The sequence below is a fragment of the Dendropsophus ebraccatus genome, chromosome 3, assembly GCF_027789765.1.
Source record: "Dendropsophus ebraccatus isolate aDenEbr1 chromosome 3, aDenEbr1.pat, whole genome shotgun sequence".
Lineage (NCBI taxonomy): Eukaryota > Metazoa > Chordata > Amphibia > Anura > Hylidae > Dendropsophus > Dendropsophus ebraccatus.
In genome coordinates this window covers 168,918,698-168,970,518 of record NC_091456.1, presented here as the reverse complement: position 1 = coordinate 168,970,518, position 51,821 = coordinate 168,918,698, and the positions used below count along the sequence as shown (strand labels likewise).

At 41.6% G+C, this 51,821-nt stretch overlaps 1 protein-coding gene across 1 annotated transcript; it reads left to right on the top strand.

Annotated features, from left to right (window-relative positions):
* Positions 1 to 15,125: 15,125 nt before the first annotated feature.
* LOC138786569 (complement component C9-like) lies at positions 15,126 to 50,644 on the top strand. Its single transcript, XM_069963554.1, has 11 exons — positions 15,126 to 15,385; positions 26,238 to 26,343; positions 27,907 to 28,051; positions 28,946 to 29,096; positions 30,079 to 30,217; positions 32,943 to 33,158; positions 44,725 to 44,965; positions 45,839 to 45,967; positions 47,583 to 47,761; positions 48,356 to 48,584; positions 50,396 to 50,644. The coding sequence occupies exons 1-11, from the start codon at positions 15,126 to 15,128 to the stop codon at positions 50,566 to 50,568; spliced, it is 1,968 nt and encodes a 655-aa protein (XP_069819655.1). The 3' UTR covers positions 50,569 to 50,644.
* Positions 50,645 to 51,821: the final 1,177 nt, after the last annotated feature.

Here is a 51,821-nt window from a genome sequence, read left to right as displayed (position 1 = left end):
AAATCACCATACATATCACCACATAAATCACTATAAATAACACCACATATATGACCATTCATATCACCACACATATCACAACATATATCACCATACATATCACAACATATATCACCATACATATCAGCATATATATCACCACATATATCAGCATTTATATCACTACATTTATCACTATACATATCACCACATATTTCACCATACATATCATCAAATATCACTGCAAATATCACCATACATATCACCACAAATATCACCATATATATATAACTGCAAATATATCACCATACATATAACTATATTACACCACATATATCACCATACATATCACCACTTATATCACCACATATAAAACCACATATATCACCACTTATATATTTCCATATTTCACCACATATATCACCATACATATCACCTTACATATGACCATACATATCACCACATATATCACCATGCATATCACTATATATCACCATACAAATCCCCGCATATATAACCTCATATAACCACATATAACACCATACATATCACATACATATCAAATATCATATATATATCACTACATATATCACCACACACATCACACATCATATATATATCACTACATTTATCACCACACACATCACTATATATATACCACCACATGTATCACCATACATATCACGACATATATGACCACATATATCCCCACATATATCACCTTAGATATCACCACATATATCACCATACAAATCACCATACATATCACCACATATATCACAATAAAAATCACCACATATATCACCATACATATCACCATATATATCAGCATATATATCACTACATATATCACTATACATATCACCACATATATCACCATACATATCACCAAATATCACCGCATATATCACCATACATATCACCACAAATATTACTATATATATCACCAAGGAGACCAAAAACACATGCACAACAGCTATAAATATACAAAAAATCTTTATTGAAATTCAATCAATTCATAAAAGCAGATAAGATGACATATGGGATAGAACACAGAGGTCAAAACTAGATACCTAGTATGTCCCCTTTGGTAGCAACGTTTAAGTGTTTAATATGTTATTCTGGTAATTGTATATAGGGAGTTTTTGGAGTTTTTGAGCTTTTTTGTGTGTCTTGGTGTCATAACATACTGTTATTTTACCACAATTGTGTATAATTAGAGGACTTTGAGTATTATCCCTTCGGTTGTTTTTAACAGGGTTTTTACCCTTCTTAATATGTTGTTTGTATGTATTTTTATTAATTCAGCTATTTATGTATATGTGATATAAATGCACACCAGTGAAGTTAATATGCCATGAGTTGGGCTGACTTTCTTTTTCTTTCTCCTTTCCCTTCCTTCCCCCCTTTTTTTCTCCCTCTTTGTTTTTCCTTTCCTTTCCCCCCCCCTTCCCCCCCCCCTCCCTCTCTCTCTCTTTTTTCTCCCCCTTTTCCCCACTCTTTCACTTCTTTTTCTCTGTTCTTTTTCTTCTTTTTTTCCCCTTTTTTTTCCTTTTTTCTTTTTTGTCCGTTGTGTACCTTACTATTATTATTACGCTATGTTTTTGTTTTTTCACAGGCGAAGGACATACAAACAGCATAGAAGAAATAATCCGGAAGAAAGTGCAATGGATGACTACGAATAATGCATAGTGTTCTCTGTTATATACTGACGTTATGCTGAACGACATACAATGCCGATCATGGCTTGGATGTTACACTCCATTATGAATTTTAGATTAATTTGTATTTCTCACTTTGGTTTGTTTTTTCGGTCACGGTTACACTTGCGCACTTGGCACTTTTTTCACTTTTTTCTTTATCACTTTGTGTGTATATACAATGAGATGATTTTTGGTTAGTTGTGATTATGTATTTATGATATTGTAAATCATGTATAATAGGTTTGGTGGAAATTCGGTAACTAAATTAATTATTTTATTATATTTAATATTTCTAAGCACTTTATATAAATTATTTAAAATTAATTTTTTACACATAGAGGGTATGATTATAAATCAAAATATTATAAAAATATATTTATTGAATTAAAAGAAATTATAAGATTAAATATTTATATAAATAACAATGATTTATTATACTGCACTTTGTCACTTTATATATTTATTCTGCCATGATTAAATAAGTATTAATGTAAAGGTATTGTATGTGATCAGAATGTAATCAAGTGGATGGGATAACAGGGCATTGTGTATTTAAATTTGCTCCTGTGGTTACCTGTCGATTTTAATAAGATCCCCTCTGTTGATATGGTATTGTACCGCTATTATAGCGGAGTATTCTGGTGCGCTGTAGTAATCATGTATTCTAGTGCGCATGCGCTAGGTGACGCGCACGGTGTCATGGCCGTGCGTGTCATTTAGCCTGCTAATGGAACGCATATGAGACGCACGCTCCCGCACGCCATGTCGTACGTAATGGGCGGAAGGGGGGCTGGACTATGGACGCCATGTACGCTGGTGGTGTCTGCATGTCAGGGGAAGGGCTTTGAGATACACACAGGTTGAGTGGGCGGGTATATAGGTCCCTGATTGGTGCCATGTGACCTTCGGCCCTCCTCTTATAATTCATTGGCCCTTGGCCTTGTGACCTTCTCCTTCCGGTTCTCTCCGCTATTTTGCTGTATTCAGGCCCGTTATCCACACGCTGTTTGTGTAAGTGATATCAATCTATTATAGGTGTGTTTTTGTATGTATGTATGTATATATAGCTGCAGTATCTGAAGTGAGTCCATTAGCTCCTGATGAAGTGAGCGAAACGTACGTCGGGCTGCTGTGCTGGACGGGGGGTAAGACCTCAGTGGTGGTTATGTGGTATTGATATTATGAATGGCATAAGTGTATAATCTCTGTATACTATGGTGGTTGACTATTATATCTACCTACCTGTATTTGGGAAATTACCTTTGGGATTACATACCAGTTTCCCTCAGTATCTGTATTTTTTCCTGAAATATTTTTTCTGAGTATTCTCAGTCACACCTGGCTTTCTATGTCTTAAAAGCCTGGTTTTTTGTGCCATAACCATTAATGACCACTAGATGGTAGTGCTTCAATGCGATTGCATTGCAGCAACCACTACTCTTTCCATTCATCCATGTAATACCACACTGATGTCTTTCTCCCCCTCTAGTTTTGACCTCTGTGTTCTATCCCATATGTCATCTTATCTGCTTTTATGAATTGATTGAATTTCAATAAAGATTTTTTGTATATTTATAGCTGTTGTGCATGTGTTTTTGGTCTCCTTGGGTTTGTTGTTGCGCAGCACATTTGTATAGGCAGGACTTTGTAGGTTGTCTGTCATATATATCACCAAACATATCACCATACATATAACACCACATATATCGCCACATATATCACCACATATATCACTATACATATCAACACTTATCTTATATCACCACATACAGTATATAACCACATATATAACCATATATATATTTCCATATATCACCACATATATGACCATACATATCACCTTATATATGACCATACATATCACCATATATATCACCATGCATATCACTATATATCACCATACATATACCCATATATATAACCACATATCCCCACATATAACACCATACATATCACATACACATCACCACATATATCACCATATATATACCACCACATATATCACCATACATATCACCACATATATCTCCACATATATCACCATACATATCACCACATATATCACCATATATACACCACCACATATATCACCACATATATCCCCACATATATCACCATAGATATCACCACATATATCACCATACATATCACCATATATCACCATATATATTACCACATATATGACCATACATATCACCATACATATTACAACATATATATCACCACATATATCAGCCTATATATCACTACATAAATCACTATACATATCACCACATATATCACCATACATATCACCTTAAATATGACCATACATATCACCATATATATCACCATGCATATCACTATATATCACCATACATATACCCATATATAACCACAAATCCCCACATATAAAACCATACATATCACATACACATCACCACATATATCACCATATATATATACCACCACATATATCCCCATACATATCACCACTTATATCTCCACATATATCACCATACATATCACCACATATATCACCATATATATACATCACCACATATATCTCCACATATATCACCATACATATACACCACCACAGAAAAAAGAGCAAAGGACAGCATCTCCTCATAAGGTGCTTATAGTTTTATTGTGCCAGTTTGCAAAAAAAAAAAAAAAAGTGCAACGTTTCAGCTCTATGAGCCTTTATCAAGCATAATACACCACCACATATATTTCCACATATATCTCCACATATATCCCCACATATATCACCATAGATATCACAACATATATCACCATACATATCACCATATATCACCATATATATTACCACATATATGACCATACATATCACCATACATACCACAACATATATATCACCACATATATCAGCCTATATATCACTACATAAATGACTATACATATCACCACATATATCACCATACATATCACCAAATATCACCGCATATATCACCATAAATATCACCACAAATATCACCATATATATCACCAAACATATTACCATACAAATAACTATATAACACTACATATATCGCCATACATATCACCACATATATAACCATATATCACCACATTTATCGCCATACATATCACCACATATATAACCATATATCACTATACATATCACCACTTATATCAGTGCTTCTCAAACTTTTTCTCCTGGAGCCTCACCCAACAGACCAATGCAATGCTTGCGCCTCACGATACTGACCAAGAGGGTGCCTGGGCCTCACTTTCTGTGGTGAAAGTCCATTTAAAAGCTGGAAATAATGCTAGGGCTACCTTTCACTCATCTCCCAAGCTCTCTATACTAATAAAGCAAGTACAATATGAGTTAATAATGTTGCTAAAATGGAGATTTTTGCAAACAGCAAAAGGACTGTGCAGATTATAGTCACTTTTGAGAAAACTGGCTCCCCAGCTGGGCCTCACCAACAACTAGGGGGCGCCTCACTGGTTAGGCCCGCTTCACAGTTTTAGAAGCACTGACTTATATCACCACATATATAACCACATAAATCACCTTTCATATCACCACGTATATATTTCTATATATTAACACATATATCACCATACATATCACCTTATATATGACCATACATATCACCACATAGAGCACCATGCATATCACTATATATCACATACATATCACCACATTTATACCCAACATATATCCCCACACACATCACCACATATATCACCATACATATCACCACATATATCTCCACAAATATCTACACATACATCACCATACATATCACTATATATCATTATACATATCACCACATATATAACCACATATCACCACATATATCACCTTACATATCACCACATATATTAGCATACATACCACCACATATATCACCATATATTTGCCACCACATATATCATCATACATATCACCACATATATCTCCACATATATCCCGACATATATCACCATAGATATCACCACATATATCACCATAAATATCCCCACATATATGACCATCCATATAACCATACATATCACAACATAAACACCATACATATCAAAACATATATCACCGCTTATATCACCACATACATTACCATATACTGTATATCACCATAGATATCACCACTTATGTTGCCACATATATCACCATACATTTCACCATCCATATCACCACACATATCACCATATATATCACCATACATATCATAACATATATCACCATACATATCACAACATATATCACCATACATGTCACCATATATATCACCACTTATTTCACCATAAATATCACTACTTATATCACCACATACATCACCATATATATCACCATAGATATCACCACTTATGTCGCCACATTTATCACCATGCATTTCACCATCCATATCACCACATATATCACCATCCATATCACCACATATATCAACATATATATCACCATACTTATCACCACATATATATCACCACATATATCACATCATTTATCACTATACATATAACCACATATCTTACCATACATATCTCCACATATATCACCAAACATATCACCATATATATCACCATGTATATCACCATTTATATAACTATATATATCACCACTTATATCAACATACATATCACCTTATATATCACCACATATCAGCATATATAACCCAACATATATCACCACACACATCACCACATATATCACCATATATATACCACCACATATATCTTCACATATATCACCATACATATCACTATATATAACCTCATATCACCACATATATCACGTTACATATCACCACATATATCACCATACATACCACCACATATATAACCACATATCACCCCATATATCACCTTACATATCACCACATGTATCACCATACATACCACCACATATATCACCATATATTTACCACCACATATATCATCATACATATCACCACATATATCTCCACATATATCCCGACATATATCACCATAGATATCACCACATATATCACCATACATATCACCACATATATCACCATAAATATCACCACATATATGACCATACATATGACCATACATATCACAACATAAACACCATACATATCACAACATATATCATCATACATATCACCAAATATATCTCCACTTATATCACCACATACATCACCATATATATCACCATAGATATCACCACTTATGTTGCCACATATATCACCATACATTTCACCTTCCATATCACCACATACAGTATATCACCATCCATATTAACACACATATCAACATATATATCACCATACATATCATAACATATATCACCATACATATCACAACATATATCACCATACATGTCACCATATATATCACCACTTATATCACCATAAATATCACCACTTATATCACCACATACATCACCATATATATCACCATACATATCACCACTTATGTCGCCACATATATCACCATGCATTTCACCATCCATATTATTACATATATCACCATCCATATCACCACATATATCAACATATATATCACCAATATTTTACTTTATATATCACCATAAATATCACCACATATATCACCACATATATCAACATACATATCACCACATACATCACATCATATATCACCACATATATCACATCATAAATCACCATACATATAACCACATATCTCACCATACATATCACCACATATATCACCATACATATCACCTTATACATCACCACATATATCACCATTTATATCACTATACATATCACTACATATATCACCAAACATACCACCACATATATCACCATACATATCAACTTATATATCACCATACATATCTCCACATATATCACCAAACATATCAACATATATATCACCACATATATCACCATGTATATCACCACTTATATCACTATACATATCACCATTTATATGAACATAAATATCACCATATATATCACCACATATCAGCATATATATCACTACATACATCACTATACATATCACCACATATATCATCATACATATCACCGCATATATCACCACATACATCACCATATATATCACCAAACATATCACCATACATATCACCACAAATATCACCATATATATCACCAAACATATCACCATACATATCACCTTATATATGACCATACATATCACCACATATATCACCATGCATATCACTATATATCACATACATAACACCACATATATACCCAACATATATCCCCACACACATCACCACATACACTCACCGGCCACTTTATTAGGTACACCTGTCCAACTGCACGTTTCCACTTAATTTCTAATCAGCCAATCACATGGCGGCAACTCAGTGCATTTAGGCATGTAGCTATAAATGTCAAAGAAAAAGAGAAAGTACTGAACCAGCACACCCAATGCAGTATATCAAAGAATCAAATTTATTAAAGTACAGAACAAACAGTAAAAACATTTAAAAACAGAAACATTTAGTGCATGCCATGATAAGTAACACTAAAATTCTATGTCCACTAAACCGCAGCCAGTAGGCTGCCCAGCTCCCACAGTAAAGGAGAAGAAAAGGATAATCAGTTGCTGTATGTAGAGGCAAAGTGCAGACAGTGCAGAATAAGGTTCAAAAATGCATAATGAACTGCCACCTTCCCCTATAGACAGACAGGCTGAAGTACAGACAAATGCCAGCCCCACTCCAGAGGGGACTAAAAAATATATACAACCTGTACCGCAGCCAATGCCGAGTGGACAAGAGAGAGGAATGCCCAACGCGTTGCGTCGCACAATGCGACTTCGTCAGGGACAACAAACTAGTGCTCTGTACTGCCTTAAATACCTAAAGATCTGCTTGCTATGAACAACACCTGACGCCGCCATGCCTTCTCGCCGCGCGGACCGGAAGTGCCCTCTGACCCAAGATGACGTTACGCACATGCGCACTAGACCCTGTAGGAATCATGTTGCGCGCATGCGTTCTAATGGTCTGCACATACTATGGCAAAAGTAAAAGTTCCGTAGCAGCGCACGCGCACTAAACAAGAGACACCGCTCAGACCAATGAAGTCTCCAAGTCACACGCGCATGCGCCTCCCGTACCAAACTATAAACTTATAAAAGAGGGAGCTAAGTGTCAGCGCATGCGCCGGTGAATCAGAGAGTGGCTATAACCAATTAGTGGATCTGTGTGCATGGCAGTATATATGTAAGGGAAAAATAATGTAGCACCTACCTCTCGTGTATCTATTACTTCTAATAAAGAGCTAAGTGTCATCGCGTGCGCAAATAATTCCGAGCATGGTCATATCTATATAATGGATCTGTGTGCATGGCCATATACCTATGAGGGGCATGTAATGTAGCACCTACATCTCGTATACATATTAAATCCAACAGCCATGGTTACATAATAATTGTATATACATAGTGATTACAGGGTACAAGGTTTTTAAGAATATGGGACTGATAGTAGGTCACCTTTCATACATAATATAAGAATATATTAGTAAATAAATAAATAAATGACTAAAGATTGGGAGGAGTAAATACAGTAACAAACATAGTAACATTAAAGATCACCCCCAAAAAGTGCATAGATATAATATAGTGGGGGGGAGAAAAGTGTACTTATACATGATTTCCATAATAATAGTTCAGTAATACATAATCCCCCCCAGATATCCTACAAATACATAACGATGTACTCAATATATATTCCCCATGAATCTCTAACATCTAGCCCAAGAGAGACCACTTGTGGGTACGTTAGTGCCCGCAAATGGTAAACATGTAATCGATCACATACAGGCTGTAAACAAATACTATATAGAGCAATAGATAGATTAAAACATATGTAAACGACAATGTAAGTACTCCAAACCCCCGAAGCAAAGAGAAAAATAAAAGTCCGCTGGGCATACAAGGGAGGCTCTGGGGCCAGGGATACTCCACCGTTCAGACAAAGCAGACAAGCGTTAGTTGATAATTATTATCCGTTCTTGACAGTATGAGTAGGTTTAGCAAATCTAATGGTTTTCCCGATTTCTTTATAGAGTTTGGTCAATGTAAACATCCTAGAGTAGACAAACAGGAGAGTTTTAAGGAGGTATCAGCAATGGGACAGAAGACACACATGGATCCCTCATCATAAGGAAGTGTAAGTATGGGGCAAACCTATTGTATGTGTGTATATTGGGCATGTGGAGGATACACTATATGAAGGATAAATGTAAAGATAAATATTGGGTAAATATTTTATGGACTGTTTGTCCAGATGTGAATGCATGTGTACTAATGAAAGATGTGTGTAAGTGTGCTTGTGAATATGTAGGAGAGTGTGCTAGGTACGTGGAAAAAATGTGAGAAACTCAAAAAAAAAACAAGGTGACTAAGTGAACCAACATGATAGTGAGATGTGTGGTGCAAGTACTTGGATGAAGGTGTGTAAAAGTGGGATGGTGTAAGTGATGAGGTAGGGGAAAATAAATGAATGATGAAGAATAAAAGGTGTATAAAATCCATAAAAATCAACATACTCCTCCGGGTCGACCTATAGTGGCTGGAATAGGGGGTCTGACAGAAAAAGCGTGTTCATATATAGACTTCTACTTGCAACCTATGGTTTTGGAATTGTCCTCATATCTAAGGGACTCAATGCATTTAATTGAATTACTTTCAGATAGTTTCATACCTGATAATGCAATTCTGGTTACATGTGACGTGGAAGCACTATACACCAATATAGGACATGACGATGGAGTTCAAGCAATCATGTATCACCTGGATAAACGACATAATACGGATCGGCAACATGATTCCTTTATCATTGAACTTTTGAAATTTGTTTTACAGAACAATTACTTCATGTTCAATGGTAAGTACTACAAACAAATTTCTGGGACGGCCATGGGGGCCCGATGCGCTCCTTCCTACGCCAACCTTTTTTTAGGTTGGTGGGAGGAGCAGCTCGTGTACCCCATGGAAGAATTTCGTAAAAAGATCTTATTCTGGCATCGCTTTATTGATGACATTGTGTTTCTATGGTTAGGTACGGAAGGAGAATGCCGGGAATTCATTGAGGAATTGAATTTGAATCCCTTCAACATCTACCTGACGTCGCACATTTCTACAAGTACGGCTGATTTTCTGGATTTAACAATACAACTACATGACAACCATATCCTTACGACCCTCTACAGAAAGCCAACTGCCACTAACAGTCTATTATCGTATGACAGTTTTCATCCAGTCCATACCCGTAATGGCATTCCAGTGGGTCAATTCCAAAGAATCAGAAGAAATTGCACGGAGACTACGGAATTCAAAAAACATGCTAAGGAACTCACACAAAGATTCAAAATGCGAAAATACCCACACAGAGTTATCTCTATGGCCTATGAAAGAGCCAAGAATGTAGATTGTGCGAACATCTTAACACCAAGACAACGGACTAAAAAGGAGGAATTAAGACTCATAACACCGTATAATAATCAATGGAAGGAAATGTCAAGAATTGTGAACAACAATTGGCACATTCTGTTGTCAGATACAAAAATAGCCCCACACATTTCACCGAGGCCACTAATTACAGCAAAAAGGGCACCAAACCTGAAGGATCTCCTTACTCGCAGTCATTATACTAACTCCACAACGGCTTTGGGTAGAGGACAGAGACACACTGGAACATATAGTTGCGGTCAATGCAACATTTGCCAATTCATCACACCTACAAGAGAATTCAAGAATCCACAAAATGACAAGGTATATCCACTCAAACATTACGTCAACTGTCGCACCAGACAGGTTATCTATGCCATTGTGTGCCCTTGCCAAAAGGTCTATGTGGGGCAAACGTCTCAGGAACTGAGAAAAAGAATCCAGAAACATCTCTCCACTATAAATCTGGCTAAACGTGACTCGCAGCTAGGGAAACCGTTGACAGCGGTGGCTTCTCATTTCCTGGAGAAACATCAAGGTAAGAGTCGAGGTCTTAAAGTGGTGGGGCTTGAGAGGATTCTAATTGGTCCTAGGGGAGGAGACTGTAGTAGCTCCTTACTACAGAAGGAATCTAGATGGATATTTGAGCTTAACTCCGTCAATCCCTTTGGTATGAATGAGGAATTACTTTTTACCGGCTTTTTGGGCTAATTCCCTCCTCCCCCCCCCTTTTTTGCCTCCTCTTTTTGTTTCTCTTTCTCTTTCTCTTTCTATAGCCTTATGTCCAGAGCCTTGGTCCATTAAATACCATCTTGGCCCTTAAATACACCTCGAAATTTTCCACATTTTCTGGAGGATGCACTCGTGTGGTCGGAAATGGTAAGTACATGCACATATGTATTTATATATACTCTGATTTTGGTGCACATTCATATTATATATATCTTTTTCACTTTCACATCACGTTCACATACACCTTTTATTCTTCATCATTCATTTATTTTCCCCTACCTCATCACTTACACCATCCCACTTTTACACACCTTCATCCAAGTACTTGCACCACACATCTCACTATCATGTTGGTTCACTTAGTCACCTTGTTTTTTTTTGAGTTTCTCACATTTTTTCCACGTACCTAGCACACTCTCCTACATATTCACAAGCACACTTACACACATCTTTCATTAGTACACATGCATTCACATCTGGACAAACAGTCCATAAAATATTTACCCAATATTTATCTTTACATTTATCCTTCATATAGTGTATCCTCCACATGCCCAATATACACACATACAATAGGTTTGCCCCATACTTACACTTCCTTATGATGAGGGATCCATGTGTGTCTTCTGTCCCATTGCTGATACCTCCTTAAAACTCTCCTGTTTGTCTACTCTAGGATGTTTACATTGACCAAACTCTATAAAGAAATCGGGAAAACCATTAGATTTGCTAAACCTACTCATACTGTCAAGAACGGATAATAATTATCAACTAACGCTTGTCTGCTTTGTCTGAACGGTGGAGTATCCCTGGCCCCAGAGCCTCCCTTGTATGCCCAGCGGACTTTTATTTTTCTCTTTGCTTCGGGGGTTTGGAGCACTTACATTGTCGTTTACATATGTTTTAATCTATCTATTGCTCTATATAGTATTTGTTTACAGCCTGTATGTGATCGATTACATGTTTACCATTTGCGGGCACTAACGTACCCACAAGTGGTCTCTCTTGGGCTAGATGTTAGAGATTCATGGGGAATATATATTGAGTACATCGTTATGTATTTGTAGGATATCTGGGGGGGATTATGTATTACTGAACTATTATTATGGAAATCATGTATAAGTACACTTTTCTCCCCCCCACTATATTATATCTATGCACTTTTTGGGGGTGATCTTTAATGTTACTATGTTTGTTACTGTATTTACTCCTCCCAATCTTTAGTCATTTATTTATTTATTTACTAATATATTCTTATATTATGTATGAAAGGTGACCTACTATCAGTCCCATATTCTTAAAAACCTTGTACCCTGTAATCACTATGTATATACAATTATTATGTAACCATGGCTGTTGGATTTAATATGTATACGAGATGTAGGTGCTACATTACATGCCCCTCATAGGTATATGGCCATGCACACAGATCCATTATATAGATATGACCATGCTCGGAATTATTTGCGCACGCGCTGACACTTAGCTCTTTATTAGAAGTAATAGATACACGAGAGGTAGGTGCTACATTATTTTTCCCTTACATATATACTGCCATGCACACAGATCCACTAATTGGTTATAGCCACTCTCTGATTCACCGGCGCATGCGCTGACACTTAGCTCCCTCTTTTATAAGTTTATAGTTTGGTACGGGAGGCGCATGCGCGTGTGACTTGGAGACTTCATTGGTCTGAGCGGTGTCTCTTGTTTAGTGCGCGTGCGCTGCTACGGAACTTTTACTTTTGCCATAGTATGTGCAGACCATTAGAACGCATGCGCGCAACATGATTCCTACAGGGTCTAGTGCGCATGTGCGTAACGTCATCTTGGGTCAGAGGGCACTTCCGGTCCGCGCGGCGAGAAGGCATGGCGGCGTCAGGTGTTGTTCATAGCAAGCAGATCTTTAGGTATTTAAGGCAGTACAGAGCACTAGTTTGTTGTCCCTGACGAAGTCGCATTGTGCGACGCAACGCGTTGGGCATTCCTCTCTCTTGTCCACTCGGCATTGGCTGCGGTACAGGTTGTATATATTTTTTAGTCCCCTCTGGAGTGGGGCTGGCATTTGTCTGTACTTCAGCCTGTCTGTCTATAGGGGAAGGTGGCAGTTCATTATGCATTTTTGAACCTTATTCTGCACTGTCTGCACTTTGCCTCTACATACAGCAACTGATTATCCTTTTCTTCTCCTTTACTGTGGGAGCTGGGCAGCCTACTGGCTGCGGTTTAGTGGACATAGAATTTTAGTGTTACTTATCATGGCATGCACTAAATGTTTCTGTTTTTAAATGTTTTTACTGTTTGTTCTGTACTTTAATAAATTTGATTCTTTGATATACTGCATTGGGTGTGCTGGTTCAGTACTTTCTCTTTTTCTTTGACATTTATAGCTTCATATTTAGTACTGTAGCACCCCTATCTCTTTCATTATTGTCTGTGGTGCCCTCCCTCTTTGTTCATTACATGTCATTTAGGCATGTAGACATGGTCAAGACAATCTCCTGCAGTTCAAACCGAGCATCAGTATGGGGAAGAAAGGTAATTTGTGTGCCTTTGAACGTGGCATGGTTGTTGGTGCCAGAAGGGCTGGTCTGAGTATTTCAGAAACTGCTGATCTACTGGGATTTTCACGCACAACCATCTCTCGGGTTTACAGAGAATGGTCCGAAAAAGAAAAAACATCCAGTGAGCGGCAGTTCTGTGGGCGGAAATGCCTTGTTGATGCCAGAGGTCAGAGGAGAATGGGCAGAATGGTTCGAGCTGATAGTAAGGCAACAGTGACTCAAATAGCCAACCGTTACAACCAAGGTAGGCAGAAGAGCATCTCTGAACACACAGTACGTCCAACTTTGAGGCAGATGGGCTACAGCAGCAGAAGACCACACCGGGTGCCACTCCTTTCAGCTAAGAACAGGAAACTGAGGCTACAATTTGCACAAGCTCATCAAAATTGGACAGTAGAAGATTGGAAAAACGTTGCCTGGTCTGATGAGTCTCGATTTCTGCTGCGACATTCGGATGGTAGGGTCAGAATTTGGCGTCAACAACATGAAAGCATGTATCCATCCTGCCTTGTATCAACGGTTCAGGCTGGTGGTGGTGGTGTCATGGTGTGGGGAATATTTTCTTGGCACTCTTTGGGCCCCTTGGTACCAATTGAGCATCGTTGCAACGCCACAGCCTACCTGAGTATTGTTGCTGACCATGTCCATCCAGGCCCGCTTCTGCCATGAGGCGGAATGAGTATTCCGCCTCAGGCGGCAGATTTTGCGCCCCTGCAGGGGGCGGCAAGATTTTCCCCGCTGCTGTCATTTTAGCTAAGTTTAACCTAGCTAAATGACAGCCACAGCACAGGCTCACCAGACCTCGCGAGTCGCGCTGCTCACGGTCACCACCGGCGTCTCCTCGTCGTACCGTCGGGCCGGCCATTCCGACGTCACCCGTCACGTGACCCGGCTTCCTTCTTCTGATTGGTTAAGTGCCTGCGCCATGGACGTCCGCCGCGGCGCTACTCAGCTGAGGTCACGAGACGTGTCCAGGAAGAAGAAGTGCAGTTCGGGTCTTCGTCTGCGGAGGAGAGGTTGCCGTGCGACTTGGTAAGTTCCTGGGGTGGGAAGGGGTTTGGATGGGTGGCGGGCGGCTTGCAGAGGTGCGGAGGTGCGGGGGTGGGTTGTGGGGGGATCTGTTAGTTTTTTCCGGGTTGGCAGTCTATTGTCATTATGAGGAGGTCTCTGCATTGAGGTGGTCAGGGCCTCTGCAGAGACCTCCTCATAATGACAATAGACTTAATGCTGCCAGGGCCTTTGTTTGCTGCTTTTTCACTTCTTTTTTTTTTTTTTTTTTAACAGGTACAGACTGGACTACTTCGAAAGAAGATTTTTACATTTTTTATTTAATAAAAGGGTCAACGAGGTGTCTCTGGGGAGTTTTATTTCAATAAAGAGCTTTTTGAAATTGTTTTATTTTTTTTTTTTACTTATTTTCTGGCTTGGTAGTGGAAGCCATCTAATAGATGGCGTCCATTACTAAGCCAGGCTTAGCGTTAGTAAAAGGGCTAACACTAACTCCCCACGCTTATTACCCCGGTACCCACCACCACCAGGGGTACCGGGAAGAGCCAGATACCGTCAGGCCTGGAGCACCAGAAAATGGCGCTCCTGGACTGGGCGGCAGCAGGCTGGCGTTATTAGGTTGGCAGTGGCCAAAATAAATGGCCCCTGCCACCCTGATAGCGTCCGGCTGCTGTTGCTTGGTTTTGTATCTGGCTGGTTATGGAAAATGAGGGGGACCCCACGCATTTTTTTTTTCGATTTATTTATTTATTTATTTAATAAAACATTCATGGGCCCCCTTATTTTCTATAACCAGTCAGATACAGAACCAAGCAACAGTAGCCTGACACTATCATGGTGACAATGGCCAAAATAAATGGCCCCTGCCACACTGATAGCGTCAGGTTGCTGCTGCTTGATTTTGTATCTGGCTGGTTATGGAAAATGAAGGGGACCCTATGTATTTTTATTTACTTATTTGATAAACTAATGCATGCTTTGACCCTTCAGTTTCCATAACCAGTCAGATACAGAACCAGCCAACAGCATCCTGACACTATCAGGGTAGCAGTGTCCAAACATAAATGGCCCCTGCCTACCTGATAGTGTCAGGCTGCTGCAGCTTGGTTGGTTATGGAAAATGAGGGGGACCCCACACATTTTATTTATTTAATAAACTAATGGATAGGGTCTCCCCTATTTTCCATAACCAGACAGATACAAAACCAAGCAGCAGCAGCCTGACACTATCAGAGGCAAGCGCCATTTATTTTAGTTATTGCCAGCCTAATAACGCCAGCCTGTTGCTGCCTAGTCCTGGATCATCATTTTCTGGCGTTCCAGGCCAGACAGTATCTGGTTCTTCCAAGTACCCCTGGTGACAGTAGGTACTAAAGGTAATAAGCATGGGGGTTAGTGTCAGCGCTTATAATAGCCAACACAAAGCCCTAGCTTACTAATGGATGCCATCTATTAGGCGGCTTCCACTACTAAGCCAAACATAAGTAAGAAGAAAAACAATTTAGCAAAGCTCTTTATTGAAATAAAATACCCCCAAGAACCCTTGTTGACCCTTTTTCATTAAAAGTAAGAATCTTCTATCTGAAGTAGTGCAGAATGAAAGTATTAAAAAATGTAAACAAAATAAAATGATACTTACCTGCCCTTGGTCCACCTTTATCAGTCCCTAAGGGTCCATTTACACAGAAAGATTATCTGACAGATTATCTGCCAAAGATTTGAAGCCAAAGCCAGGAATGGATTTGAAAAGAGGAAAAAAATCGCAAGCTTTCCTTTATTACCTGTTCCCTGTTTATAGTCTGTTTCAGGCTTTGGCTTCAAATCTTTGGCAGATAATCTTTCTGTGTAAATGGACCCTAAGGGGTCATTTACACAGAAAGACTATCTGCCAAAGATTTGAAGCCAAAGCCAGAAACAGACTATAAGTAGAAGTCAGGTCATATAGGAAAACCTGAAATTTCTCCTCTTTTTAAATCCATTCCTGGCTTTGGCTTCAAATCTTTGGCAGAAAATCTGTCAGATAATCTTTCTGTGTAAATGGACAAATGTGACGATTTGCAACACCAGTAGATTTTGGCAGACAATCCAGGCTGTGTGTCAAAATCTGGTGCCACCTTTTGCTCTTTGCTTGAGGCATTCAGCAGAAGTACAGCAAACCTCATAGAGCTGTGCCCTGTAGCCAGCGCAACGAATTTGCACTTGGTGAATATAACCATGTACCACATGGTTATATTCACTGCTGTGGTGTGGTTATGCATTTGGTATATTTACTGCTGATATATATATATATATATATATATATATATATATATATATATATATATATATATACACAGTGGTACCTTGGTTTAAGAGTAACTTGGTTTTAAGAGTGTTTTGGTGTAAGAGCTCCGCTTATTACGTCATATCTACGGTCAACAATGACACAAGAAAGACTTGTTGTTCTTGGGGGGGGGGGCGCCATTTAAATTTTCGCCTCAGGCAGCAGAAAAGCTAGAATCGGCCCTGTGTCCATCCCTTTATGACCACAATGTACCCCACATCTGATGGCTACTTTCAGCAGGATAATGCGCCATGTCATAAAGCTAGAATCATCTCAGACTGGTATCTTGAACATGACAATGAGTTCACTGTACTCAAATGGCCTCCACAGTCACCAGATCTCAATCCAATAGAGCATCTTTGGGATGTGGTGGAACGGGAGATTCGCATCATGGATGTGCAGCCGACAAATCTGCGGCAACTGTGTGATGCCATCATGTCAATATGGACCAAAATCTCTGAGGAATGCTTCCAGCACCTTGTTGTATCTATGCCACGAAGAATTGAGGCAGTTCTGAAGGCAAAAGGGGGTCCAACCCGTTACTAGCATGGTGTACCTAATAAAGTGGCCGGTGAGTGTATATCATCATATATATTCCACCACATATATCACCATACATATCACCACATATATCTCCACATATATCACCATACATATCACCATACATATCACCGCATATATCACCATATATATACCACCACATGTATCACCACATATATCTCCACATATATCACCATAGATATCACGACATATATCACCATACATATAACCACATATATCAACATAAATATCACCACATATATGACCATGCATATCACCATACATATCACAACATATATCACCATACATATCACAACATATATCACCATACATATCACCATATATATCACAACATATATCACCATACATATCACAACATATATCACCATATATATCACCACATATATCACCATACATATCACAACATATATCACCATACATATCACCATATATATCACCACATATATCAGCATATATATCAGTACATATATCACTATACATATCACCACATATATCACAATACATATTACCAAATATCACCGCATATATCACTATACATATCACCGTATATATGACCATACATATCACCACATATATCTCCATGCATATCACTATATATCACCATACATATCCCCACATATAAAACCACATATCACCACATATAACACCATACATATCACATACATATCACCACACATATCACAACATATATCAACACACACATCACCACATATATCACTATATATACACCACATATTTCACCATATATATCACGACTATATCTCCACATACATTACCATACATGTCACCACATATATCACCATATATATACCACCACATATACCACCACATATATCTCCACATATATCCCCACATATATCACCATACAAATCACCATACATATCACCACATATATCTCCACATATTTCACCATACATATCAACATAGATATCACTACATATATCACCATACATATCACCATACACATCACAACATATATCACCATACATATTACCAAATATATCACCACATATATCAGCATATATATATCACTATAAATATCACCACATATATCACCATACATATCACCAAATATCACCGCATATATCACCATACATATCACCACAAATATCACCATATATATCACCAAACATATCACCATGTATATAACAATATAACACCACATATATCGCCATATATATCACCACATACAGTATATAACCATATATCACCACATATATCACCATACATATCACCACTTATATCAGCGCTTCTCAAACTTTTTCTTTTCATGCTTGATAATGATCTTGTGAGAAGATCGAAACGTTGCATCTCTGTATTTTTTACACTTTTTGTAATAAACTACATCTTTTTCACGTATGCTGGCGTGCTGCTGAATATCTTTGCACACATATATCACCATAAATATCACCACATATATGACCATACATATCATCATACATATCACAACATATATCACCATACATATCACCATATATATCACCACAAATATCACCATATATATCACCAAACCTATCACCATACATATAACTATATAACACCACATATATCGCCATACATATCACCACATATATAACTATATATCACCATACATATCACTTCTTATATCAGCGCTTCTCAAACTTTTTCTACCGGAGCCTCACCCAATAGACCAATGCAATGCTTGCACCTCACCAGACTGACCAAGAGGATGCCTGGGCCTCACTATCTGTGGTGAAAGTCCATTTAAAAGCTGGAAATAATGCTAGGGCTACTTTTCACCGATCTTCCAAGTTCTCTATACTAATAAAGGAAGTACAAAATAATTTAATAATGTTGCTAAAATGGAGATGTTTGCAAACAGCAAAAGGACTGTGCAGATCACAGTCACTTTTGAGAAAACTGGCTCCCCAGCTGGGCCTCACCAACAACTAGGGGGCGCCTCACTGGTGGAGAAGCACTGACTTATATCACCACATATATAACCACATATATCACCATTTATATCACCACGTATATATTTCCATATATGACCATATATATCACCATACATATCACCTTATATATGACCATACATATCACCACATATATCACCATGCATATCACTATATATCAAAATACATATCCCCACATATATAACCACATATCACCATATAACACCATACATATCATATACATATCATCACATATATCACTACATATATCAACACACACATCACCACATATATCACCATATATATCACCACATATATCACCATACATATCACAACATATATCTCCACATATATAACCATACATGTCACCACATATATCACCATATATATACACCACCACATATATCACCATACAAATCACCATACATATCACCACATATATCACCATAAATATCACCACATATATCACCATACATATCACAACATATATCACCATATATATCCCAGCATATATCACCATATATATCACCACATATACCAGCATATATATCACTACATATATCACTATACATATCACCACATATATCACCATACATATCACCACAAATATTACCATATATATCACCAAACATATCACCATACATATACCTAAATAACACCACATATATTGCCATACATATCACCACATATATAACCACATATATCACCAAACATATCACCACTATCACCACATATATAACCACATATATCACCATTCATATCACCACGTATATATTTCCATATATCACCTTATATATGACCATACATATCACCACATATATCACCATACATATCACTATAAATCACCATACATATCACCACATATATAACCACATATCACCACATATATCACCATACATATCACATACATATCACCACCACATATATCACCTTGCATATCACCACATATATCACTACATATATATCCATACTTATCACCACACACATATAACCACATATCACCACATATATCACCATACATACTGTATCACATACTGTACATACCATCACATATATCAGCACATATATCACTACTAGTGATGAGTGAATAGTGAGATATTAGAATATTTGATATTCGTACGAATATCCCGCAAATATTCGAATATTCGATCGAATATTCGATCCCATTAAAGTCTATGGGAACAAGTATTCAATTAGTGAAAAACATCTATTTGACCATTTGGAGGGTGAAACCGGAAGCTGGGGGATTTGAATGCTTACGAATATTCGTCGAATATTCGCGGGATATCCGTACGAATATCGAATATTCGAATATCTCGCTATTAGATCGAATATCTATTCGATCGAACAGTATTCGCTCATCACTAATCACTACATATATCACCACATAAATACCACCACATATATCACCATACACATCACCACATATATCTCTACATACAATATATCACCATAGATTTCACCACACATATCACGACATATATCACAATATATATCACCACATATATGACCATACTGATCACCATACATATCACAACATATATCACCATACATATCACCATATATATCACCACATATATCAGCATATACATCACTACATATATCACCATACATATCACCACATATATCACCATACATATCACCAAACATATCACCATACATATAACTATATAACACCACATATATCGCCGTACATATCACCACATATATAACCATATATCACCACATATATCACCATACATATCACCACTTATATCAGCGCTTCTCAAACTTTTTCTACTGGAGTCTCACCCAACAGACCAAGGCAATGCCTGGGCCTCACCAGACTGACCAAGAGGATGCCTGGGCCTCACTATCTGTGGTGAAAGTCCATTTAAAAGCTGGAAATAATGCTAGGGCTACCTTTCACTCATCTCCCAAGTTCTCTATACTAATAAAGGATACAAAGTGAGATACAGTTGGTCTCTTCTAGTCTGGATACAAGATGAGATACGATTAGGCAACTCTAGCCTGTATACAAAATGAGATACAGTTGGGCACCTCTAGCCTAGCTATAACATGAGATATAGTTGGGCACCTCTAGCTTTATACAAGATGTGATTAAGATAAGATTAGGTACTTCTAGCGCGGATACAACATCAGGTACGGTTGGGCACCTCTAGCCTAGCTATAACATGAGATATAGTTGGGCACCTCTAGCTGTATACAAGATGAGATATAATTAGGTACCTCTAGCCCGGATACAACATGAGGTACGGTTGGGCACCTCTAGCTGTATACAAGATAAGATATGATTAGGTACCTCTAGCCTTGATACAACATGAGGTACAGTTAGGCACCTCTAACTGTATACAAGATGAGATATAATTGGCCATGGAGAATACAGGTGGTAGCTGTTTGTGCTTGTTGGGGGGTCAGATGATCCTCTCTACTCCTGTCTATCTGGGCCCTAACAGGACATGACACATAAGATCATTTCTATTTTTTTCATATTCCTATTTCCTGGAATGTCAGAGTGTTTCCCATCATCCTCATTGCAGTGCTGGGGGATGGTCATACATTCTCCCTTTGTTCTCCTCCCCACCTGAGCTTGTTGTCTGTGTGTTTTCGAGGGTTCAGCAGGTCATGCTATGGACCTTCCCTCTATGTTGAAACAAAGTATCTAATCCCTATGTATATAGCACCCAGCAAGCTAGGTCTAGTCTTTGTATACATTAAATATACCTTTTCCCCCCATGAACAGGCAGCAGACCATTATACAGGCTCCATATGGGTTACTAGTTTGGTCTTCACAATGGAATATATAGGCAAAGAGATAGGTCCTCACCCCCTGTTGTTCTGTGACTACCCATTATCTTGGTCTCCTAAAATACTCTGCTGGAGACTTTACTTCCTCCACTAGATAACAAATCTAATATCGTTAGTCGCTTGGAGTGCAGATAGTAGGTGAAGAAGGTGTAGCTGAGTTAAGTTGGTGAAGGTGTAGCTGAGTTAAGTAAGTGAAGAAGTTGGAGCTGAGTTGAGAAGGTGAAGAAGGTGTAGCTGAGTTAAGTTGGTGAAGGTGTAGCTGAGTTAAGTAGGTGAAGAAGGTGTAGCTGAGTTGAGTAGGTTAAAGGGGTTATCCAGCGATACAAAAACATGGCCACTTTTCCCCTACTGTTGTCTCCAGTTCAGGTGCGGTTTGCAATTAAGCTTCATTTACTTCAATGGAACCGAGTTTCAAAACCTGCACCCAAACTGGAGACAACAGTAGGGGGAAAGTGGCCATGTTTTTGTAGCGCTAGATAACCCCTTTAAGGAACTGTTTTGGGGACCTTGCCTAGGTAGTGCAGTACTCTGCCGGGATGGCTTGTGATTTTGTGTAAAAGAAGAAGACTCGTACTTATGATTAGGATAGGAGAAGAAGTCCGCCTTATGCCAAACAAGTCTAGTGGGTTTGTTAATACCAGTCCCAGGCTTGAACAACTGGCCAAAGCTAACCTCTCAAGATTACTGAGTAGGCCGAGCAAGGTTCAATGGAGTACTTCAGCTTATGTTTTTTGCTCTACTGTGGATCAATTCCTTCCCAGTGGATTGTCCTGACTGTATAGGAATCCCTGGCATAGGCAAGGTTGACAGTTACCTTACCTTTGGGTTTAGCACTGCATAGTTTCTTTCTTTAACCTCCAACAAAACAATTGTTTTCTCACTCCAACTGACTAGAAGCCAAGACCCACCCACAAGGAACTAACTTTTCTATATAGAGATGACTGGGACTAACCTCCTATTGGTGGGAAAAGTGCTAGAAAGAGTAAGGTATAAGAATGTGATAGGTAAGAACAGTGTGTGACACCCAAGCTAGTGACTGGTGAACAGAAACCACAGTATACCAAACAGATTAACCCTTTACCTTCAGCTGTGCACAGTGAGAGTGTGACACCCAGTGGTGATGGTGCGGAAAGGCACCCATCATCCCAGAGTGTGACACCTGACAGAGATACCATTTTACAGGTGGAAGATAGGAATTAGAGACACATCTGTACAGGGAAACTACACTTATTGAAGCCAAAGCCAGGAACAGATTATAAACAGACAACAGGTCATAAAGAAAAGACTGAGAGTTCTCCTCTTTTCAAATCCATTCCTGGTTTTGTTTTCACCAATTGTAACTAAGAATCTGCACATGGGAACACACCATTACACAACAAGGGACTCAAGGAAATGTAGAGCCATAAATAAACGCTATAAGGCTATGTTCCCACAACGTAAGAGACCGGCCTTTCCGTGACCCGGCCGGGTCACAAAACGTCCGATCTCTGAAAAGATCATCCCCGCCGGTACTGCAGTACCGGCCAGATGATCTTTTGGGCTGCAGAGTTCTGATGCGGGCTATGGAGCGTGCGGACGGATCTGCTCGCTCCACAGTGTGAACTGACATGGGTTTCTGTGAATTCAGTGAATAGCGGCCGCAGAAAACTGACATGTCAGTTGTTTGCGGCGCCGCGAAAGATCCCGGGCGGAGCGTATACTATGTGTATACGCTCCGGCCGTAATCCCATAGAAGAATAGGCGACGCATCTTTTCCCATGTACGGCCGTTGTTGCCAATTTCAACAACGGACGTACTTTTACGAAAAGATACGTTATGTGAACATAGCCTAACAATGTTATAGGACCTCATTCCTGTGCATATGCAAATATAGCTGCATGGACACAATCCTCTTAGGGTTATATGTCTTTCAAAGGGCCGGAGGGGGCTGTGTTTGTGCTTCAGTTAATAAATGACGTCGGACACAATATATAGGGTGACACTGTGAAAGCTTTTCTGTCCCAGGAGTCTTCAGCACCATCACCATGATGACCCCCTTGTACTACATATCAGGGGTGACTGCGGCCTTCTGTCTGCTGTGTTGTGGGGTGTCTGCGTACAAAGAGACAGGGTAAGTTAATAGACACCATTACGTAATTCTGTTCCCTGGTGGTCTGGAATTAAAAAAGGAATCAATACCTGGAGGTCAATGGACATGAGAGGGTTAATAGCCTGTTCCTTGTGTATGAAGTACAAAATAAGGGCTAGTACCTGGTGATCTAAGGTATATATTAGGGGGGGTTATGATTTAGTTTTTTTGTTTCCTGGTGGACTAGTGGTAAATAAGGGGATAACAACTGGTGGTCTATTGTATATAAGAGGTTTAATAGCTTGTTCCTTGTATAAAATAAGGGCTAATAGCTGGTGATCTAAGGTATATTAGGTTTTAATGTTTTTGTCCCTGGTGGTCTAGTGCAGAATATGTGTCTAACACATGGTGGTCTACGGAACATGTGTAATAGAGGGTTAATACTTGGTGATTCTAATGTATATTAGAGGTTTAAAATTTTGTGCCCTGTTCATGTAGTGTAAAACAATATAATACCTGGTAATCTTGTGGAATCGCCTGCAAATATATGCTGAAAACTTCCATGGTGATCTAGAGCAGAAAAGTGGGTGCCTATTTTATTCCCTGGTGGTCTAGACTAAAGCATATTTTAAGCCTGCTTCCTTTGGTTCCAGTATACAAGAGGGGCTAATACCTTGTGGTCTAAGGAATATGAGAGGTTTAAGAGACTGTCCCCTGGTAGTCTAGTGTATATGAGAGGTTTAAGAGACTGTCCCCTGGTGGTCTAGTGTAATGAGAGGTTTAAGAGACCAGTCCCTGGTGATCTAGTGTATATAAGAGGTTTAAGAGACTGTTCCCTGGTGGTCTAGTGTTTATTAGACAATAGGTTTAAGTGACTGGACCATGGTTGTCTAGTGTATATGAGAGGTTTAAGAGACTGTTCCCTGGTGGTGTAGTGTATATGAGACTATAAATTTAAGAGACCGTTCCCTGGGGGTCTACTGTAAAATAATAACTGTGTATTATATTCAACCTGTTGCCTTACCCTGCTCATACAGGAGATTTGTGTACTGCGAACAACCAACCAAGTGGCCAAAGGGCATTGCAACTCCCCCATCCCCTTCTTTAGTGTTGTGTCGCCTGTATGCCGCCTATTAAATGGAGTTGCACAACACGTTAGTTGCATAGAATAAACATGACTTAATACCTTTTCCTTGTTTTCAGGTCTTTACGGAGGAGTTTGCGATCTGCTGAGGCTCCTCCCCCTATAGATTGTGAGATCAGCAAATGGAGTGATTGGAGTGAATGTGACCCGTGTACTAAACAGAGGGTAAATATGAACTTTGACTATGAGTTGTTTGCACTCAATGATATACTGTATATGCCGAACCATTTACTGACATGTCCTATACTATACATGTCCTATAAAGGCCTAACGTGCACAGCTTTTCGCATAGAGCATTGCCTGTAAGACTCCGTACACCAACTGGGTCTCTTCACTAAGAATCATTCACATTCCCTATGTTAGTTTACTCCCTATTACAGGAAAGTGATAACAAAGAACATTTAGAGGAGGTGTCTCATTAATGTCAAGCCCTTTCAGTAGTATATAGCGACATCATAGCCCCTTTCAGTAGTATGTAGTGACATCATAGCCCCTTTCAGTAGTATGTAGTGACATAATAGCCCCTTTCAGTAGTATGTAGTGACATCATAACTCCTTTCAGTAGTATGTAGTGACATAATAGCCCCTTTCAGTAGTATATAGCGACATCATAACTCCTTTCAGTAGTATGTAGTGACATCACAGCCCCTTTCAGTAGTATGTAGTGACATCATAGCCCCTTTTAGTAGTATATAGCTACATCATAACCCCTTTCAGTCATATGTAGTGACATCATAACCCCTTTCAGTCGTATGTAGTGACATCATAACCCCTTTCAGTAGTATGTAGTGACATCATAGCGCCTTTCAGTAGTATGAAGGGACCTCATCAGATGATTGGCTATCCATGTAAAACATGGATCACTAAAGTCCACCAGGACTGGAGGTGCTCCTTCAGGATTAATGACATGCAAACGTCCCAAGACTGGTTTCAGTAGAATCAAATATCAAATTAGTTTCAGATTTGATGGACAATTCGGCTCTTCCATTCCTGGGCATGGTACACTCGGTTCATAGAGCGTAGAGAAAATGCCAGCACATAGCATTTTCATTTACCTCTGGGAGCCATACAGAAAAAAAATAATGCATAGTCCATTGTTTACTGTACAGAAGCTAGGACACCTGTCAAAGTAACAAGAGTCCCTGCTCTATATGTAGTTTCTGTGAAGCCTTACTCTAGGATGACATAGACACTACATACTGAGCAGGAGACATACACTCTGGTCAAAATGACAGGAGTCCCTGCTCTATATGTAGTTTCTATGGTGCCTTACTCTAGGATGCTATAGACACTACATACTGAGCAGGAGACATACACTCTGGTAAAAATGACAGGAGTCCCTGCTCTCTATGTAGTTTCTGTGGTGCCCTACTTTAGGATACCATAAACACTACATACTGAGCAGGAGACATACACTCTGGTCAAAATGACAGGAGTCCCTGCTCTCTATGTAGTTTCTGTAGTGCCCTACTTTAGGGTGCCATGGACATTACATTCTGAGCAGGAAGTTATGCTGTATGTCTCCTGCTCAGAGAATACACAGTGCATTGCTGTTTACTATAAGGGGCAGGGACTCCTGTCAAAATCACTTCCCAGCACAGGACTATGGCATAACAGGACATGAAAACAGAAATGTCAATAACATTACATTCCCTGTTCATAATAAGTGAGAATGATACATATTTTGTAAAGGTATTATATTTGCTCCTTCTGTCTCTTGGCATATAGTACCGCTCACGGAGCATTGTGCGGTTTGGCCAGTATGGCGGGGCCCGATGTTTGAGCCCACTGGGAGAATATCAGCGTTGCAAAACAGACCAGACTTGTGGAGACACAGTGATCGATTGTGGCAATGACTTTCAATGCGAAACAGGTAAAAAAAGTATAGATACAAGTTACTAAGTGTGAACTCCGCCCATCAGTACAGGCCACACCCTAGAGGAGCAGCTAAACTGTTATCTTACAAAGCTGGGCTCCCAGGCTCAAATCTGACCAAGAGAAACATCTGCATGAAGTAGTGAATTTGCAGAGAAACTTCTGGTTTTAGGTGAAGTGTGTCCATAATATGTGGACCCTTCCTTTGGTCAGGGCTACACCGTGATTATACAGAACTACAGGATTGATTTTAACAGCTGTAGTGGATACAACAGTATTGCTGAGGACTGCAGCTGTAGCACTACAAAAAGTCATAATGATCTGGTTCTGGATCATTATTAAAGCTGGTATCTCTAATCAAAGCTTGGACCCACCAAAAGATCCTTGTGTGGACCAATCTATCCTTCAGGCCAGGCCTACAATGTGCTCACAAGGTTGATTTTAACAATCACTCCACAAGTATATGATCTTGTGCATTGTAGGTGTCACTCCGTAGATACCGGCCTAATGACTTTTTAAGAATTAATACCAGGGCAACTCCAATTATCATCATGTCTAATATGGCCATTAGGTACCAGAACCCTGTTTCAGCTACAATCTGTGCATCTTCTATGGTTTTATCCTTTATTCATTTTTTTTAATACCACTGTGTTTTTTGCCACCAGGTGGCACAGTGTTAATAGAAAACAGTGTGACATGTATCCAAACACCAGCGCAATGCACTATAGTATTTGTGCTGTACTTGTGCTTTGTTGGACTCTTTGCACTATAGTATTTGTGCTGTACTTGTGCTTTGTTGGACTCTTTGCACTATAGTATTTGTGCTGTACTTGTGCTTTGTTGGACTCTTTGCACTATAGTATTTGTGCTGTTCTTTGTTGGACTCTTCTAGGTAGATGCATAAAAAATCGGCTGCTGTGTAATGTAGACAATGATTGTGGAGACAGTTCTGATGAAACTTGTGATGATGACCAGGAACCGAAACCTGTCTGCCGAAATATGGATGTTGACTTGTCAGAATTATCAAGGACAGCAGGAGACGGGTGATTATAATAATGCACATACAGGACATATAAACATGCATTAAATGTGTCCCTTAATTGCACAGAGCTATTCTAATAGTTTTTATTGGTCAGGGCATGGGTGTTAAGACCCCACCGATTGCAAGAGAGAGAGAGAGTCGGTAGAAGTGCTTGCCTCGACCTCTATCTCTAATCATTGGTGGGGGTTTGAACAGCCAGACCCTTACAGATTAAAAGTGTGTGTCTACAATATGGCTGCCCCTATACAGACAATACAGGAATTATATGTCTCCAATATCTAATACAGATACAGTACAGGAAGGAACTGTGTGTCCACAATATGGCCACTCCTATAAGACAAGAGAGAAAACAAAGTCGGTGCCTCCAATATGCCCCACCCCCCATACAGATAATACAGAAAAAGTGTGAGTCTTCAACATGGCTGCCCTTATACAGAGAATACTGGAAGGAAGTGTGTGTCTCCAATATGGCCGTCCCTATACAGACAATACAGGAAGGGTGTGTCTCCAATATGGCGGCCGATATACAGACAATTGAGGATGGAGGGATGTGTATAATATGGCCACCCCTATAAGACAATATAGGAAGCAAAAGTCCCTCTCCAATATGGCCGTCCCTATACAGATGATACAGGAAGAAAGTGGGTGTCTCTAATATGGCTGCCCCTATACAGATAATACAGGAAGGAAGTGTGTAGCTGCAATATGGCTGTGCCTATACAGATAATACAGGAAGGAAGTGTGAGTCTCCAATATGTCCGCCCTATACAGACAATACAGAAAGGAAGTGTGTGTCTGCAATATGGCCGTCCCTATACAGACAATACAGAAAGGAAGTGTGAGTCTCCAATATGGCCACCATATCAAGAGACATTCCCTATAATACAGGAAGTCAAATGCTTTGCTTCATGTTACGTCTATAATTTTCTCTTATAGTGAATATTATGTTTATTTTGTTCATTTCTTTTTTTTTTTCCTTTCAGTTTTAACATTCTTGGGATGGAAATAAAGAGAAACCCCTTCGATAATGAATATTTCAATGGGATATGTGAACGCGTCCGCGATGGAAACACCAGGACCTATTACCGCAAGTCATGGAATGTGGCTGCTCTCGTATATCAGGTAACAGCTATCTCTTTATAGTGAGAATACTTCGTAATACTTTATATTAAACCTTTAGCAGTCGCCAATGAGTTGAGAGGACAGTATAATTTTGTAGTCTAATGTCAGATATGGCTGAATATCACGGATTGTTGGCTAAAACCAAATCAGTGCTCTGCAATGGCTTAAGGGGCAGTTTTGCATTAAAAAAAACAGCAAATAATAATCATAAAAAAATTATAGTGGTTCACCCAACTTGCCCAAAAATGGCTAAAATTAGCTTAGTACTTCTATAGTCATAGCCTATCCATAGGAAAGTCTTTTGATATCCGATCAATGGGGGGTCTGACTCCTGCCGATGAGCAGATTGAGGGGGCAGCGGCACCTGTGAGTGAGTGAAGTCAATGGGGCAAGCAGCACTACCTGTAAGCCACCATTGAAAGTACGGAACTATGCTGAGCATGAGTCATTGCTCCATTTAGTCAGCTGATTGGAAGGAGTTCCAAGAGTCGGCCCCCTATAGATCAAATATTGATAGCCTACCCTTAACAGTTGTCTGAACCCAGACAAACCATACAAATATACTACTACCTACCACCAAAGATTAGGTTTGGTTCATGCTATGATTGCAACAGATTGTGATAATGAAGACCATGTCCGGCAACTGTGACTACTCGTCCATTGAGATGTCATTTGTGCAGGATATGGCTGTAGAGGTGTAGATGAAGGGAGGGGATAGCAGTCACCCCCGATCCCTGGTGCCAAAGAGCATACAAGAACCCTTCTGCCATATAAGAAGACTCCAGCATTATACATGGCACTTATAGGTGGGACCTTGGTACGGATTTTACATTGGGTCCTGGAAGCTTCAAAGTATAACTCTGGTGTCATGTCATTGTGTCATAATCACAAAATAATAGAGGGTCAGGATAAGGTCACTAGCTTACTGGCTCAACATCTACTAAATGGCATTCAGCTCTACCAGTCACGGATGGGAATTTGCCTTTGGATGCCCTACTGGAATAGCTGGGTTTACCAGAAGTCAATTCTTAGGGCTCATTCACACATCCGTAGTTCTGTTCACAATTGCGGACAGCACTATAGGAGGGGCAGGTCCTAGTATGGGCCCCCAGTTACACTGTACATGTAGAGGTCCATGCATTGCGGATAACTATGAATGCATATATGTAGTACAGTCTGCAGTTGTGGGCCCACAATTACAGGCCGCACTCCGTGTGACTCAGGCCATATTGTTACCAGGGCCAGGACAAGGAGTAGACATGGTAGACACCCGCCTAGGGTGCCACTACCTACCTGTCTTGGGCTGGAGAGCAACTATGGGCATTTTCTAAAAGAGTGAATTCTACAAAACTTATATACTCTAGGGCAGGGGTTGGGAACCTTTTCCCTGTCGAGTCCCCAGTCAGGCATTATTGAAATCATTTGAGGGCCGCATACTGTGCGCGGCAGTTTGTAGTGTGGGTAAGCAGCACCCGGGGCAAGGCAAAGTATTGTTCCCCTAAAGCCCCTACTATTGTAGTTAACCCTCTGTGATGCCTCTAGTACCTGATGTGAATCCTTAGTGATGCCCGCTAGCAAGAGTTAACCCCCAGTGATGCCCCTGATAGTCCTTATAAACCCCCAGTGATGCCCCTGGTAGTCCTAATAAACCCCCAGTGATGCCCCTGGTAGTCCTTATAAACCCCCAGTGATGCCCCTCGTAGTTAATGTTAACCCCCAGTGATGCCCCTGGTAGTCCTTATAAACCCCCAGTGATGCCCCTGGTAGTTAATGTTAACCCCCAGTGAGGCCCCTGGTAGGTGATGTCAACCCCCAGTGATGCCCCTGGTAGCTCTAGGTACCCCCCCCCCCCCCCAGTAGCTCTAGTTAACCCCCCCCCAGTCGTGCCCCTAGTAGCTCTAGTTAACCCCCCCCCCCCCTAAAGTCATGCCCCTGGTGGCTCTAGTTAACTCCCAGTGTTTGTCTCAAACAAAAAAATAAACATCCCACTCACCTTTCCTCCGCTCTCACGCTGTCCAGGTCCTCTTCTCTCCCCTCTGGCCTGTGCCCGTCTTCTCCTGCAGGCAGTGTGCGGTGAAATTACATAATCGTGCGCGGCCTGCAGGAGAAGGAAGACGTGCGCCGCTCTGGTGGGGAAGGGGACAGCACGCACAGCATCCTCCTGTGTCTGGCAGCCGTCACAGACACAGGAAGATGCTGTGTATGCCGGCTCCTGCCTCACCAGAGCGGCACACATCACAGGAGAGCCACAGGCCGTATGAGGAGGTCTCAGGGGCTTGATACGGCCAGCGGGCCGGAAGTTCCCCACCCCTGCTCTAGGGAGTGCCTGTTCACACTGGGGGCAACCATTTACACCCTGGGGGCCCCTATCAACACTGGGGACAGCTAAGTACAGTATCTTACCTGTCTCCACTGGATCAACTAACTACCTCAAGAGGGGAGAGGGGCACCTGCCTAAGTACTTAGGGGACCTAGCAATAAGGTACTAAGGATGTGGAAAAGGTAAGGGTGGAGTTGGAGCCTAAGATGTTTGTCTGTCAGGTACACAGAGAGGTCTTCATGTTGGTAAGAAAGGACAATGGCCATCTGTTTTGTTTGCCCAGGGCACCAAAATACCTTGTCCCTGATTGTGAGAATGACCTGGGGGTTTATAATCTGATATGAAATTGTGAGTTTGAGAGTAACTTTAAAAAAAAAACAAAACTATTTCTTTCTCCATCTCCAGACCAAAGCCGATAAATCTTTTACCACTGAAACCTATGAAGATGCTGTGGATCTACTCACAAAGATTTTGAGGGAGCAGACCCAGGAGACTGAGATCTCACTTTCTATAAAAGTGACACCATCCGAGTATAATGGTACCTCAATCACTGGATCTTTCGGACCAAAAACCTCCAGGAATGAAAGTATTCAGACCATTAAAGAATATTCCATAAAAAAGGTAAAAATATACAAAAACTTTTAGAAAATGTTGATTTTTGGGTGGTTGGATTCAGAAAAAAAGCAGTCATATAACATTACCATACACTTTGGGGCACGGTTTAAACTAGCACTACTCAATTCTGTATGAAAACTATACCTGGAGAGGGACGGTTGCGTAGAGGAACAGATGGTTGTTGAGTTGATGAACATCCATGGGCCACCATGAGGATCAAAAGATTTCTTACCAACTATTAACCCCTTAACGACCGTGGGCGTAAATGTACGCCCTGGCAGCCCGTGCCTTAACGCAAACGGGCGTACATATACGGTTTACCAGATCGCTGTGTGTAAACGCAGCGATTGAGTAATGATAGCTGCTGTAACATACAGCAGGCCCTCTTAGCTTGTCGGCACCCCCCACCACCACCACCACCACCACCACCGTGCAGATGATCACTGTAATTGGCTGGTTAATTCAAACCAGCCAACTACAGTGATTTTCCGGTTTTCCATCAGTGACCCGAGGCCCCGGGAATCAATGGTGATTGGTGCTGTCCAAGACAGCACCAATTACCATTACTGTGTATAGTGAAGGGGGCCATGGAGCCACCCCCCAGATCGCCACTATTGGCTGGCCGGGCCCGGCCGGCCAATATCGGCGATCTAAGTGAAAATAAATATTCACCTTTAGTCTGCACACCTCAGTCAGTTAGGCTGAGGTGTACAGACAAGGTGTGTGTGATGTGTAGTGCACCATACTCACCTGATCCCGGCGACCGGAGCGACAAATTGGTGATCCCACAGCGTCCTCTTCTTTCTGTCGTCTGTTTGCGGCTCCCGTCATGGTTTCCTTTGTGTATCTTTAGCTTTTTTTGGCAATCTTGGGCTATTTTCGTCCAGGTACGTTGTACTGCACCCTAGCGGCTTTAGGCTATGTTCACACTACGTATATTTCAGTCAGTATTGTGGTCCTCATATTGCAACCAAAACCAGGAGTGGATTTAAAACACAGAAAGGCTCTGTTCACACAATGTTTAAATTGAGTGGATGGCCGCCATTTAATGGCAAATATTTGCTGTTATTTTAGAACAACGGCTGTTATATTGAAATAATGGCCGTTATTTACTGTTATATAGCGGCCATCCACTCAATTTCAACATTGTGTGAACAGATCCTTTCTGTGTTTTTAATCCACTCCTGGTTTTGGTTGCAATATGAGGACCACAATACTGACTGAAATATACGTAGTGTGAACCCAGCCGATTAGTGTATATAATACACTAATCAGTGGCTTTCGGGTGAAGAGGTAGCTTATTTTTTTTCGTGTCCTTCCGCCGCTGAGTGCTGATCAGCATCGCACGTAAGTGCGGCGCTGATCAGCAACTCCTCTTTTTTGGTGTAGGTTTTTTTTTTCCCCTTCCCCCCCCCTTTTTTTTTTTTATATACTACCGCCACTGTCTGCTGATAAGTACACTTATTAGCAACTCCTTTTTGGCATAGGTTTTGGTGTAACACCACATTACACTACACTAGCCCACATTACACATTACATTACTTGAAATAAAGTTTTACACTACACCAATACACTACATTACATTTACATACCCCCCATATACCAATCCCCATATAAAAATGGCCCAGAGGGTGTTTTCGGCCGAGGAGGCATACGCGCTTATTGCCACCGAAACAGCCAGTGAGGATGAATGGGGGGATCCTTCTTTCCTCCAGTGATAATGACTATCCACCTAGGCGTCCAAGGAGGATGCCTCGGGCTGCCCCCCAGACACGTCATCCCATCCCGCCTCCCTGCCCCCCAGACAGGTGACCCCATCCTGCCCTCTGCTTCCCAGACAGGTGACCCCATCCTGCCCCATGCCCCCCAGACAGGTGATTCCATCCCGCCCCTCTCCCCCCAGACAGGTGACCCCATCTGGACTCCAGACCCCCAAAATTATCAGCCCCAGATTCCTGGCTTTGTGGCAATGGCGGGAATCCAAATGAACCCCACAGGGCTTAGAAAAATAGACTTTTTCAAGCTCTTTTTCTCTGATAACCTTATAAATTTGATGGTGGCGCAAACAAACTTGTACGCGCACCAATTTCTTGCCGAGAACCCCTCCTCTTCTTTTGCTAGGCCCATGGCATGGACCCCTGTTGATGCAGCCGAAATGACAACATTTTGGGGGCTCCTGCTGCACATGGGCCTAGTAAAAAAAAAAAGCCCTCCTAAAATTCTTGTATTATAACGACAATGCAAGTTGCCCCCCACGAGATGATCCCTCGTATGAGCCGGTCATAGAGCATTTCTCAGCCAAATTTACTGGGATGTATATCCCAGAGAAATACATCTCAGTAGATGAGTCCCTCCCCAGCTTCAAAGGAAGACTCCATTTCCGCCAGTACCTTCCCAATAAGAGATCGCGGTATGGCGTGAAATTATACAAACTCTGTGAGAGTACCTTAGGGTACACTTACAGATTTAGAGTATATGAGGGTAGGAACACCCAAATCCAACCCCCAGAATGCCCCCCCATCCTCGGAGTTAGTGGGAAGATCGTTTGGGAACTGATCTTCCCACTGCTGGATAAAGGTTATCACCTGTATGTTGATAACTTTTATACCAGGATCCCCCTGTTTCGGTCCCTCGCTGCCCGAGCTACTGTTGCCTGCGGCACGAGCCAAAAAAAATCTAAGAGGCCTCCCAAGTCATCCGGTTACACAACTGATGGCAAGGGGTGTGAGCAAGGCCTATGCCTGTGAAAATATGTTGTTAGTCAGATATAAGGACAAACGCGATGTCCTTATTTTGACCACAATTTACAGGAATAGCTCCACCCCTGTCCCTACGCGAGGTACCACAAACGTGGTGCACAAACCTGATTGTGTTCTAGAGTACAATCAGTATATGGGAGGAGTTGATCTCTCCGATCAAGTCCTCAAACCATATAACGCCACGAAAAAAAAAACAGAACGTGGTATAAAAAGGTGGCCGTATATCTGGTACAGACAGCGATTCCAGGAAGCAGTAATAAAAGCCCTGATATTCGGCACCCATGGAGAGGGCCCCAGCGCTTCTGGATATGAAGGACCCCGTATCGTACAGGGACGACATTTTCCGGGTGAAGTCCCCCACACTGGAAAAAAGGGAAGATCCCAAAAGAAGTGCAGAGTGTGCCACAAAAGGGGGATCAGGAAGGACGCCATTTTCCAGTGTGACACCTGTCCTGATCACCCCGGCCTCTGCATACAGGATCGCTTCCAGGCGTACCACACGTCATTGGAGTTCTAAATTTTCTAAATTCTGTCCCTTATTCCTATTTTAGGGGTCACGTTGATCCAGGGATTATTCTGATCGCCATTATGCAGTCGGGAAGGAATTTTTCCCCAGTGATGAGGCTACTGTTTTCTGCCTGACGAGGGTTTTTTGCCTTCCTCTGGATCAACACAGGTTGAATTTGATAGACTCTGGTCTTTTTTAACCTTATAAACTAATAATTGGCATAATACCCCCAAATAAATTAAACCCCCAACTAAATAGGCATGGCCCATTAGAGGCTTGCCATGTTGTATTTACAAAGCCTCTGTGCTTCCTGGACAGTAGAAACCCCCCACAAGTGACCCCATTCTGGAAACTACACCCCTTAAGGAATCTAACAAGGGTAGCAGCGGCGGGCACATTAGTGCTGTGAAAGTGAAAAAAATTGTATGTTTCATCTTCACAGCACATGTTCTACATATGTGCCCGTCACCAGTGGGGTCCATATGCTCACTGCACCCCTTGTTAGATTCCTTATGGGGTGTAGTTTCAAGAATGCGGTCACTTGTGGGGGGTTCCCACTGTCTTGGCAGCACAGGAGCTTTGTAAATGTGACATGGCCTCCATCCTCCATTCCAGCCTCTAAATGGCGCTCTGTCCCTTTGGTGGCTTTCCCTGTGCCCATATGGCACATTATGTCCACGTTTTGCATTTATTTTCTCTTTTAACCCATTTTGGAAATGAAAATAATCAAGGCTAGACCAACATTTAGTGTAAAAAAAAATGACATAAATAATTTTTTTCATTTACACAAGGGGTTAAAAGATAACAAAAAACACCAAATGTGTAGAGTAATTTCCCCCAAGTAGGGAAATACCCCACATGTGGATATAAAGCACCATGCGGGTGCAGGGTAAGCCTCCAAAGGTAGGGAGCGCCATTTGGCTAGAATAGATGGTGAATGCCATTTTGCATTTACAAAGGCCCTTGTGTTGCCAAGACACTGGAAACCCCCCACAAGTGACCCCATTCTGGAAACTGCACCCCTCAAGGAATCTAACAAGGGGTGCAATAAGGATATGGACCCCTTGATGACAGGCACATTTGAGCCGTGAAAATGAAAAAACTAAATTTTTCACTTTCACGTCACATTGTTCCACATTTGTGCCCATCACCAGTGGGGTCCATATGCTCACTGCACCCCTTGTTAGATTCCTTGAGGGGCGTAGTTTCCAGAATGGAAATGGGGGGTTTCTACTGTCCTGGCAGCATAGAGTCTTTGTAAATGCAACATGTAAATACCCCACATGTGGACCTAAGGCGCCATGCAGCCGCAAGACGAGCCTCCAATGGGAAGGAGCGCTATTTAGCTTTTTGGGGCTGGATTTGGGTAGAATAGATTTCGAGGGCCATGTTGCATTCAAAAAGTCCCTGTGCTGCCAAGCCAGTGAAATCCCCCCACAAGTGTCCCCATTATGGAAACTACACCCATCAGGGAATGTAACAAGGGGTGTAGTGAGCATATGGACCCAACTGGTGACGGGCACATATGTGGAACAATGTGGCGTGAAAATGAAATATTAATTTTTTTTCCACTATAATGTTAGTCTAGCCATGAATTTTTCATTTTTACAAGGGGTTAAAAGAAAAAAAAACACACAAAATGTGTAGAGCAATTTCCCCTGAGTCCATAAATACCCCACATGTGAACATTTAGCGCCGTGTGGGCGCAGGGCAAGCCTCCGAAGGGAAGGAGTGCCATTTGGATTTTGGAGGCTGGATTTGGCTAGAATGGATGATGAACGCCATGTCGCATTTACAGAGCCCTCGTGCTGCCAACACACTGGAAACCCCCCACAAGTGACCCCATTCTGGAAACTACACCCCTCAAGGAATCTAACAAGGGGTGCAGTGAGAAATAGACCCCCTGATAACAGGCACATTTGTGTTGTGAAAGTGAAAAAATTAAATTTTTAACCCTCACGTCACATTGTTCCACATTTGTGCCCGTCACCAGTGGGGTCCATATCCTCATTGCACCCCTTGTTAGATTCCTTGAGGGGTGTAGTTTTCAGAATGGGGTCACTTGTGGGGGGTTTCCAGTGTCTTGGCAGCACGAGGGCTCTGTAAATGCGACATGGCCCTTGAAATCCATTCCAGTGAAATCCAGCTTCCAAAAGCCAATTGGCGCTTCTTCCCTTTGGAGGCTCGTCCTGCGCCCGCTTGGCACTTTATGTCCACATGTGGGGTATTTCTGTACTCGGGAGAAACTGCGCTACACTTTTTTTTTTTTTTTCCTTTTATCCCTTTGTGAAAATGAAAAATTGAAGGCTAGAACAACATTTTAGTGTAAAAAATAAATTTTTCTTTTTTCATGCCACATTGCTCTGAAAATCTGTGAAGCACCTGTGGGGTCCAAATGCTCACCGCACCCCTTGTTACATTCCTCGAGGGGTGTAGTTTTCTCAATGGTGTTCCTTTAGAGCGTCTGCCAACCTGAAGTGGTACAGTTAAAAATGACCAAATATAATGGAGGCATTAAAAATTCACGAGGCGCTCTTACATGTATAACAACATAGGGACTTCAGGAGACCCCTTCAAACCTTTTTTTCCGACATAACGCACAATCTATACAAATTTATCAAGGACATTAAAGCTTGTTAGTATTCCAATCTACATAGAGCACCAGCCATAGCTTGTTGCCTCTTACCGAAAGATTTGCACCTATTGAGTCAGAATACTGGGTTTATGGTTGCATCAGAAGATTATATCAATCTTATTTCCTTCTAAACCGAGAGCTCCAACAAACATTTTATTTTGTTAGGGAAGAACGTGCAAGATGAAGAACCAGGCAGAGGAATGTTTTTCTCTTCTAATCTACTACTTTCTTCTCTTTTGTATCCAACTTTTCCATCAGGAAAACTTTGTCCATCTACCCTATGAGGCTGTGAAGCCATCATACACTCATGTGGACATCCTGTGGCAACATCCTGGACATCATGTGGCAACTTCTCTGAACCTGAACGCTCTTCATTTAACTCTCCGCATCTGCAGAAGTTGGAGGCAGCCTTAGGACTCTCTGGAAAACATGAACAAGAAGTTAAGTGAGCTTTACGGTTCAGAAAAGTTGTCGAACCTGGACACTTTCATGAAATTTACTCAACACCACTCTTCTCTGGACAATAAGGGTGGGATGTCCACATGAGTGTATGATGTCTTCACGGCCTCACAGGGTAGATGGACAAAGCTTTCCTGATTGGATAACCCTCATTAGGAATAGGTTGCATCAGAAAGAGAAGAAAGGAGAAAATAAGAATGATGTGAAGTATAGGGATCGGTGTCAGCCATTGTGCATCATTTGGGGAGGAGAGAAATTCATTATTTTCCTGTCAGGAATCTGCAGTAGCCTGTGTGAACTGGACCTGGTGTTTTTCCTTTGTGTGCCACACCTGATTGCTTCTCAGCTTCTGGCTATGCAGGAGTTAAGCTGAGAAGCTCCTGGTCTTGATTTTACACCTGTGTTGTTGCTGTGATTGACAGGTTTCTCTGCCTGTCTGTACCTGGAAGATCAGAGTGCCGGTCCAATAAGGATCCAGACCGGGCTCTTGGTCAGCATAAAAGCTAAGCACAGACTGAGTCCCAGCGCTGGCTAATTAGGTGTATTCCTGGTCCCAGCTCTCCCTTGTATATTCCTGCGCTCCCCGTCCTATCCCTCCTACTGCTCGACTCGTTTTTCTGACCTCCTGCCTGACTTGTGACTACTCTTTTGGATTACTGATTTTGTACTACGTTGCCCGTGTGGTTTGACCCCGCCTGGTTTACTATTCCTTATTGTGTTCGTCTGTCCGTATTGTTTTGTGTATCACGTATATAGCGCAGGGAACATCTCCGTGGTTGTCCGCGACCGCCTAGGGTCGGCTGAGGCAATTAGGCAGGGACAGTGGGTGGTTCAGATAGGGCCCACTGTCTGGTTGTGTCTGTGTTAGTCTGACATATTAGCCAGCCCTATATACTGCCATTGCCCCATGGACAATAGGACCGCCATGTCGAACATCGTGGACCAAATGCAGCGGCTCAACACCATGGTGCAGGAGCTTGCTGTAAGGGTTCAGGATCAGGAGACGACACCCCGACAAATCACGGTGACCCCTCCGCCACCTCCTGAGCCACCCGTTCAGCTCCCGGATAAGTTCTCGGGGGACAGGAGGAGGTTCCGTGTGTTCAAGGAGGGGTGCAAGCTGTTCTTTAGATTACACCCCCGCTCATCGGGAGACGAGTCTCAGAGGGTCGGCATTATCATATCCCTTCTCCAAGGGGCACCTCAAGAGTGGGCATTTTCCTTACCACCTGCTTCACCAGAATTTCTCTCAGTTGACCAGTTTTTTGGGGCTTTGGGTTTACTATATGATGACCCTGACAGTGCCGCCAATGCTGAGCATCAGCTGACAGGGTTAAGGCAGGGCAGGAGACCCGTAGAAGAATATTGTTCTGAGTTCAGACAGTGGATCGTCCTCTCCACTTGGAATGACTCAGCCCTCCGATTCCAGTTCCGGGCAGGGTTAAGTGACCGACTAAAGGACATGCTGGTAGCTTACCCCACTCCTGACTCACTCGAGGAGAGTATGACGTTAGCCATCAGGGTTGACCGACGTCTGAGAGACAGGCAGAGAGAGAGAGAGAGGTACCCCAGACCTTCCCAGAACCCCAGTGACTCCAGGCTCCTACCCTAAACCTTCCCCTCCTGTTACGCCCACACCAGAAGAACCGATGCAGGTGGACTCTACTGACGCCAAGGCCAGACGAACACATCGGTTACAGAACAACCTATGTCTGTATTGTGGGAAGGCAGGACATCGGGTGCGGCAGTGTCCGTCCAGGCCCGGATCACCGCCGGAAAACTTCAGCACCTGAGAGACTATCGAGGGGGTCTCTCAGGCGCACAGGTAACCTTCAAGAATAAATTGTTGTTACCTATTTCTTTGGTAATAGGGAATAGGAGTGTTTCAGGTTACGCCCAGATCGATTCTGGGTCGTCAGCGAACTTTGTTAACCCCATGTTTTTTTCCGGTTTAGAGGTATGTCCCCTCCGGCTCAGGTGCCCAGTGAATGTTACTGGGGCTGACTCGGCTCCTTTTGCCCAGGGGGACGTACGATACATAACCCCACGCTTGGAAGTCAAGGTGGGATCTGTTCATGTGGAACATCTTGATTTTCTCCTTATGCATAATTTGTCATCAGATGTGATTCTGGGATTGCCTTGGCTGAAACTGCATAACCCTGTTTTTGATTGGTCTAGTAGGGAACTTACTCGGTGGGGTCCTGAATGTAGTTCCCATTGTATCCCGGTGTCGCTGGCAGAATGTTCCCCTGGGGAGGGAGAGATTCCAGAATTCCTGTCTGACTACGCGGATGTGTTCGATGAAAAGGCAGTAGAAGTATTGCCTCCTCATAGACCGTATGATTGTCCTATCGATTTAATTCCTGGTGTAAAATATCCTAGAGGTCGTATTTTTAATTTATCATGTCCTGAGAGGGAGGCCATGCGAGAGTACATAAGGGATAGTTTACGTAAAGGCCATATTCGTCCTTCCTCCTCTCCTTTGGGGGCGGGCTTCTTTTTTGTCAGCAAAAAAGACGGTGGGCTTCGGCCTTGCATTGACTACCGGGAGTTGAACAAAATTACGGTTAAAAATCAACACCCGTTACCCCTCATTCTGGATTTGTTTAACCAAATTGTTGGTGCCAAATGGTTTTCTAAGGTGGATCTACGTGGAGCTTATAATCTTATAAAGATCCGGGAGGGGGATGAGTGGAAGACCGCCTTTAATACCTCAGAGGGCCATTTCGAGTATCTTGTTATGCCCTTTGGGTTATGTAATGCTCCGGCGGTCTTCCAACACTTTGTGAACGATGTATTTCGTGAACATTTGGGACGATTCCTTGTTGTCTATTTGGATGATATTCAGATTTTTTCACCTGATTGGGCTTCTCACATATTACATGTACGTACAGTAATGGAGCTTCTGAGGCAGAATAATCTGTATGCCAAGTTATCGAAATGCTAGTTTGGTATCCAGGAAGTCTTGTTTCTTGGTTACTACATTACCCCTAATTCGTTTGGTATGGACCCCCTTAAAGTTACTGCCATTGAAAACTGGTAGCGACCTAATAACCTGAAGGCCCTGCAAAGGTTCTTGGGATTTGCAAATTACTATCGAAAATTTATTAAAAACTTCTCACTGGTAGCCAAACCCCTTACGGATTTGACTAGGAAGGGGGCGGACTTAGTTAACTGGTCCCCAGAAGCAATCATGGCATTCGATAAACTTCGGCGATGTTTTACAGAAGCTCCAGTGCTGGCTCAGCCTGATTTTGAGCGCCCCTTCATAGTGGAGGTGGACGCATCTGAGGTGGGTGTGGGAGCAGTGTTATCCCAGGGATCTAGCACTTTTACCAACCTTCGTCCTGTTGCCTACTTCTCCAGGAAGTTCTCCCAGGCCGAATGTAATTATGATATTGGCAATAGAGAATTATTGGCTATCAAGTTGGCGTTTGATGAGTGGAGACACTTCCTGGAGGGTGCCAAAAGGATTATTACATCCGCTACCGGTGCCTACGAGACCATGGACACATATATCGATGGATTTCATTACTGACCTGCCCCTGTCCAGGGGAAAAACTGTCATTTGGGTAGTTGTGGATAGATTTTCCAAGATGTGCCATCTTATTCCTCTGTCTAAGCTACCAAATGCTCGTACTTTAGCTACGCTATTTATTAATCATATTCTACGTTTGCATGGCATCCCTGAGAATGTTGTTTCCGATAGGGGTGTTCAGTTTGTGGCAAAGTTTTGGAGAGAATTCTGTGAAAAGTTGGGTATCTCGTTATCTTTCTCGTCTGCCTTCCATCCGCAGACGAATGGTCAGACCGAGAGAATTAACCAGTCCCTAGAGCAATTTCTGAGGTGTTTCGTGACTGATGCCCAGGACAAATGGAGAGACTTTATATCTCTAGCTGAATTTGCCTTAAATAATCATGAACAGCGCTCACTTGGTATGTCGCCATTCTTTTGTCATTTTGGATTTAATCCTAGGTATTCCTCTACTCATGCTGCTGAATCAGTTAACCCTTCCGCTGAAGCTATATTCTCTAAACTGTGCACAGTTTGGGTCCAAGCTCATCAGAGCTTGGTTAAAGCCCAAGAGCAATACAAAAAACATGCTAATAAAAGACGCATACCTGGCCATCAATACATAGTAGGGGAAAAGGTCTGGTTGTCTACGAGAAATCTGAGGTTAAAGGTACAATCCGGTAAACTGGCACCTAAATATGTTGGACCATACACTATTGTGGAAGTGATTAACCCTGTTACCTTTAGATTAAAACTGCCGGCATCATTTCGCATACATAATGTGTTCCATAAAGCATTTCTGAAAAAGTATGTTCCTCCGGTTGCGCCGTCTTCTACTCCTGCCCCCCTGGTCATCCAGGGGGAGTTGGAGTATGAGGTAGAAAAAATTCTAAATTCTCGCTGGGTACAAGGGTCTTTGCAGTACTTGGTCCACTGGAAGGGTTTTGGCCCAGAAGAACGGGCGTGGGTTTCTGGGAAAGACATGCATGCCCCACGTCTGGTTCGACAATTTCATGCACGTAATCCGTCTAAGCCAGGTCCGTTCAATAAGGGTCCTGAGGCCCCTCATAAGAGGAGGGGTACTGTCAGGAATCTGCAGTAGCCTGTGTGAACTGGACCTGGTGTTTTTCCTTTGTGTGCCACACCTGATTGCTTCTCAGCTTCTGGCTATGCAGGAGTTAAGCTGAGAAGCTCCTGGTCTTGATTTTACACCTGTGTTGTTGCTGTGATTGACAGGTTTCTCTGCCTGTCTGTACCTGGAAGATCAGAGCGCCGGTCCAATAAGGATCCAGACCGGGCTCTTGGTCAGCATAAAAGCTAAGCACAGACTGAGTCCCAGCGCTGGCTAATTAGGTGTATTCCTGGTCCCAGCTCTCCCTTGTATATTCCTGCGCTCCCCGTCCTATCCCTCGTTTTTCTGACCTCCTGCCTGACTTGTGACTACTCTTTTGGATTACTGATTTTGTACTACGTTGCCCGTGTGGTTTGACCCGGCCTGGTTTACTATTCCTTATTGTGTTCGTCTGTCCGTATTGTTTTGTGTATCACGTATATAGCGCAGGGAACGTCTCCGTGGTTGTCCGCGACCGCCTAGGGTCGGCTGAGGCAATTAGGCAGGGACAGTGGGTGGTTCAGATAGGGCCCACTGTCTGGTTGTGTCTGTGTTAGTCTGACATTTCCATTTTCATTTTTCGTAGAACAAACAATTTTTAAGGGTTACAGGATCTGTGCAGCTGGGGACTTTCCAAATGAGAACTAGAGGCCAAGTATTATCGACAACATTCATTGAAGACTTGAACAACCTCCCGTCCTCCTACCAAAAGGGAGAATATTTTGCTTTTCTGGAGATGTATGGAACCCATTATCCGGAGTCCGGAGTCGTTGGAGGGAAATATGAACTTGTCTATGTGTTGGACTCCACAACAATGAAAAGTAAAGGTAAGGTATGGCGTAATGCAGTGTTGCAGTGACAGCCTATCATAATAAAAGGTCTAGTTTTGCAACAACTGATTAGCCATGGATTAAGAAACATCATAGTCATAATAGATCATGTGAACCATGTTACCAGCTTTAATAAACTGTCCCCAATGCATCTAAAAAAATAAAAAATAAATAAAAACTAGCTTAAAAATTACTGGCTGTTTTGTATTTACAGCTCCTATATAGATTTATGTGTCTCCATGGTAACAGACTACAAACAAGCCCTGTAGTCTGATCATGTAACCCCCTTCCACATTTATGGTACCTCTTACTAACATGTTAGGTTAGCTAAAAGTAGAGAACCAGAAAGTATGACTGCAGAATCACACTACACTGGATTTATTGTTGTATGTTACATAGAAATATATGAGCTTGTATGGAAACATTAGCGAATTTTGTTTGTATTGTTTCATTCCTATTTTGTAAAATTGTGTATAGTGTGTTTTTTTTTTTAAAATCTTCAATAGAGTCAGGTTATGTTTACCCACAGTAAAACAATACCAAAATATGGCCATAATATTGAGCAAAAATACACCTGTTTTTTCAGTGTAGTAATGTACTCCGTTTAAATCTATAAGGAATTAATCATTAGTGCATACACAGTACAGAAAAACTGCAGTAATTGAGTATGGGCATAAAAACAATGAACATGCTCATTATTTATGACCCGTTTGTGCAAAAAACAGCCATTTTTTTACCCGTTCACATAGTTTTATTTTTACAGTTCTAATTCTTTAGCCATTCTTTTGCCTTTTTTAAAGTTATATAATACTGCTTAAAAAAATGTGTGTGAACACAGTCTACATGAATTGTATTTATCTGCCCTTTCAGAGATCACCACCACCTCTGTGGCGCAGTGCCTTGGATACAATGCCGGCATATCTGTGCAAGAGAATGGGGTCGATGTTTCAACTAAATTGACACAATCAGATTGTGAAAAGATTTTAAGGAACACACAAGGTAAGTTTCTCCAGAACATAAAAACATACTATAGAGCTGCCCTCACACAATTTTTTTAAGGTTGAATATAATGAGTGACTACAGAATCATAAACTGCATAAATAACGCCGCCAGACAGTACATCTTCTTCTGTATATCTTCTTTTAATATAGAAACATACATGTCTGACCACCGGAGCATGGAGTTATAAATATTAGCAAAATAAAGAATTTCTTAACATAAAAAAAAAAATTGGCCCTTAAAGGGAATGTATCTCCTATATATATATATATTTTTTTTTTACTGATTAGAGACAGATGCTGAAACATGTTCTTTTTCCTAATTTATTTCTATCTCCAATGCAAATTTTATTTATTTCGTATTATGTACATTATTATAGAGGCAGCCATCTTGCCTTAATTGTTGTTAACAGCATTTAGTAAGATTCTATACAGCAAGACCCATGTGCATGGACAACAAAAGACAGGACCTGTTCTATTGACATGAATAGTAATTGTTAGTAAGCATGCTCTGAAGGTCAATCCATGGGGGAGGCTGAACTGTGAGCTTTATGTATTGTCTCCCTTATTTACTAGTGTCATCTTTCACTGCAGATCACGTTACAGCAGCCTCCTCTTTAGCATCACAGACAAAACAGGAAGTCTTAGCGCCCTATTCCACAGTAACGATAATCGTCCGGATCGGCCCCATTTGGCCCGATTTGGCCGATTATCGTTCGGTGAAATAGAGAGAACGATCAGCCGATGATCGTGTCATCGGCTGATCGTTCATTTAGGACCAGACCTAAAATCATCGTTCCCCCACCGCGCATCGCTACGGTTGCATAGCGGTGCGCGGCGGGCGACCGCCGATTTGACAGCAGCAGCAGCATACATTACCTGTCAGGTCTTCTCCGCGCTGTCTTCCTCCCCGAGTCCCGCGCGCCATTCTGAAGATAGAGAGCGCGGGACCCGGGGATGAAGACAGCACGGAGAAGACCTGACAGGTAATGTATGATGCTGCAAGGGCTGCAAGGACATCGGTAACGATGTCCTTGCAGCCCTCGCTTAACGATCATCGGGCCGTGGAATAGGCCCAGTAAAACTCTGCTAGATCGCCACTTGTTTACATCGTTGATCGGGCCCTCCTCGGCCCGTGGAATAGGACCCTTAGGGCCCTATTCCACCGGACGATTATCGTTCGCATAATCGTTAACGATTAAAGATCTCAAACGACCGCTATTGCAAAAGACCTGAAAACGTTCACTCATCTCCATGGAACGATAATCGTTACTTATGATCGTATTTGCGATAGTTTTTTCTTCGCTATTTATTCGCTATTGCGTTCGTATCTACTGAGAACGACCGAACAATGTCTTATTCAATGCGAACGATTTGCAAACGTTTTGCGAACGAGCAACAATAAAGATAGGTCCAGGTCTTATAAAGCGATCAACGATTTCTCGTTCGATTGTTAATCGTTAACTGCATTTCAACCGAAGGATTATCGTTTAGATTCGAACGATTTAACGATAATCTGAACGATTCCGGTGGAATAGGGCCCTTAGCCTTGTTTTAGATTTAGAGCCCTATTACACGGAGCAATAATCCATTCTATATCCCCTTATATACCATAGGGGGTGCGCAAAGCTCTCTTGTGATCGAGAAAGTTGTCTCATTTGTGGAGGGAGGAACCATACAGTTTGCCACATTGCTAGAAGAGAAGCTGTCCCGAAGGAGCACCGACATTGACGTCCAACACTTTGTGAATTGGGCGTCTTCCTTAGTGGATGCCCCGGGTATAATAAAGAGGAAGGTAAGAAAAAGGACAAAAAGTTAAAAGGTTAAAGCGGCAACAGAAAAAAATTCAAATCAACTGGTTCAGGAAGTTATACAAATTTGTAAATTACTTCTGATAAAAAAAAAATATCAATCCTTCTAGTACTTACCTGCTGCTGTATGTCCTGCAGGAAGTGGTGTATTCTTTCCAGTCTGACAAAGTGCTCTCTGCTGCCACCTCTGTCCATGTCAGGAACTGTCCAGAGCAGTAGCAAATCCCTATAGAAAACCTCTTCTGCTCTGGACAGTTCCTGACACGGACTGAGGTGGCAGCAGAGAGCACTGTGTCAGAGTGGAAAGAATAAACCCCTTCTTGCAGAATATACAGCAGCTGATAAGTATGGGAAGACTGAAGATTTTTTAATAGAAATAATTTACAAATCTATATAACTATCTGACACCAGTTGATTTTAAATTAATTTTTTCATTGGAGTGCAGCTTTATGCTTTAAATATTAAATATTGTACTATTCTACAGCCCAGTAAACCATTTGATACCAAGTTTCTATATTTGTTTTTTTTTTTAATTCTTTATTTTTTTACCCTTTTTTTTGTTTATTTTCTCTCCGCAGCTTGCTCCCATTTACATCCTGGTTCCTGATAATCTTAGAGATGCCTATACAAAGAAAAAGAACCTGGAGCGAGCCCTTGAAGACTACAGGGATGAATATAGCGTGTGTAAATGTCAGCCGTGTCAGAACGGAGGCACGCTGGTGCTGCTCGATGGGGAGTGCATGTGTAAGTGCTCGCTGGAGTATACTGGCCTGGCCTGCGAAACGAAGAAGCATGAGCTGCTTAACAGTAAGTGAAGTCATTTTACATCATTTTACAATTGTACATACATTTTACATACTCACCTGCCCTGATCCCCCGCATCTGCCATTCTGATAGCTCCCAGTCCCTATTTCTTCTTAGGAAGAAACTACCAGCACAGAAGGACATCCTTCAGCTTTTGAAACATAATAGCCATAGTAGATCTATTTGATTAATGCTTCTTAAAGGGGTATTCCAAGATAAAATAACTTGTCCGCTATCTACAGGATAGGGGACAAGAGATCGCTCCCGGAGATCTCCATATTGCCCCCCCCCCCCCCCCCCCCCCCCCCGCTAATTTCTTTTGGATAGAGCCGCGGGTCGATATGGTGATTGCTGGGGGATGCGGTGGTCGGACCCCCCATGACCTCTTACTTGCACCCTATCCACGTTACTTTATCTTGGAGTACCCCTTTAAACGGCTCAGTAATCAGGCCGGGAGCTCCAGGAACCATCACTCACTGGTCACACATCCCCCTATTACATGGGTCAAGACGACCTGATCAGCCAATAAATGAGTATTTGCCTATGTATCCATATTGATCATGTGACAGGGAGCTGTGGGAGACCACCCTGTGTAGACTTCTGTCTCATTCAAATCAATCAGGGTCTAAGAGCCCATCAACCGATAAAAACATTTGCTATGTCTCTATGACAGTGCCCATTAACCCCTTTCTGCTGAATCACGTACCAGCTCGTCCTATTCTGCATAGCGTTCCGGCAGATGGACGTGCTGGTACGTCACAGGGATGTCATCTGCGGAAAGGGGCCCGGCTGTCAGTGATAGCCAGGCACCCGCCGCAACTGCCGAAATCCAGGCCAAGCCCGGATTTCGGCAGTTAACCCTATAGGTGCTGCGATCAGTGCAATCGCAGTCTCTATAGGGCTAAAAGAAGGGAGAATCCTGCCTTCGTGTTCTATCAGGGCTGTGCGATGCGATCGCACAGCCCCAGTGGTTGCTGTGACGTCAGGGGGCTTCCCTGAAGCCTCCTGTATCTCAGCTACGGTGGCTGATCAGGCTCGGCCTGGGCTGAGTCTGATCAGCTTTGCCTATTGCATGCACATTGCATTGCAGTGCTGATCATCATTGCAATGCAATGTGCCTGTAATCAGGCAAAAAAAAAAAACACACCCACACACACAAATAAATTAATAAATAACGTAAAATTCACATATAATCCCCACAGCCCCCAATACAGTAATAAATGTTGGAAAAAAATTAAAAAGCACACATATTTAGTATGGCCACATGGGTAATGACGCTGGCAATAAAATTATTACATTATTAAACCTGCGTGGTGACCGCAGAAAATTTATAATGAGAAAGTGCCAATTTTTTTAAAATAGCATTTTTCACAAAAAAGAGTTTTTTGGGGTTTTCTTTTGCAAATTTTGTCATTTTTTTGATGAAAAAACTACATTTTTCACAAAGAATTTTGCATTTTTTTTTGCATATTAGTCAAAATTTACCAGTAATCTACAATATGTAGGTTACTGGTAACACTAAGTACAAGAATCAAAAGGAAAAGTTATGATTACAAAATTAAAAGTTGGATTTAAAAAAATGGGCTCTGGTTCTGAAGGCCAAAATCAGTCCAGTCCTGAAGGGGTTACAAAATATCCCAAACCTTCCCTGGGGTAACATCAACCACGTACAGCCCACATGCCATTAATATAGCATTTTCGTGTATATGGTGGAACTTAAAGGAATCGTTCTGATGTTTTAAGAGGTTACGCTGATGACCTATTGTGGAACGTTACCTTGGCCTTCTATAGTTACTGATCCATTCTACTTCTAGGTGCACCTAAGAATATTGATGGAAGATGGAGCTGCTGGAAACCCTCATCTACTTGTGTAAATGGAGAAGAAATAAGAACCCGAACTTGTAACAACCCGGCACCACAACCGGGTGGAAAACCTTGTCCGGGAGAAAGTAAAAAAGCAGTTCCATGCCAAATCAGCCATACCTAGACACAGTTAGCCAATGTTATCCCCCTTGATCCCAACAATCGGGGATCAGCGCTTGTTATCTGGAGCTCATTGGGACCCCTACTCTGTTACTCTTTATATGTAACTGGGGATGAAACTGGATTCTCCCTATACAGCAGCCTGTGTCTCTTTTAATCATTGATCATGTAGTAGTGATTAACTGAAATACATTTTCCAGTTTACTGATGTATCGTTAATGAGCGTAATGGTTGTAATATTCTAAGATCGACTGATCTCCAAAGAAGGAACCCTGCAGAAACTCTATCTTCCACGTCTTCTGTTAGGTGCCAAGTACTCTCTTTGTCCCCAGATTACTACACAAAGTGATTCTCTGTGTAAATCAGTAATATATTTTATATTATATCCACTGAGCCAAGTGGTAGAACATTGCTAGTCCTGCTCTCAGCTGAGAAGTGATACAATTGTATCCAGTTTAGACAGTGCTCTGTGAGCTCTACAGCCTGGACTCAGGACTAGTGATGAGCGAGTACTAAAATGCTCGGGTGCTCGTTACTTGAAACGAATATCTCCCGATACTCGAGTGCTTGTTTCGAGTAACGAACCCCATTGAAGTCAATGGGAGACTCGAGCATTTTCGCAGGAGACTCAAGTTCGGTAGAGGGAAGGTCGTGTGAAAACCTGTCAATCTCAGAAATTGATGGAAACACAACAAAAATGGACAGGAAACAGCAGGGGCAGCATGTATGCATGCCTCTGAGGCTACCTAATGGCACCATTATACCTAATTCTGTGCAACAGCCTGGTTAAAACAGAGGTAGGCATATTGACCAGCCAAAAATTCAGCCTGACACAGCATGGAGGTGAGGACAGAGTGAACAAGGTAGAAGCGGTAGCCAGTCAGCCTTCTAAAAATTATACCAGACCTAGCATGGCAGTAAGCACACAGAGAACCATTAAAAGTGAGTGAGGAAGCAAGTGAGCCTCCCAAAAATTAGGCCAGACACAGCATGGCATTGAGCACACAGAGAACCATTAAACGTGAGTGAGGAAGCAAGTGAGCCTTCAAAAAATTATGCCAGACACAGCATGGCAGTGAGCACACAGAGAACCATTAAAAGTGAGTGAGGAAGCAAGCAAGTGACCCTTCCAAAAATTATAGCAGACACAGCAATGCAGTGAGTACACAGAGAACCATTAAAACTTCCAATCCCGCTAGCAATTCCCAATGTCATCACCCACTGACTGCGTGAGATGCATAGTTTGGGCATCGGGAC

Excerpts from the sequence above, each read along its gene's own strand:
- LOC138786569 (XM_069963554.1), top strand. The coding sequence starts at position 15,126 with ATGACAGCCACAGCACAGGCTCACCAGACCTCGCGAGTCGCGCTGCTC. Across the intron at positions 30,218-32,942 it reads TGGCTGCTCTCGTATATCAG|ACCAAAGCCGATAAATCTTT; the intron begins GTAACAGCTATC and ends CTCCATCTCCAG. Across the intron at positions 33,159-44,724 it reads AAGAATATTCCATAAAAAAG|AACAAACAATTTTTAAGGGT; the intron begins GTAAAAATATAC and ends CATTTTTCGTAG.